A 72,089-nucleotide genomic window follows, 5' to 3' on the forward strand; every position below is an offset into this window, starting at 1 on the left:
TGCAGAAATTTGAAGCTGTAGCTTGTTTGGACAAATGAGCATGTATTTTTTGGCAAGGCATCTATGCCTGCCTATTTCTTCTTTCTCTGGCCTTATCTTTCTGTCCCAGGAAACACTATTAGGTCCTGTCACTTGAGACAAGGGCTCTTGTCTCTATAGGAGTGTCATAGGAATCCAGTGACTTGATGGGCGTAGCATGGGAAGGATACTGTAAAATCTCCATTCCCTCCCCACTCCAGGGGAAAGATACTGCAAAATCCCCATTTCCTCCCAATCAGCTGGGACTAGGGAGGCAGAGAATAAATGGGATGGGGCCAGTCAGAGGTGGCATTTACCAATTATGCGAACTACTCAAAATTTCTGCTACTGGTTCTCCAGAACTGGCCAGAACCTGCTGAATCCCACCTCTGGTCTAACCAGCAGATTTTGTTTTCAGATTTGCATGAAGCAAAGTTGGGGGGGGGGGTTGTTGCTTTGGGTTTTTTAAAATTGGCTTACTGCTAAACTCTAGACCTCCTACAGTTATCCCATTTGAGGAATGATGCCATGAGAAATTCTTAATGAACATTTCTCCCTGTAACTCATGGGATAATACAGTGGTTTCGGGAAACCTCAAATTATAGATAGCAATGAGGTGGCCTTGCTTTATTAAGAATTGGATAAGTAAAGCTGTTTGGAAATGTTTGTTTGTTCTCTGCTCCTTAACAGCAGGAACATGTTCTCAAGACTCCCCCAGCTAAAGCTCCATTCATGTACCACAAAGAGCTAAACAATTAAATACAATTTGGCTTTCAGTACGGATTTTCTCTTCCTCCTTCTTTGTTAAAAAAAAAAAGGGTTGCCTGCCCTTAATATGAAACCAGCAGAACAGAGGTTGCATTTGTTTTCTATTCTGTGTCCATCTTGGTGAACAAACATTTACTTATATAAACTTCAATGAGACTGCCCTTTAAGGGGAAAAAAACCAGTTTGGCCTTGGAACATTTTGAAAGACACCAAATTCTGCGCGCAAGAAAGAGCAAGAAGATACCAATACTCAGGAAGTCCTGTGATACGTATGCAGTTTTAATATATAAATAATAATTAATGAAAAATTTTCAACTTCTAGGATTTATAAAGAAGAATCAACAGTTACATAATATATTTTGGTCCCAATATACCATACCACCAAATAGTGGCTAAAGTTGTAAACAGCTCTGAAAGAGAGATGGAAAGGGAGGGAGGGAGGGAGGGAGGGAGGGAGGGAGGGAGGAAGGAAGGAAGGAAGGAAGGAAGGAAGGAAGGAAGGAAGGAAGGAAGGAAGGAAGGAAGGAAGGAAGGAAAGGTGGTTTGAACTGGACTGGACTGAAATGGAATAAAATGTAATGGTCTAAGCAAGGATTAAACATTACAGTAGTATTAACCATGGGCAGGACCATGTCAAGGCCTCTACTTGATAATGGAGCTGATTGGTTAACTTTCAGACAGTTAGTCACACAAAAACTTTGGATAGCAAGATTGGGAGCATATAAATTTAATAAATAAATATTAAAACCATAACTTGAGCTCTTACTCAATATGCCATTATAGCCTAATTTGCTGGTGTAATTCTGAGTTATAAAGGGTACCTTCACATCTCACACTATTACAAACCAATAAGCAAATCACCATACATTATTGGGTTATGGTTATGTGTTAACCACAAAAATTAATGATGGTTAGGTCTTCAACCCATCTAACTTTGAGATTGCTATTTTGATGGTAGCCTCAAGGGGAGAATTTCCCATCATATCACATATCACTGTAAGATGCCAATTGTGAAATTTTGGATAGAAATGAACCCATAAATGTATGCCAAATGTTGCTTCTTAGTAAGCTATAGCTGAGTTAATGACGCATCTCAGCCCTCAATTGTGCATTTCAAAACACAATGAATTGTTGACAGAATGAGCTGTTTCCTATCAGAACTGGCTGATGAGTCCTCTTTTTGGAAGAGTGAGTGTAATATGTATTCTGTTAATGCATATGGAAAAGGAATCAGGAGGTGTATTTAATGGCCAGTCTAATAACCTTGCCTGTTTTACATCACTAGCTCACAGTTGGAAACTAAAGCTTTCTTCATGTCCTCACAAATGGAATAGTAAATGTTTTTTCTTACACTTGAAAGAAATGACATCAGGCCTTGAAATATATTAATGGCATTCTTATGTTCCTTGTCCTATGAGTAATAGAGCTATGCAAATCTTCAAAGGAGGTGCTTCAGATGTGTGAATTTGAATGATTAAACTCAGCTTGGTATGCAACTACTTTAATGATTCAAAAATGTCCTTCATATACTCTTGAGGGATTTTGGAGCACCTCTGTCAGAGGATTTGCACAGGGTAGTACGAGTTCAAAAGGGAGGCAAATAATCTTTCTCCAAGAAAAAAAACACTTTGATCTGATGATAACCTCAGTTATTATTATTATTATTATTATTATTATTATTATTATTATTATTTATTGGATTTGTATGCCGCCCCTCTCTGCAGACTCGGGGCGACTAACAACAATGATAAAAAACAACATGTAACAATCCAATTTAATAAAACAACTAAAAACCCTTATTATAAAAACCAAACATACACACAAACATACCATACATAACTTGTAATGGCCATGGGGAAGGAATATCCTAACTCCCCCATGTCTGGCAACAAAGGTGGGTCTTGAGTAATTTGCGAAAGACAAGGAGGGTGGGGGCCGTTCTAATCTCTGGGGGGAGTTGATTCCAGAGGGCTGGGGCCACCACAGAGAAGGCTCTTCCCCTGGGGCCTGCCAAACGACATTGTTTGGTCGACGGGACCTGGAGAAGGCCAACTCTGTGGGACCTTATCGGCCTCTGGGATTCGTGCGGTAGAAGGCGGTTCCGGATGTATTCTGGCCCAATGCCATGTAGGGCTTTAAAGGTCATTACCAACACTTTGAATTGTGACCGGAAACTGATCGGCAGCCAGTGCAGGCCGCGGAGTGTTGCAGAAATGTGGTCGAATCTAGGAAGCCCCACGATGGCTCTCGCAGCTGCATTCTGCACGATCTGAAGTTTCCGAACACTTTTCAAAGGTAGCCCCATGTAGAGAGCGTTGCAGTAATCGAACCTCGAGGTGATGAGGGCATGAGTGACTGTGAGCAATGACTCCCTGTCCAAATAGGGCCGCAACTGGTGCACCAGGCGAACCTGGGCAAACGCCCTCCTCGCCACAGCCGAAAGAAGATGTTCCAATGTCAGCTGTGGATCGAGGAGGACGCCCAAGTTGCGGACCCTCTCTGAGGGGGTCAATAGTTCTCCCCCCAGGGTAATGGATGGACAGATGGAATTGTCCTTCTTGGGAGGCAAGACCGACAGCCACTCCGTCTTGTCTGGGTTGAGTTTGAGTTTGTTGACACCCATCCAGGCCCCAACAGCCTCCAGGCACCGGCACATCACTTCCACTGCTTCGTTGACTGGACATTATAAACATACAAGAGGCATTTGATGGCACAGTGGTTACAGTGCAGTACTGCAGGCTACTTCTGCTGACTGCAGGCTACCTGCAATTTAGCAGTTCAAATCTTACTAGGCTCAAGATTGATTCAGCCTTCCAATCTTCCGAGATGGGCAAAATGAGGATCCAGATTGTTGGGGACAATATGCTGACTCTGTAAACCACTTAGAGAGGACTGTAAAGCAATATAAAATGGTACATAAATATAAGTGCTATTGCTATAATGCACAATATAGCAACATATATTTTCTACTGTGTAGCTAACTAAAGAGAGTCTAACATGCCTACTGAGTTACACCTAAAAGCATAGGAGAGACAGCATAATGTAGGGTTTAGGATTCTGTTCTTCGAAGGGCAAAAATAGGACTTAAAATATACAGTATGTTAAGAGTTTTTCCCCTTAATGTCACTGAGGCCAGAGCATGTCAGTGTTGGATCATAGGAGTAGTTAGTATATTGATGTTGGTCTGTGGAGGTAAGAAGTTCAAAAAAAGTCTCTGAGAGAATCGCAGGTCTCCCATCAGGTTGCATATGTTCGGAAACTTCAGATCGTGCAGAATGCAGCTGCGAGAGCAGTCATGGGCTTCCCCAGCTATGCCCATGTTACACCAGCACTCCGCAGTCTGCATTGGTTGCCGATCAATTTCCGATCACAATTCAAAGTGTTGGTTATGACCTTTAAAGCCCTTCATGGCATCGGACCAGAATATCTCCGAGACCACCTTCCCACAGAGTGGGCCTTCTCCGGGTCCCACAGGTCCCACAGAGTGGGCCTTCTCCGGGTCCCGTCAACTAAACAATGTCGGTTGGCGGGCCCCAGGGGAAAAGCCTTCTCTGTGGCGGCCCCGACTCTCTGGAACCAGCTCCCCCCAGAGATTAGAACTGCCCCTACCCTGCTTGCCTTTCGTAAACTCCTTAAAACTCACATTTGTCGTCAGGCATGGGGGAACTGAGATATTTCCCCCGGGGCCTATACAATTTATGTATGGTATGCTTGTATGTATGTCTGCTTAATAATACAGGTTTTTAAATATTTTAAACTGTAAATTATTAGATTTGTTATGAACTGTTTTATTGTGTTGTGAGCCGCCCCGAGTCTACGGAAAGGGGCGGCATACAAATCTAATAAACAAACAAACAAACAAACAAACAAACAAATAAATAAATAAATAAATAAAATATCAACACAGCAGAGGTCGGTGGTAACTACCAAAGCAAACAGCAAGCAAACCTTTTGAGTGGCCTGGTGGGCACCTGGGAAGGATGAATTGCTCAGCAGCTATTAGAGAAACCAAAGCTAATCTAGAAGATGAGCTGATGGTGAGGTGTCAGTGGTGCTGTCAATCAGCACATGGGACTGGCTGGAGATGCTGCCATTCAGCTGCTGAAAATGTTGCAATGCTACAGTGGCAAAACCTAAACTCAAAGTTCCAATCAGCAGCTCTGGCTTTCGGCTGCTGCTTCTGAGTACCAGGCTGGCCTGTAATAGGCCATTCCTTACCCATAGTTATATAAAGGAAGAGAAGGGTGATTTGGCATGTTTCATCTGGTTGAGTGTGGAATTCCCCATTTAGACCTGTACTCACTTGAGTTTTCAGTGTGCTCACAGCTGCCACTTTAGGGGTGGTGGAATGGCTGTAGTCACCCAATATTGGGGGGTATTAGATGCACTATCCCACAAATAATAGAACATGATACCCTATTAATTGGATTCTAGGGATCATATAGAAACATAGAAACATAGAAGATTGATGGCAGAAAAAGACCTCATGGCCCATCTAGTCTGCCCTTATACTACTTTCCTGTATTTTATCTTAGGATGGATATACAGTATGTTTATCCCAGGCATGTTTAAATTCAGTTACTGTGGATTTATCTACCACGTCTGCTGGAAGTTTTTTCCAAGCATCTACTACTCTTTCAGTAAAATAATATTTTCTCACATTACTTCTAATCTTTCCCCCAACTAACTTCAGATTGTGTCCCCTTGTTTGTGTGTTCACTTTCCTATTAAAAACACTTCCCTCCTGGACCTTATTTAACCCTTTAACATATTTAAATGTTTCGATCATGTCCCCCCTTTCCCTTCTCTCCTCCAGACTATACAGATTGAGTTCATTAAGTCTTTCCTGATACGTTTTGTGCTTAAGACCTTCCACCATTCTTGTAGCCCATCTTTGGACCCGTTCAATTTTGTCAATATCTTTTTGTAGGTGAAGTCTCCAGAACTGAACACAGTATTCCAAATGTGGTCTCACCAGTGCTCTATACAGCAGGATCACAATCTCCCTCTTCCTGCTTGTTCTACCTCTAGCTATGCAGCCAAGCATTCTACTTCCAGCAATATGGGATTGCTGCTGTTGTCACATTGGCTTTCCTGACCAAGCTGTGAGTGGGCTGGCAGTGGTTTTCCCCAGACTAATGATTCAGGGGCTTTAATTGGCCTTCCCTGAGTGAAGAAGTAGAAACAGCTTAGGGGTTCATGGCCAGCAGAGCACTCATAGATTTGACCTGAATTCATCAAGAGTCCTACTCACAACAGAGGTCCCATATTAGATTTTTTTTAAAAAAAAATCTCAGGGCACTGGCAACATAACTAGAATTGGGAGATATTATGGTTAATCCTTTGTCATGATCAGAATCAGAGACTTCTGCAGCAAGTCCCTCCCTCAGGGAAGAAGTCCTACTTGTTGATCCACCCCCAGGCACCTGATGGGCCCTGCTGGATTTTGGAGAGAACCTGAGGTAATTTTGCTGCATAGAATAACTGAAATCACTGACTGGTATTCCAGGAGATGAAACAGCAGAAGAGAAGCTTAGAGTGACACTGATAGAGAATGAAGAATAAATCTGATCAATCTAAAAGGCTTTATTAAGGATTACCTCACAACAATAAGTGTGGCAAAACATAATTATTGTTCTACATTCATCACACCTACATGTAGGCAGCTAGTAGCCCTGTTCAAGGCAATCCAGTTCTTCCTGACTGGAGTAGAGTGGGTAGAGGAACATCTACAGGGCTGCTGTGAACACTACTGAAATAATCTGTTGGATAAAGTCACTCATGTCTACTCTGTGTTGAACTCTCACTATGCAGATTCTTTGAGATTGACCAAGCACAACCTGGCTTGGTTATCTGGGAACAGTTTGAGTGTGTTAATCCAATGGAAAGGCACTGGGTCTTCAAAGCTGTAAGCATAACCACGTATGTTTTAGATCCTCATCCCTCATGGCTAGTTAAGGCCTCCTGGGGAACTTTATGTAGTTAGATCCAGAAACTGGTGAAAAGTTCTTTCAGAGAAAGGATGGCTCCAATGGCAGGGTTCCATCCTGTCCCCAAGAAAATGCTGCTAAATCCAGCAACATTGGACCATTTTTGTCCTTTGGACAATTTTTGTCCTCTCTTTCTTGAGAAGGTGGTCAGTTTGCAATTTCAAAGGAAATAAATTACCTGGATTATTTTCAGTTGGTTTCAGACCAGAATACAAAACTGAGATCTCAATGTGCTTGTTCCTCTGAAGGAACCAGGATAGGCATGGTGCCTGCATTTTTGGAGCAATCTTCAAAACCACAGTAATTTCAAAACCACAAATTATGGTAGATTTATGGATCAACACTGGGGTTGGGAGAGGGAATGGTGTTATGATAGTTCCCAGTGCTAAGTCTAGTTCAAGGTGGTGTTGGTAGGAAGGGGTCTCTATGGCTCTCGACTCTCTCCACTCCTATTTAACATCTACACGAAGCTACTGATACTGTAATCATTATGCAAATGATACTCTGTATGTCTCTGGAGAGATAAACATCAATAACCTGCACTAAGTTGATGATACTATCAACTAAAATTAGCTAAAATGCAAATGATCTGAAAGCTCTAATAATGAAAGTCAAGGACCACTGTGGAGAAATGAGACTATAATTAGATATAAAGGAAACCAAGAAAATAATAATAGATACAGCTTCCAGCCATAGAATTCACAATGAAGATATTGAGGTCATAGACAGCAAATGCCTTTTGCCATCACTAGCAACGTAAAAGAACCAGCAGTCAAGAACTGTATCTTAGGCTAGAACTTCATAAATGGCAAATGAAGGCCGTGGAAAATATATTCAAATGTCGAAATATGTTTACACCTACAAAAATCACAGGAAATGGCTTTTCTTGTAACACTATATGGTAGTGAAATTTGGAAAAAGCAGGATGGAAAGAGCATTAATGCTTCTGAGCTTTGGTGTTGGAGAAAACTCCAGAGAGTATCATGGATAGATAAGAAAACAAATACCCGGGCATAGAACAAACCAATCCACAGCTATAAATTACCAAATTCAAATGATCATGTTTTGGATACATTGCGTGAAGATCTTGCTCTCTGTGGAAGTCTATTATTAAAAGATTAAAACAGGAAAACAATAAATACAATAAAATTTAAAAAGAAAGACCAAAACAGCACATCCAACAGCAAGGTAGATGGAGCCGATTATAGCAATGATGAGTGTCCTATTGCAAGACTTGAAGGAACATGACACCACTTATCTCCTTTCAACAGTTCCAAGAAGGTTCCACACCTATTTGTACTATTCAGGTAACCCCGAGGGCACACATGAACTTCCAAGTAGCCTCAATGACTCCCAGAAGGAGGGCTATTGACCAGATGACTGCAAAAAATATAAATCCTTCCATTCTCCACCATTCAGCCAGAACTGAAGAAGTTGCTTGGATGAGAAGTGCAATGTCTTCAAAGAAAAACAAAGTCCATTTGCCTTTTGAAACAACCATGGGCAGTGTTCCCTCTAATTTTTTTGGGGGGTGGGCGGAAAAGTATAGTGTCTGAGCGGTGGGTGGCACAGAAATAATTAATTAATTAATTAATTAATTAATTAATACTGTGTGTCTATAACAGTGAGCTCATAATAGGGCAACTCTATCAATATCAAAATGCCACTTAAATAGTTGAGCTAGTTTCAAACTAGATTTTGATTTTCTTTCTCTCTTCCTTACTCCCATTCTTTTTCTTTCTCTTTTCCTTCCTCTCTTTTTTCTATCTGTTTCTCTCTCTTCCTCTCTTCCTCTCTCTCTCCTTCCCTCTCACTCTTTCCCTCTCGCTTCTGGGCAGGTTTGGAAAACTCTGAGTTGATGATGATTTTTAAGTGAGCGATTGCTCACTGCTCAGCTTAGAGGGAACTATGACCATGGGAGAGCTGTGACCTGAATGACTGAGAATCTCCATAGAGCTGAAGGAACAATTAGAAGGACAGATCATCCTGGAAAGGGGCTATCTAGGACTCAAGGATGTCAAACTGGTGGCCTACAAGCTGCATGTATCACAGACCACAGATCACCCCAGCTTCACAAATGGGAAAAACATCATGATGGCAACATGACTCCATGAATTGGACACCCAGGTGATTGCTAGGGATTAACACTAACTTGATGGCACATCCCCCCCCCCCCCCCAATCACTAAAAATCTCTACAACAAAGGGAAAGGGAGGATCTTTCGTGATCCCTAAAAGCACAAATCCCAACAGGCAGGCAATGCCCGAGCCTGTGCAGACTATGCCCTGCCTAGTTCTGCAAAGGCAAAAAAAACCCCGATATGTCACAATACAGCTCGATACATTACAATACAGTCCGTGATGTGATCAGGTTTGTTACCCCTGCTCTAGAGTACTAATTAGATCATCCTAAATTCAAACAAAATGGGCCTCTGCAAACTCAAGAACATTTGTAAATCAAGTTCTCTTTGCCCATATGACTTTTTCCATTCATTCTCTAGATGAAGTAAGCTGCCAACACCCCTCCTAGTAGATTCCGTATATAGTAATCCCTCATTTTTCGTGGGGGATGCATTCCAAGACCACCCGTGAAAAACAAATTTCTGTGAAATAGAGGAAATATATTTTTTTATGTATTTAACGAGTATTTGGACTTTTAAAACCCACCCTTTGCATTAAACACTCATTCTATAATATTTCTCAGCTGGAACTACATGTGATACCCTACCAGTTTCTTTAATAGTGTACAGTACTTCTGTAGAAGAATTTTATGAATTTATAATGGATTTAAAATTTTTAATGGATTTAATGGATTTAAGCCCCCTTTGAAAACCCATGAAATAGCGAATCCGTGAAAGATAAACCGTGAAGTAGTGAGGGATTACTGTAACAGCAACAATGAGATCCGAATCGAATCTTCTTAGTTCAGAGGTCAGTTTCGTTACTACTTTTATATTTTTATTAATGACCCTTACCATGAAAGCCTTTTTAAATGAAATATTTTGTCAATATACAGCTGGATCAAAAGATGAATCAGCCTTCATCAGACACATCAAAAGATTTGGATGGTGCAGCCTACAGCTTTAAAATATTGACAGAGCTGATTCTCTTGGTTGAGCTCAGGGCTCTGGGAAGAGATGAAGGCTTGTCACTCAGAAGGACGAGTCATCTTATTTTCTATTGCCTCAAAGAATACAAGGATAAAACTGTTGGGTTAAAACTACAAGGAAGTAGATTCAGGCTAAACATCATTTAAAATTAAAATGTATTAAAATTTATGAAAACAATTATTAAATTTTTTTCACGTGGTGGTTTATTAATTTTAAGCATGCATTAAAATTACAACATTATTGTAATGTTGAATTACCTGAATTATTTTTCAAGGCAATCTATACAAAAATTTTATTTCTTGGATTGTGACGCATGCACAGGGTTATGAGGTCAGCTTCCGGAAGACTTTCATTGGACAACTTCTGTGAAGATGGTCACAAAAAACCACCTTGTTTTAGAAATTGGGACAGTCATTTTGCAACTTGCTGTAATCCATGTTGACAGCAAAGAACTTGTAATGGTGAGTGGGACCGAGATTGTTCCATGGGGCAGAACAAAGCCAGACATATCAAAGAGAATCCGTTACTGGCCACTGCAGTCCCCATAATTAAGGAAAGTGGAATAAGCACCATAAAGTCCTCTCCTAATGCGTATTCCCTTTCCTCTACCTCCAGGAGGAACTTCCTGTGTTAGATGTCAGCCAGTGGAACAGACTGCTACATGATATGCTGAAATCTTGATTGATTGATTGTTAGAGTTGAAAGGGACCATGAAGGCCATCGAATTCAACTCCCTGCCCAAGTAGGAACGCTATAGTACACCAGTCAAGTGGCAGTTCAATCTTCTCTTAAAAATGTCCAGAGTGTTGGAGTTCACAACGTCCGCTGGTAGGTTGTTCCATTGGTTGATCACTCTGACCGTCAGGAAGTTCCTCCTTATCTCCATGTTGAATCTCTCCTTGGTCAACTTCCAGCCGTTGTTCCTTGTCTGGCCGTCTGGTGCTCTGAAGAATAAAGTGATCCCCTCCTCTCTGTGACATCCCCTCGTATACTAGACTGCTATCGTGTCCCCTCTGGCCCTCCTTTTCTCTAGGCTATCCATGCCCAGTTCCCTCAGTCTCTCTTCGTAAGTCTTGGTTTCCAATCCCTTAATCATCTTGGTTGCTCTTTTTTGCACCTTCTCCAGAGTTTCAATGTCTCTTTTGAAGTGTGGTGACCAGAACTGAATAGCCTGTTTGCTAGAGGTCTTACAAAAAAGGATGGATCAGAGGTGAGTTTCAGCAGGTTCTGACCAGTTCTTGAGAGTCACTAGGGGAAATTTTGAGTAGTTCGGAGAACCGGTAAATACCACCTCTGATTGGCCCTGGCCCAATTATGTTGATTATGTTGGGCAAAGTATTACTTTAATTATCTGTTCATATCACCCTCCCTTTTTGATAGGACATTGACCAGCAGGGCAAACATTAGATGACCATGTCATTTCAGCAGGAATAGGATGCCATTAACACCAGAACTCGGCTGGGTGTCTCTAGCTTGCATCATATGATCTTTCTCCTCCATCTCGTTGGACGAAGAAAGGGGGAAAAGGGGGATTGAGGGTGAAATGCAATCTCCAGGAGTACTGACCATCTTAGTCAGTTTGCCAATCCTGACTTGTAAATTTCTCTGTGTTGGGCTTAAGAGCAGAGGTGGGCTACTGCCCGGACGTGGGGTAACGCAGTGGGGTAGCGAAAATGGAGCACCACCCCAGAGCACCCAATTTGCACTGAAAGATGTTGAAAGAAAATGCAGGGCGTCCTGCATAAGCCAGGCCCACAGTGTGGTAGTAAGAATTTTGGCAGCCCTTCACTGCTTAAGAGCCTCGGTGGTGCAGTGGTTAGAGTTCAGTACTGCAAGCTATTTCTGCTGATCACCGGCTGCCAGCAGTTTGGCAGATTGAATCTCACCATCAGCTCAATGTTGACTTGACCTTCCATCCTTCCAAGGTCGGTAAAATGAGTATCCAGATTGCTGGGGGCAATATGCTTATTCTCTGTAAAGTTAGACAGGACTGTAAACAGGGGTGGGCTACTGCCCAGATGCGGGGAATACAGTGAGGTAGCAAAAATGGAGCTCCAGCCAAGAACACCCAATTTGCACTGAAAGATGCACTGAAAGAAAATGCAGGGATAGAAAAATGCACCCAATTTGCACTGAAAGAAAATGCAGGGCGTCCTGCATAAGCCACGCCCACAGTGTGGTAGTAAAAAATTTGGTAGCCCTTCACCAGCTCTAAAGCACTGTGGTCTGCGGAGAGGGGCGGCATACAAATCCAATAAATAAGTAAGTAAGTAAGTAAGTAAGTAAGTAAGTAAGTAAGTAAGTAAGTAAGTAAATAAATAAGGAAGGAAGGAAGGAAGGAAGGAAATAAATAAATAAATAAATAAATAAATAAATAAATAAATAAATAAATAAATAAATAAATCTGAATGCTAATGCTATTGCTATTAAAACACTAGGGTTAGACCCATTACTTCCCTGTTAACATATTTCAGCCTTGAGCAAAAGCCGGCACTGCCAGCTTGAGTGACCTTACACAAGTCTGATGAAGCCAGCAGAGCCTGATGTGGTGGAATTTCCCGGCTAAGTGAGAGGGGCCAGTAGAGAGGAGAGCCAGCATAGAATTGCTCCATGGGAGGAAGTGACATAGACCACACTAGTAAAGCTCCTATCTACTGGTTCTTAAGGTAATGCAACCAGTCTGACGAGATTCTTGTAAATAGATGATCAACAGTTGTTTTTTTTTAAAACTGCTTTGGCTTATTGACAGAGTTGTCTGGTTCCTTACACCTGACACCCAGGCTGGAACAGTTTTTTCATCAGACCAGGGGGGGTCAAACTTGATTTCATTAAGGGCCGCATCAGGGTTGTGCTTGACCTCGAAGGGTTGGGGAAAGTTGGGGGTTGGGGCATGGCCGGAGGTGTGGCCATGGTGGGTGTGACATGGGATTCATGTCAGAGGCACCTGTGATGGCCAATTGCTGAGGTAGGACTTCCCTGGGACCTCCACTCACTCTCATTATAACCAATCTTCCTTCCTTCCTTCCATCTTTCCTTCCTTCCTTCCCTTTTCTTTTTCCTACCCTCTTCATTCTTTCTTTTTCCTTCGCCTCTTTCCTTATTTTTCCTTCCTTACTCTCTTCCCAATTTCCATTCATTTTCTTTGTTTTTCCTCTTTCCCTTTCTACTTTCCTGTCCCTTCTTGCATGCTCAAAGGGGAAACATTTCTCCTTTTTTTGTTTTGTTTTCAGTTTGTTTTGATAGCCCTCTGCCAGTGAAAAGGGAACATAGGAGGTTTTTCAGCATGGGCAGCCTCCTGAGAGCATATGCACCAAAGACAAATTCCTTGTGTGTCCAATCCCACTTGGCCAATAAAAAATTCTATCCTATTCTATTACTTGGTTTTAAATTGTTTTAGATTGTTTTAAAAGGGATTTTAATATAACATTGTATGTTTTACTTCTTTTGGTTATGAGCCATCCCTCAGGAGTTGGGCAGCATACACATTCAAATTCAAACAAACAAACAAATAAAACAATGTCGTTTGGCAGGACCCAGGGAAAGAGCCTTCTCTGTGGCGGCCCCGACCCTCTGGAACCAGCTCCCCCCAGAGATTAGAACTGCCCCCACCCTCCTCGCCTTTCGTAAACTCCTTAAAACCCACATTTGCCGTCAGGCATGGGGGAATTGAAACATCTCCCCCGGGCCTATACAGTTTTGTATGGTATGCTTGTATGTATGTTTGCTTTTAATAATGGGGTTTTTAGTGTTTCTTTTAAATTATTAGATTTGTTATATATTGTTTATTATTGCTGTGAGCCGCCCCGAGTCTACGGAGAGGGGCGGCATACAAATCTAATAGATAGATAGATAGATAGATAGATAGATAGATAGATAGATAGATAGATAGATAGATAGATAGATAGATAGATAGATAGATAAATAAATGAAATAAGAACGAACTTGGGATGATTTAATATGGACTTGTGGAATCAGAATGAAGGTGATATCATGGAAACAAAACAAAAAGAAGAGATGTTTGTTCCATGGCTAGGTACAAATGATGTAGCTTCTTATTTGCTGTGTCCTCTAAACTTTTAATTGTCTCCATCTTTCAGCAAGGCTGTAATTCATGAAAGTGCATTAAGGATATAAAAAGGAACTCAAGAAGAGGGACATGGTGTGATTGAAGAGGGCCATCTACGTACACCAAAGAACAAAATCTATGCCAAAAAAAGAGGTGTATAAACATCTAGGAACTGACTCACCATTTGCGTTGGTTTTTATTTGCCTCTAGCAGTGACTTGAATGTTAATATCAGAGGTGGGTTGCTCCCAGTTCAGACCAGTTCTATAGAACCAGTAGCAGGAATTTTGCCCTGTCGCTAAACGGGAGCAATCACAGTTGACAAATGCTTCCGAATTGGCTCTCTCACCATCTTGTTTTTTGCCACCATCTTGTTTTTTGCCACCATCTTGTTTTTTGCCACCATCTTGTTTTTTGCCACCATCTTGTTTTTTGCCACCATCTTGTTTTTTGCCACCATCTTGTTTTTTGCCACCATCTTGTTTTTTGCTTCTGTGCATGTGCAGAAGCTGTTTTTGCTTCTGTGCATGCTCAGAAGCTTGGTTTTCAGCACTGTGCATGCGTGCGCACCCACGCAGTAAGGGAGGAAGCAAACCAGCGATGGAGTAAGTTAGAACCTAGTTAATATGTCTTATTTATAATAGACTCATGAAGTTTGCAGACAGTGTCTGGAAATACAACAACTAACTGAATATGGACTACTGTCAGTCCCAGCACCTACCAATTTTTAACACAATTTCCTCTTCCATTACTAGATCCCCACTTCTGCTGCTGCCTCACTGCCTCCTCTTCAGTTCTGCAATTGCAACAATCCAATTCAAATTCTCCCGGTTTTGGAAAAACTGTTCCTCATTTCCCAGGTTCAATAGGTACTGTAGTTGTTGCCCACATGGATAACCTCGACTCTCTTTCAGATCTCTTTAAACCAGCCAGTCCTTAAAGTAAAAAATGTTGGCAGCAAGCATAAACAAATAGTTTGAAGTCAGAATAAGAATTAAAGTAATAGCTGTGAGTAATAAGAAAGTCATGCTATCTATATTTACTATTGTTTTTAAAAGCCCTCAAGTCATCATCAGCTTCTGACTACACATGTTCTTCTCTTAGCTGTCTCTATAACAGTAGAGACATGTCTTGGTAATGCCGTCTCCCAGGACATACAGGCAGTCCTCAAATGGAGTCTGCCCATTACAGCCGCAACTGGTGATGGCCCTTAAGCAAGACGGCCTTGCTTATTGACTCCCACTCTTTGCTCTCCCTGATGAAGTCATTAGCAAGAGCACTAGCACTTAGGCATATGAACTACTTCACTGTGCTTTTCAGCCCTCTCTAAGCAGTTCGGAAACTTCAGATCGTGCAAAATGCAGCTGCGAGAGCAATCATGGGCTTTCCCAAATATGCCCATGTTACACCAACACTCCGCAGTCTGCATTGGTTGCCGATCAGTTTCCGGTCACAATTCAAAGTGTTGGTCATCACCTATAAAGCCCTTCATGGCACCGGACCAGATTACCTCAGGGACCGCCTTCTGCCGCACGAATCCCAGCGGCCAGTTAGGTCCTACAGAGTAGGTCTTCTCTGGGTCCCGTCAACTAAACAATGCCGCTTGGCGGGACCCAGGGGAAGAGCCTTCTCTGTAGCGGCCCTGGCCCTCTGGAACCAATTCCCCCCAGAGATTAGAATTGCCCCCACCCTCCTTGCCTTCTGTAAGCTACTTAAAACCCACCTCTGCCGCCAGGCATGGGGGAATTAAGATTTCTTCTCCCCCTAGGCCGTTACAATTGTATGCATGGTATGTTTGTATGTATGTTTGGTTTTGTATATTAAGGGGTTTTTAATTCACTTTTAGTATTGGATTATTATTGTATACTATCTATGATTGCTGTTAGCTGCCCCAAGTTTTCGGAGAGGGGCGGCATATAAATCCAATAAAACTTGAAACTTGAAACTTTACATAGTCAGTATATTGCCCCCAACAACCTGGGTCCTCATTTTAGCGATCTCAGAAAGGTGGAAGGCTGACTCGACCTTGGTCAGGATCGAACTGCTGGCAGTAAGCACAGTTAGTCTGCAATACTGCATTCTAACCACTGTGCCACCACCGCTCATTGCAGTTTGCTAGGTGGAGCATGGTGTGGGAGAGTCCCAGAGAGGCCTAGTACAGGCCCAGGCCTGCCTACTCCAGGTCTCCCAAGGATCTCCCCCACACCATTGGTCCACCCACTCAGACAGTGATAGCAGGGTGGATTGGGGGAGAGGGGTGCTGCAACACCACTGCAAACAGTCACAAGGGCAAATGGCCATAGGTGGCTGCAGTTGCTGTAACTTTGAAATGGAATTGTAAGGAGCTGTAGGGGTGGATCTCAGGGGTGGGTTCCACTTACCTTCCCTACCAGTTTGCATCACATCGGAAGTGTGCGTTTTGCACTATGTCACATTGGGGAAATGACCCTCTGTATATGCACAGAAGCCTTTGCCAGCTGGTTTTGACGAGCAATGACCAGAGGACCAGTTCAGAGGCGTAGCAAACTAGCCATTGCTGATGGTTCTGTGAACAAGAGTAAATTTCCACCACCAGTTCAGTCTGAACTGGCAACAACCCCCCACTTGTGGTTCTGTCATAATTTTGAACAGGTGCTAAGTGACCAGCCATTAAGCCATTAAGGGGAAGAGCCATTAAGGGGAAGAACCTTCTCTGTGGCGGCCCCGGCCCTCTGGAACCAACTCCCCCCAGAGATTAGAATTGCCCTCACCCTCCTTGCCTTTCGTAAGCTGCTTAAAATCCACCTCTGCCGCCAGGCATGGGGGAATTGAGATACTCTTTCCCCCTAGGCCTTTACAATGTTATGCATGGTATGTCTGTATGTATGTTTGGTTTTTATAATAATGGGTTTTTTAACTGTTTTTTGTATTGGATTATTATTATATGCTGTTTTATTATTGCTGTTAGCAGCCCCAAGTCTGCGGAGAGGGGCGGCATACAAATCAAATCAATAAATAATAAATAATAAATAAATAAAGACTATCTACACTGTATTTTCAACATTCCGGAGTAAGCTGGTAATTTTCTTGGGTTTTCCCAGGTTGTGTTACCAGCCCTCCACAAGACTGCCTGTGTGAGGCGTGTCAAGCTTGCCTGAATCACATTGATTGAAGAGGAATTGTCTTCAGCTACAAATAAAATACATAATATAATTAAGGTATATCCATCACATTCTAATGTTAAATGTTTACAATCTTGTGGGCCGTATTGCTAGCTGTCTAGAGCAGCGGGTTGAAATCCTGTTTTAAAGGTTGTTACCATCTGAGACTATAACTTATGAAATAAATGGCTAGTATCTGTCTTACCAGAGGAGACAGCAGTGGTGGCAGGAGGGAGAGCTGCAAGGCAATAGCTTTGCAGGTATTTGCATATCAACATCTGGGTTAGGAAAATTTGCATTGCAAAGAAGCACATAAAAGCTGGGTGAGGTTCCAAAGGATTTCCTGGAGTTCTCAGGGTTAAAACATAAGATGAAGTGGAAAGGAAGAGGCCAGGATCTGCTTGGGTAAAAACCTGAAGGCATTCTGAAGAGAAATGAAAATACAAATGAGTTCTCTATTTGGCACCAAGCCTTAGGAAAGTTCTCCCAAGTTGTTACAAAATTGATGACTTAATCAGGAGACTGAAAGCATGCCTTCAACGTATTTTAACCCATGGTTAAAATTTAAAAAAACGTGATTATGAATACATTAATGAAATAGTGATATAGGAATATAGAAGGTATAGCAATACGTAACACTGCAAAATGATATTATTAGTGATATATGTTATTTGTGAGGTTTTGTATGCCATTGTTATGTGGAGTTTAATGTATGTTTGACTTGTATATATGTATATTGTGTGTATATTTATTGCTTTTAAAATTACTCAATAAAGATCATTTTTTTTAAAAAAAGAAAGCACGCCTTCACATGGCAAACATGTTGTTGTTGTTGTTTTTTAAAAAAAGCAAGCATATTTTAAAGCTTTATTATTTGACTGAACATTTCGACAGAGCTGCCTTTCCCAGCAACAAATCTTAATATCTAAAATTACAGTCACCTCCCCCTCCCTGGTGGTATCACCATGCTATTTGAAATTCAAGACTATTCACGAATAATAGAACAGGAAGTAAAACATGTATGAAAAACAACTTCTGTGCCCAGTGGGGATCTATATCACTTTGCTACTCCCGGTAAGGCGCCTAAGGTTTTACCTCTAGTCAAACCTGTGCAAATCTATGACAAGCACATGTAATTCTGTTTGACTCAGTGATAAAGCCCCAAGCGGGCTTTCAAAGGAAGGCATATTTGATCTCATAACCTTACCTACTGAAAATAAATACAGCTAATCCTCAACATTTCTGTTGCTAAGCGAGACAGTCATTAAGTGAGTTTTGCAACATTTACAACTTTTCTTGCCATACTTCTTTCAATGAATCACTGCAGTTGTTAAGTTAGCAACACAATGGTTTTGTTAATGTGGCTTCCCCATTGACTTTGCTTGTCACAAGGTCACAAAGGAGGATAACCTGACCCGAGGCAGTGATGGGCTACCAAAATTTTTACTACCACACTGTGGGCGTGGCTTATGCATTTTCTTTCAACATCTTTCCGAGCAAATTGGGTGCTCTGGGTTGGAGCTCCAAATTTTGCTACCAGAACTGCGTTCCTGACCATTCCCGTAGGAGCCCATCACTGACCCCAGGATACTGCAAGCATCATAAATACAAACCAATTGCCAAGTGTCTGGATTTTGATCACATAAACATGCAGATGTTGCAAGGGCTACATGAAAAACGATCCTAAGTCACTTTTGTTATAACTTTGAACAGTCACTAAATGAATGTTTGGAAGTACAGTGGTACCTCGGTACTCGAATGCTTTGGTTCTCGTACATTTCGGATAACGAAGAAAATTTTCGGCAAAAATTTGCTTCAGTATCTGAACAAAAATTTGGATACCGAACAGCCACAGAAAATTTTGTTCATTATCCGAAATGTTACAACCGGGGGCTGCTGCAATCCCAGCAGCTTCAGGGGGCTGAGGAGCTCTATAAGAGCTCCAAGCTGCAGGAAGGGTGGGGGCGGCTGCAATCCCGGCAGCTTTGGGGGGCTCCTTTCCTCATTGCTTCCTCTTATTACCTGTAAGCAGCTGCAAAAACTTTCTCCTTCCCGGCAGCGGCAATGGCGGCGGCTTCCCTTCAAGTAGCAACAGCGTCGGGAACGTCAAGTGATGAAGGGAAGCCGCCAGAGCCATCTCAGCAGTTGCCGCCGCTCCAGCAGCTTCCCTTCATTACGTGACATTCCCGGCGCTGTTGCTCCTCGAAGGGAAGCCGCCACCGTTGCCGCCGGGAAGGAGAAAGTTTTTGCAGCTGCTTACAGGTAAATAATATGAAGCATTGAGGAAAAGAGCCCCCCAAAGCTGCCGGGATTGCGGCCACCCCCATCCTTCCTGCAGCTTGGAGTACGAAATTTATTTATCCCATAGGAAATAAAGAAAATAGATTTAATTGGTTCCCAGCGAGTTAACAGGGGCTGGGAACCAATTAAATCCATTTCCATTATTTCCTATGGGATAAATAAATTCAGTACTTGACCAAATCGGTTCTCGACCACACTTCTGGAACGAATTGTGGTTGAGAACCGAGGCACCACTGTATAAGTAATTCAAGGCAGTGAAGATGCCTAATATTTTGTCTTCTTCCCATTTTCCTCATAACTACAACCCTGTCAGGTGAGTTGAGCTAAGAGAGCATGATTAGCCCAAAGCCATCCTGCCAGTTTTCATACCTGAACTCACAGTCTCCTGGTTTCTAACATGGTGCCCTAACCTCTAGATCAGAGGTGTCAAACAAGTGGCCCACAGGCTGAATCCAGACCATGATAGGCCCAGAGTTGTCCCAGAGGGCCATCTCAGAGATGACAAGGGACTAGCCCATGCTGCCCTGGCCCTGGCACATCTCACCACCACCACCCACCCAGTCAGCCATGACGACCAGGCCATGCTCACCCTGGCCCCCAAGAGCAAACAAAATCCTGATACGGCCTGCGATGGGATCAAGTTTGAGTCCCCTGCTCTAGACCAAACTGCCTTTTGCTGCATATGCCCCCATTCATTCATTCATTCATTCATTCATTTATTTATTTGATTTTTATGCCGCCCTTCTCCTTAGACTCAGGGCGGCTTATAACATGTTAGCAATAGCACTTGCCCCCACAATCCGGGTCCTCATTTTACCCACCTAGGAAGGATGGAAGGCTGAGTCAACCTTGAGCCGGTGATGAGATTTGAACTGCTGACCTTCAGATCTACAAGTCAGCTTCAGTGGCCTGCAGTACAGCACTCTACCTGCTGCGCCACCGCCACCCCATCCTATGAGTCAAGACAAATGGACCAGAACATTTGTCTTCTCTGGGGCTCTGGGGCCTTAGGCAACATTCTGCCCTCCTCTCAGTATAATGGTAACCTCCAGAAGTGGGCTTCAAAAATTTTAGCAAGGGGTTCTCTGCCCAGTTGCTGGGTGGGCATGGCCATGGTAGGCATGGCCTAGTCGGCCTCCTGCACCACAGCAGGGGAGAGGGGGCATTTTTGTCATCCCTGGGCTCTGGAGGCTTTCTTTGAGTCTCCAGGAGAACAAAAACAGCCTCCCCAATATCTGGAGGCTCTCTGGGGTCTGGAAACAGGCCTGTTTCTAGCCTCCCCGAACTTCTGGTAGGCCTGTTTTTACACTCCACAAATCTCCGCCCGCAGCCTGAATCCAAAACAAGCCACATGGGGACTCCTTGGGCAGGGTGGGCAAGGCCAACCAGAAGTGGGATTTGGGGGATCTCAAAACTGCACAGAATCTTAGCTAGAGGTTCTTCTGATCCCCTGCAAACCCCCAGCAAACCTCCCGTGGTAACCTTCCCTTTTAAAATTCAGAAGGGAACTAAAAGCAACCAGTGGTTTTAGAGTCTAATTTATAGTTCTGCTCTTGCAGCCATGTGTTACTGGCTAGATTATCTTTTTATTGTTTTAATTATGGGTTTGTGTTTTAAGCATTTGTTTGTTTTTGTTCACCGCCAGAATTCTACTGGGGCAATATTGACATACTGTAAAATAAATATATATATATGCATACTCCACATGCACGAATACAATGTTTCTTAAACTTTTCTTCTTCTCAGGAGCACTTCCTACTTTTAAAAATTATGAAATAACCACAAAAGGAGTTTTTCTGTCGGTTATCTATATTGAAATTTATCATGTAAAAAAAAAAGAATTGATGCCTTCATTGCTACTCCTGCTTCTCGCAATTGTTTGATAGAATATATATACAGTATTCTGTTGGATCAAGGCCGAAATAGTGCTATCCGAGTCTCCCTTAATTTTAAAAATTCAGCAAAAACATGTGATATATATTCAATATAGGAAAGGAAAATAGGAAAGTGAACACAAGAACAAGGGGACACAATCCGAAGTTAATTGGGGGAAAGATCAAAGGCAACACGAGAAAATATTATTTTACTGAAAGAGTAGTAGATCCTTGGAACAAACTTCCAGCAGACGTGGTTGGTAAATCCACAGTAACTGAATTTAAACATGCCTGGGATAAACATATATCCATTGTAACATAAAATACAGGGAAAAAATACAGTATATGGGCAGACTAGATGGACCATGAGGTCTTTTTCTGCCGTCAGTCTTCTATGTTTCTATGTTTCTAATATAGGCTAGTAATTAATCTAAGGGTGTCTTAAGAACACCCAGGAGTTGTTGGATCTACACCCTAAGAAATGTTGCACTAAATCAGAGATGGAGACACTATTTTGCTAAGCTAATAAACTGATGAATTTGTGGTTGAGTTTAAAGATTTAATGTTATGTAGAGGGGGGGAGATCAATCAGCAATCACCTTTGCTCCTCAGGACACTTCTAACACAATTTGTAAAGCAAAGTTCTTTTAAAAATGCTCCAACCTTTCTTTTCAGAGATAATTACCTACCAGAACAGTCACGTGGTTGTTACTCATGTCTTGCTTCATACTGTTACCGTTGGTGAACTAGTTCTTAAGCCTGCCAGTGTACATGTTTTCTTTTCACTCTTCTTTTTCAAGAGGACTAAACCAGATCTATCAGCCTACTGCAGGCAGGAGAAGGCAACGATTCCTAACTGACTGTGTTGCTATTGATTGGGAAGGACCTTGCCCTACCACCACCTTGCTCTTTTGTCCGGTGAGATGGTTGACTGCTCCTCTGACGGAAGAAGGAGAATCTGGGCTACTGAGGATCTATGTGAGAACACAGACAAAGGGGAAAAGTGAGTATTCTTGGGAACACGGTTAGCCTTTGTATGCAACATCTGGACCAGCATTCAAATAAGCACTCAAGCTGATTGCTGTTACAAAGTTCTTCTGTTATCTCTTCTCTTCTTGTTCAGTGCCAGACTTGAAAATGTTTTGTTTTCATTTGAGAAATATCTCTGTTTGTGTGATGACACACAGTCCTGCCGTGATGAAATGATTGTGGGAACTGGGAATGCACCGCCGCACTGAAGCTTTTGTGTGAAATGTGTATATATCTACTGCTGTCACACGGCTTCCTATGGGAGCTTGGTTACTCCTAGTACTTAACTCATTTAGAATTAGATTAGATTAGATTTATTGGATTTATATGCCGCCCCTCTCCGCAAACTCGGGGCGGCTCACAACAAGGTAAAAACAATACATAATAACAAATCCAATACCCACCAATCCAATTACAATTTAAGCTAAAAAATTCATTAAAAACAACCCCAGAATATTAAAAAACAAGCACACAATCAATCTAACACCAAAACAACATGGGCAGGGGGAGATGTTTCAGTTCCCCCATGCCTGACGGCAGAGGTAGGTTTTAAGGAGTTTACGAAAGGCAAGGGGGGTGGGGGCAATCCTAATCTCAGGGGGGAGCTGGTTCCAGAGGGTCGGAGCCGCCAAAGAGAAGGCTCTTCCCCTGGGTCCCGCCAGAATTGCTGTGCAGCTTTGGCTTATCATATAGGAATGTCTCTTTTCTTCTTGTCTTTCATCCTTGATCTTCCTTTCACCAGGCTCAAGCAATATATGCAGATGACTTTGTATTAACTACACAAAGTGAAGGCTGAAAAGTTAGCTATTGAAGGAACTGCTACATCCTCACCTCTGACCCTGTTTTTATATAAATCTGCCTCCAAGTATATCCCCTTTTTTAAGGACACATACATACCTAATTCAGAGTGACTCAGATATGTTAGGAAAAAAAATCCTGGCAGGTAAACCTTTGATACTGCTGAATAATTGATTTTTTATTTTTACCTTGTATTTTTTCTATGTCAAGATTTCCCACATGATTAGATACTGTATTTCAGGGGAAATCATGATGGGAACAGCATGCTGCAATTCTTTATGAAGCTGGCTTTTAATCTTCTCCCTCCATCCCTATATAAAGTTGTTTTAAAACACTGGTTATTTTCCTGTCCTTAGGCTCAAAATGTACCGTGGGCAATTAACTACAATTAAAACCTATATAAAAACACAAAGCCACATTTTTAAAAGTACATAAATATAGCTGTTGTGAACCTCCTTGTCCTTGTCCACCTCAGGTCATGTCAGATTCTGAGGATGATGAGCCAGGCCCCTCTGGATAACCTGGGCTAGGGGAGTTGCCAGTGGATGCAGAGAGTAAAAGTGAGGGAGAAGGTGACCTGAATGAAGCACAGGCAGTTGCTTGTGTATGCCTGTACAAGGTCAAGCTTAGCAGAAATCTTTCCATTGACCAGTGAGTGTAATAGGTGTTGTGTGATGGGGCACAGGGTAAGCATTCTAAAATCTATTTGACCTTAACATAAGGTCCAGTTTAAAGGTAAATACTGTATAGGTAGTCCTTGACTTACAACCACAATTGAGCCCAAAATTACTGTTGCTAAGTGAGACAGTTGTGTGTTTTGTTCCATTTTTTAATGTTTCTTGCCACAGTGAATCAATAGACTTGTAAGATAATAACATGGCTGTTAAGTAAATTGGACTTCCCCATTGACTGGTTGTTAGAAGGTTGTAAAAGGTATGACATGATCCCAATGCAATGCAAAGCTTCATAAATACGAAACAGTTGCCAAATGTCTGGATTTTGATCCATGACCATGGGGATGCTGCAACAATCGTAAGTGTAAAAAAGAGTCATACATCGCGTGCTGTTGTAATTTCTAACATTCATAAATGAACTGATGTAAGTGGAGAACTAACTGTACTGCCAGTTACCTATATAAAGATCACTATAAAAATCTCTGCAATGTTGGTTGTGTGCATTCGGGTTTATTCCCTTAATTCCACTTGGCATCAAATTTTAAACTTAGCATGAAAGATACACAGCAAATTTAAAAATACAATAAACCATCAACTGATACATAGCTTTCAGGTAGATATATTCCTAGTGCTGATAATCTATGTGAGAATGGATAATCTTGCAGTTATGATTATCTTAAATGTTGTTAGAATTAGTTTTTACTCCTTATGAAATATTTGAAAATATCTAGAGAAAGAAAAGTTGGGGCACTTGTTCAAAAAAAAAGTGTCATCAATTAACATCACAGCAAAGCAAAAACATTTTGGTCCTTCTGTTAGAACGACACACACACAAAAAGGAAAGGTTGCTACATGTACAAGAGCATTCTAGGCTTACCAGAATCACCCAACAGCAAATTGGTTGATAGAACCAATGGATAGAAAATATATATATAGAAAAGTTACAAAAATTCCTTTTGTTTAAGAAAAAAAACCTTTGGATCCAAGTCAACATTTATTTTAAGCACTATAATTTATTGTACTTCCTATATCATTTCCCAAATTGGTTCACCTTCAACAAAAAAAGTGAGACATGTTCATTCTGTTGAGAAGGTAGGTTGAAAAAATGAAATCATGATTATTTCAACTCACAAGGCCAGACCTCCTGCAAACAGGTATTGCAGGTTTTTAAATTTTATTTTCTAGCTGCTCTTAGATGCTTTTCCTACTTTTCTTTTTAAGAAGGCAATCTTTTAACTCTATGTTTGCAAAATTATGTTCAAAACTATTTTTAATTATATTCATATTTTCAATAGATGAGAAATATGTAGCTCAGGGTTGAATTGTAGAGTCCTTGATGCTGCGTAAGTTGGTTCTTTGCCTTCAGAAGTTTCATTACTAGATAACATCAGCAGCGCTAGTGAGTGTGGGGTTTGCTCCCTGTTTATATATAATAGTTGCTTGCCCTGCCAGCGCTGGTTGGGAGTGTGGTTTCCTCCTTGGTAGTTCCTTAGTAGATATTGTTTTCTGCGTGATTGTATCACTGGTCTACATCCTGCTTATATGGTTGTAGGCTGCTGGAGAGGATGTCTCTTTTGAATGGTGTGTAAATTTGATTCATTTCTCTGTCTCTATAGATGGCTGATTTGTCTAAATGCCCAAAATCCAGGAATACTCTAGGATTTTTTTGCATTTAGCTTGATCTAATATACTGTTTCTCAACTGAAACTATGATTGAGTCTGCCCACATGTTGTCAGAGTAAGATTTCATTGTGTCTTTGATTGCTATTGGGTGTTTATGGATGACTTTGCTAGTCTTCTGCTTATTTGTCCTACACAGTGGCTTTTACAGTCATCATACTTTATATTATAGATGACACCTTTTTTCTTCTTCTTGGGCTACAGCAGGGGTGTCAAACTCAAGCCCAATGGACCAGATTCGACCCACGAGATTGGGCCTACAGTTTTCCCCTAGAAATAGTAAAGGATTGGCCTGGGGTGCCTCTGCCAACAAAAATGGGGCAGAGGCCCTCTTTTTTTTTGCTGTTTTTGCTGGTGGAGGGCTGCAGGAGGCCATCCAGTCTGAAAATGGGATCCGGCGGGCATGTGCATCCTTCCTGAGCTCTGCTTTTTCTGGCAGAGGGCTAGCAAAACAAATTAAAAGCAAAACAAAAGTTTCCCTTTTTGCATGTGAGCCTCCAAGGTACAGGAAAGGAGAAAAGGAAAGGGGGGGGGAAAGAAGGAAAGATGGGAACAGCAAAGAAAGAAAAAGAAGGAAAGAGGGGAAGGAAGAACAATGAAGGAGAAAGAAAAAGGAGAGAGGGAGGGAAGGAGAGAGCAAAGTCCTGTCTTAACACATGGCCACCAGCAGACGGCAAGACTCCTTTGGAAGAAAAGGGTTGTGTGCTTTCCCTGGTCTTGCTTTCCTCTGTTGGGGACAATGGATCCCCCCAACACGAGTGATGTCAATCTGGCCACACACACCCCGTCACTCCTATCCCCTCCGAGTAGGGGGTCTGAGGTCAAACACAATCCTGATGTTGCCTTCAATGAAATCGAGTTTGACACCCCTGCGCTAGTCTTGTAGTTTACTTTAAAAGTTTTATAGGCTTTAGTTGGTTTTTGCACTGTAATGTGGAGTAAAATGTAATATAGTCTGTTGGTTATTTCTGAGATATTTTTGGTATATAGTACTGTTATCCTTTTCATAGCTTGTTTTGATATGTTATAGTAGATTCAGTGATCAGGTACTTTTTGATAAAGTTGAAAGGATATCATTGCATTGGAAGATGTTATATATTAGCATTCTGGTACGTAAAATGTTGGCAGTCTCTTTTTTCTGGTGTTCCTAGTTGCTGCACCATTGATATTCATCTGAATAATGTTGTTACATAGCTCCTCTGGTGAAAGGTGGAGTTGTTACTTTGATAATGGAGCACTCGGCTAATATGGATTTTCAACAGAATCGAGTTTCCAATGTGCCAAAATTTCCTGCTCAGACGAGGCTATGTAGGAAGAGTAGTATGTATGTTTTCTTCTTCCCTCATAAATTGTATTCATTCGAAGATATTGTTGATTATTTCATGTATCTTCTCGTTATTGCTTTTTTATTACAATGGTGTTGTCTACATAACAGATCCATATTTTTCTGTGTATGTGGAGAAGTGCCAGTTTCTAGATGCTGCATAGTCTCTGCAATGAGTCCCGAGAGTGCTGATCCCTTTGGGTGTTCCTGATTTGTTGGTATATTTGCCCCCTAAATTATGAGGCAGAATTTGATTCTAGGTATTTTGATAATAGTGCATTGGGCTAGGTCGGGCATGTTGTGAATATGGCTACCATTATTTTATTTTATTTTTGCTAGTTCTAGATCTATGGATGTAAAGAGTGCTGTGACATTGAATAATTTTGTTTACTTTTAGGTCTTTTCATTTTCTGGAGGCACTGTAGTGAGCGGTTGGTAGAATATTTGCTCCCTATTGTGAGATGTCCACACTTTTTTTCTTATTTTTTGTGGGCTCTCTGGCTATGTGGTATGTTGGGATTCCTGGTAACGAGTAGATGAAGAAATTGTCAGGTTTGTGTACTTTTGGCATTCATAAAAGCATGGGAGGATGGGTCTGCTGTTTTTCATCCACTGCTGTTCTTTTGTGATTTATATTTTAAAAGATTGTTATTCGTATTTTAAAACAAATAGATATGGTAAATAAAATTTACAACAAATTTCAGAAATTAGAGTACCACAGCATATTTCTGCAGCAACTAAAGCAGTAGCTGTTTCTTTTAATAGCAAGAAAGCAGATTCATACAAAATGGTCATATACAAGATGCCAGGAATCTAGGACAAAACCATTATGCCAACCTGCCTTCCATTGAGGATCTGTATACAAAAGAAGTCAAAAAGAGGGCCGTGAAAATATTTACTGACCCCTCACATTCTGGACATAAATTGTTTCAACTCCTACCCTCAAAACGACACTAGAGCCCTGCACACCAATACAACTAGACACAAGAACAGTTTTTCCCAAACACCATCACCCTGCTAAACAAAAAATTCCCTCACCACTGTCAAACTATTCACTAAGTCTGCACTACTATTACATGGTTTCTATCACCCATCTCCTCCCACTTATGCCTGTATGCCTGTAACTTGTTGCTTGTATCCTTATGATTTATATTGTTTCCGGATTATTTGTACTCTATGTTCTACCTCATGATTCTTGATAAACATTTTTTAAAAATGTACAGAGATCATATGCAAGACAATTTCATTGTGTGTCCAATCACACTTGGCCAATAAAAAATTCTATTCTATTCTATATGAGTGAATGATTCTTCTTGTCTCTGATTTGGTCAATTTCAAATAGAAACACTGAGCCAAACTCTTAAGACTCAAAAGTGTTACATTGAACTGGAACTGTGAAAATACTGATGCAGGGCTATCTACTGGGTGATGTAGCACTAGCCATGCCTCTCAGCCCAACTCACCTCACAGGGTTAAGAGTTGAATTTTGCAAGAGGGATTACTAAGCACAACCTTTGGAGGACAGGCAAGTCACCAATGAAAGAAAAAGCAAAATTTCCCTAACCAGATGAGACCAGAGCAACAGATGTGCAGAAGATGCAGCAGGCCATTTCCTTCACGGGTGACTCATTTAACTTTCAGAAAAAATATCCCTTCGTGGTTTTGGGGTTTGTTTGGAGTTTTTTTGGAGAGTGAATGAGAGTGAGTAAGTGAGCGAGTGAGAGAGGCAAGCAGCTTTCTCTCTGGGAATGACCAGCGGAGTGCCTGCACCGGCGAAGGGGACGGGGGATTTTGAAGCCCTAGCGTTCCCTACCCCTGCCTAGCTAGTAAATCGTTTTGCTATGAAAAGAAAGGAGGCCAACAGTAGACGCGCCTCGGGCGAGCACACTTTAAACCGCCCGCCTTTCTTTCGACGACCAGACGGATGGCCCGTTAGCCCCCTGCCTTAGGATTTTTGGACCCGAGCAACGCCACGCAGCCAAGCCCTCCGGCAAGCCATCCGCTAGGCCCACGGCGTCCTCCCCCGTATCTAGAAGCGACTCTTCCCTTTCTAAAGAGGTGGGCACGGAGGGACGGGAAAGATGAGTCGTTCCCGCCGCCCACGCATCGCCTCCCTCCACTCGACGCCGAGGGAAACGTGAGTCCCGCGCGCCATCCGCGGGTCTCCCTAGGCGGGGGGGGGGGGGGGGTCGGGGAGGCCGTGAGCGCGCTTTGCCTGACGGCTGCTTGCCTCTCGAGCCCCCTTCCCGCCCTGCCTCCCCTAGCGCGCTCCAGCCTATTGTTCCGCCGCGACCGCCGCCGTTGCCTCATTTCCACCCCCTTCGGAGGTGGGCGGGGTTTCCCCCGGCCTCCGACTGACACTTCGGGGGCGGGCTGGAGCCACTTGAAAACGGGGAGGCTGGAGCCGGCTGCCCGGTGGGACAGAATCATCGGCGGCAGCGTTGTCGCTGCTCTAGCTGCAGCTTTTGGGCCTGCTGTGCGGCGCTTCGGCTGCCTGGGCGCGGGCTGACAAGCCAATGAGGGCCCGGACTCCGGCCCTCGCTGCCTCAGGAGCTGCCGGGAGCCCCCCGTGCCGACCGCCGGCCCGAATAAGGGCGGGTCGACTGGCCCCCCCATGCGGCGGCTCCAGGAGAAGTTCAGGAGGTGAGGCGCGGGGGAGGCTTATGGAAGGGGGGGCGGGCATTATAAGGCGACGGTTCCCTTCTCTCTCCCGTAAGAGGAAAGCAGATTCACCCTCTTTAAATGGGCGTGTTCGCCCTTCGGATGCTTTTAAACCGGGGAGATTTTGCATCTTTCTCGTGGCCGGATCTTAATTTTTCTACCGTTTTTCCTCCTTGGGAAATGGAGACACCGTAAAATATAAAATAAAATAAAATCGGTCCTTTTTATATTTAAAACAAAAACTCACCACACGTGTCTTTCATCCTCTCTTCGTCAGTTGGCAGCATTCCGTGGAGTTTAAAGGACCGAAATGTGGGATTCGCTATCCCTTCTCTGCCCCCCCCTCCCCGTTTCGTGGCATGGCTTTGGGGGATTTTAATTTGCTATTTTGGGATTAGAAGTTGGTGGGCAGACTAGGATAGGAGAGACAGAGAAAAAAATATCTAGATAAGCTTAATTTGAGTTGGCACAATATAACCTGCTGCGGGGCAGTCGTGTCCAGGGGGTCAAGTGAAAATAAGAGAGTCATTAATCGAGATTAATTAAAGCAGAGCAGAAATGATGTTGATGAGATTCTGTGTGGTGCTATGTATCTCATCTGGGCATAGGTATCGACCCTTGCCTCTTTGTTTCTAAAGACTGGAAACCTATATAAAAAGGGCTGTGGTCTTGACTTGCTGCCAGGAGATCTTTTTTTAAATTATTATTATTTTACACACAAATGCTTATGGAGTTAATCTCCTGCACTCAATTTTGAATGCTACCAAGATTGTTTCTCTAAAAGAAGTTCAATACGCATATACTGTATGTATCAGTACAGGTGGAATTTTGGAGATACTGATGGATTTATAGCAGGAAGATGGGAAGATATATATATTAGATATATATATATATATGAAGATTATTTTTTGAGCAGTGCACACTCAAATAACACATCCTAGATATGAATGAATGAAATATTCTCATTGAATACTTTATTCTGTACAAAGTTGAATGTGCTGACAACAAAATGAAATTGATTGTCAATCAGTGTTGCTTCTGATTGTCAATCAGTGTTGCTTCCTAAGTGGACAGTTTGATTTCACAGAAATTTACTTGGAGTTATATTCTGTTTAAGTGTTCCCTTTATTTTTTTGAGCAGTATATACCGGTATATGTAGAAAAATGCATGCATGTAAAGCCACATTTGGGGATTGTGAACATTTTCAACTGGGGTTTGGGGTTTTTTTGGCTTACAAGCAAGGGTTTTTAATCAGTAAACTAATTTTTGCTTCTAATACTAGTCCTTTATTGTATTTCAGTGGGTGGGATACAAACTTTTTGCTTAGAGTTTACAAAAAGATGCATAATGACAATTTTGTGTATGAAAAAATAATTTTTTGTTTTTGAAGTTCATAAGGAAATTACTGCTGTCAAAAGCAAATGCATGAATGGGAATGGTTGCCTGTGTATCTGATTATGGAAGTGGTTTTGTGAAATACTGTACAGAGAAAAAATGAAAGTATATGCAAATTACTTTTGTTTACACCTATCAAAATTAATCCAAGATGATAGTTTATAGGCACATCTCCCACCACTTTTTTTCTACATCATATTTAATTTTACCTCATTTCTCTTCCCTGCACCATCTTGAATTGCCTATTTATATTCTCTGACCGTCTCCCTGTAAATACAGCTATTTATCTGAGGCGTGTAAACATTTCTGGCCTGAGTTTTCTCAATAGGGCATCTGAAATTCAAAGTCTTGGATTCCTTTCCCTTCCTTGTTCTTTTCTTCTAGTGCATCCATGCATTTTATGATTTCCTCTCTTCCACTTTCAATTGAAGTTACCATGGACAGACATATACATTTCTTTGGTAAATAAAAAAACCTGAATCTGTACATTTTTTGAAACTGACAATTGAGACAGCTGAAGTTATATAGTATATGTTATATTTATTAGATTTGTATTACAGGGAATGTGAGCATTTGGTATAGCATATACATGCTGTTGACAGTTTCTTAAATTTATGCATATATAAAAAAGTGGCTATGATCTCTACTGCTTGAGAAAAATTGGATAGGCATCTACTTATGGATGAAAATACAATAGACATGATTACAGTACTTTTCTTTCAGAAAGGAAGTAGATCATAGTGAGATGAATTTTTTCATCTTCTAGTAGTAGGTGAAAGTTCATATATCCGGTGTTTGTCTTGTTCATCTTACTTGAACTACATAATGTATCTTTCATGTGTAACATATTAGAAAGCTTTTCCATTTCTCCCTTTTTTATTTTTCAGAGGCATCCATGTAGTTGTGGGATAGATTCAACAGTTTGAGGAGCAAAGGAAGGATTAAAATCAGTTTGGGAATAATATACTAAAGCAGGGGTGTCAAACTGGTGGCCCACAGGCCAGATGCGTCACTCGTATCTCACCCCAGCTCCGTGAAAAAAAAACATGTCACATATGGCAACGTGATGTCAATGTGATGCCATGAATTTGAATTTAATGCAAATTTGTGCACTAAAATAATATGGGAAATATTGTGTGTTAATAGAATCTGCCAAAATGAGTCAAGTATGTGTTAGGTCAGAAACAATAGCACTATTTATTATTTATTTATTTGTTTGTTTGTTTATTTATTTATTTATTTATTTATTTATTTATTTATTTATTTATTAGATTTGTATGCCGCCCCTCTCCGTAGACTCGGGGCAGCTAACAACAATAATAAAACAACGTATAATTAATCTAATACAGTATTTAAAATATTTAAAATAGCTAAAAACCCTTATTAAAAGCCAAACATACACACAAACATACCATGCATAAATTGTATAGGCCTGGGGGGAAAAGAATATCTCAATTCCCCCATGCGTGATGACAGAGGTGGGTTTTAAGGAGCTTACGAAAGGCAAGGAGGGTGGGGGCAATTCTGATCTCTGGGGGGAGCTGGTTCCAGAGGGTCAGGGCCGCCAAAGAGAAGGCTCTTTCCCTGGGTCCCGCCAGATGACATTGTTTAGTCGACGGGACCCAGAGAAGGCCAACTCTTTGGGACCTAACTGGTCGCTGGGATTCCTGCGGCAGAAGGCAGTCCCGGAGATATTCTGGTCCAATGCCATGAAGGGCTTTATAGGTCATAACCAACACTTTCAATTGTGACCGGAAACTGATGGGCAACCAATGCAGACTGTGGAGGGTTGGTGTAACATGGGCATACTTAGGGAAGCCCATGATTGCTCTCGCAGCTGCATTCTGCACGATCTGAAGTTTCCGAACACTTTTCAAAGGTAGCCCCATGTAGAGAGCGTTACAGTAGTCGAGCCTCGAGGTGATGAGTGCATGAGTGACTGTGAGCACTAAAATAATAATGTAAATGTTTGGTCCCCTTTTAAACAATATGTGACACAGGGCTCAAAAGTGACATCTGTTGTATTCTTTGCTACAGTTATTATCTTAATGTTTGGAAAATATATCAGATTTCCTTTTTAAAATTCTAAAGGTTAATTGGAGCATTATGTGAGAGACAAAAATGGTTTAATTTGAAACTTGACTAGACCTGCCTTTACATATGGTCCAACTCCACATGGCAACATGCACCTTTAATATTTACATTGCTGAATAATATTGCTTGGGAGCAAGTTTTTACACAAAAATAGGCAGCTAAAGAAGACAGATAATGAGAGTAGAACCGTTGTAAATTTTGGATCCTTTAATGAAGGAAACTCCTTAGGTCAAAGTATAATAGGTAGCAGTACTTGCCAACCTTGGCTCATCTAGAAAGCTAAGGAGATATAATCTAGTTTAGTATTTGGATGAGACCATCTGGGATTTGCAGAAGTGAGTGGTAAATGGGTGGGGGAATCTGCCCAAAAAGCAGTGACAGATTTTGTATTACAGTATTGCCAAGAAAACAAAATAGGAGCATTATGAAATCTGTAAGAGTCAGTCTTGAAGAAGATTTTACCTTTAGCTTTCTTACATCAAAATGATCAAAACATTTCCAGGTAATTCAATTTCATATTTTCAAACCAAAGTCAAAACATTGGAACAATGTTTTTAATTGTGGTATGACGTTTCACCAACCCTATAATTTTGTACGCACCAACCGTGATTGTAACCACTGATTTTTTAAAAAATCTTACTTCATTTTGAAAATAAGTATGAACAAGCCTGATTACCAAAATCCCTTTTTTAGAGATCTGGCTTGATTATCAAAGAGCAATTACCAGTTTTCCAGTCCCTATCTTTTACCACTGAAGAGACTTGCAGCTCAGTTAATTGTCTGGATTGTTTCATACCAGCAAGACAGTGAGGTGAATTATAACTTGTGTTGCAAAAAACTGGTATCTTAATTATCTCAAGGTGTGCATTTGTTTGTGCCTTTGAATCAAACTTGACTCTTGGGGGCCACATTAAAAGCTGTGGGCTAAAAGCCAGCAAGCCTCTACTATTGATTTAGGCACAGAAACCGGCTGAATGACTTCAGCAGTGACCAGTCACTGTAACTCATCTCTAGGAAGAAGACATTGGCAAACCACTTCCAACATTGTTGCCAAGAAAATTGTGTGGATTGTCTCTCAAATTACCAATAAATATTAAGAAAAACAAGACTAGAATACGATGTACATTATTTTTATTCCTCTCAAATTTATCCTTTAAAATCTAGGCAGCATTGATCTGCATATCTATCAGTTTAAGATTCATTTGAATCATTTTTTAAAAAAATCTCATTTCTGATAACATAATTCAATACTGTAGAATGAGTTTTTAATCATTTTAAATAATCATACACAAATTTGGTCCAATTGGGCATCTTTAGCACAACATTGAAGTGCCAGTAAATGCCTTGTTTAAGCTTTCAAAATGTATTAATTAAAATGCAGAAATTTAATAAATTGAAGATAACCACACACTAATAAGATTGACTTTTAGACATAGCATAAGGATAACTTTTTTAAAAAAAAATATTAAATCCACTTTTAGTTCTCCTTCTCTCCCTCCCTTTCTCCTTTCCCCCAACCCCCCCCCCTTAATAATATTTGGGGGAATGCAATTGCTCACAAGTGTAATTGATGCAAAACAATCTTAGATTAACAAGAGGAAAACCAATAAGCTAATTTTGAGGAATAAAAGTGCACTATGGCTACTGATAGCTATGGATCAAGCAGCCTATATTAAAAATATTGTTTCAATCTAATTTTATATAAGATTGTCCTTTACAGCTATTTTATAATAAGTGGTTACTACCATGTTTCCTGAGAATAAGAGCAGATCTTTAATTTTTGCTCCAAAAGAGACATGAGGCTTATTTTCCAGTTAAGTCTTATTTTGGAGAAATTATGATATAAATAACCAAGAGTTACTTGCAAGCAAATACATGAGGTTTCCATGCTTGTAGTTTCATGCATGTAAATTAATGAGGAGAAGTGATGGAACACTTGGTTTCTCTTCTGTAGTAACTCAGCATAGCTAAACTTTTGTGGCTTATTTTTAACTATTCAAGTATGAATACTTAAACATAGTACTCATGTCTTGAATTTCAAGTATTTAAGACATGCTTTGATGAGACAGGAAACGGGTGGGGGGGGGAGTGAATACCTTATCTCAAATAGGAAAAAAATCCACATTCCAATTATACCTGTAAGCTGCCAGCTTGTCACCTGCAAGGATTTCTGTTTTTAAACAACATGAATGTTGTTTAATACTGTAAATTACTGTTTAATACTGTAATTACTGTAATGCAAATTATGCCCTTCAGTTTTCTTGACAATGTTTTTAGAAGTCTTTGCCATTGTCTTCTGCCTAGGGCTGTGAAAAAATAATGGACTCAAGGCTGTTTAGATGGTTTTATGCCCCATTTCTAACCTTATGCTTTAACTACTACTTGAAATCGCTGGGTGTTGTCTTGGCATTTGTCAGGAGCCAAAAGTCTGAAAGTACCTCATTTCAAAAAGAAAAAGAAAGACAAGCTAGAAATTTTCTGCCTTCAGCAACTAGAAGCAGCTCATGAGAGACAACAAGTTTCAATACAATATTTGGAAAACTATATTAATATCTGTTTATTTGAATTCTTGAAATACAAAAAATGAACAGGATCACTATATTACTAAACTTTAAAAGTAATTTGGAAAAGTACAATAAAATGGTTGCATTCTTGATATTCAACCTATTAGAAATATTAGCAATTTGAATTTAAAATTATTTCGTGATTTTACATAAAATTAATAGAGAGATATATTCCCTTACAAGGAATTTTTAATTGCAAGAATACAAGGAAATAATAGTTGCGCTTGTATTGTCTGTATAATGAAGCTGAATCTTACCTCAGGGCATCCTACAGTATACTATATTGATCCAATACAGCTATTTAATAATATATAACACTTAGAGCTATGATGGCACATGGAAGTGGCACGCAGAGCCATCTCTCCGGGCACAAGAGCTGTCATCCATTGCTCTTCTGGGTTCCGGCGCACTAGCCAGTTGGTCTTCATGCGCACGGAGCACCAGAAACTGAAAAAGCAGCTGCCTGATGCGCATGCATGTGCTAGGAAGATGATCTTCCCGTTTCTGGCACACACATGTATGCTGACCACCTAGCCTTCCATTTTTTGATGCACATATGATGTGCAAAGACCAGCTGGCCGGTACACATGTGCGTGCCAGAAATCAGAAGATAATCTTCCCAGTGCACTCATGCACATCAGGAGGTCCTCTTTCGGTTTCTGATGCTTCTGAGTGCATGAAGATGAGCTGGTTGGTGCGCCGGAACCCGGAAGAGCAACAGGTCACAGCTCCCGTGCCCAGAGAGATGGCTCTGTGTACCAGAATCTGGAAGAGTAAGGGAAGCAGAGCTGCCAGCCAGAACATGCGGGTTGGGGCTTTCCTCGCTCCTTGATTGAGCTGGCTTCTTGCATGGCTCCAGCCAACGGCACCAAGACACATCTGCAGTCTGGAGCACCTGGCCAGTTCAAGCGCACAGGGCAGTGTTTGCTGATTGGGCTAGGGCGGTGGCAGTTCTTACATTGCCGCTTCCTGCCAGGATGCTAGAACAGCCAGGAGGAGGAGCTGCCATCAGTGAGGTAAACTGCCCCAGGAGGACCAGAGGAGAGTGCAGCATAGAGATACAACTGAGGGGGTAAAAGGCATGCTGGGCTATCCGGGAAGTGGGAAGGTGCCACCAAGGGATAAAGGGGGGCTGCACCAAGAAATAAGGGGGGCTGGGGAGGGCGCTTCATCCCGGTTGGATTTGGGCCAAAGCTCTTCTGCCTCCTGGCCCCCCAAGCATAGCCCCAAGACCGCCTCTGACCTCCAAGGCTGGGAAGGGGCTCTGGCTTTCTATCAGAGGGTGATGGCATTTCCCTTTCTCTGCAAAGGTTGTAAATGTGAGAAATGGCTGTAAAGACACTTTTTCATTTCCATTATAATTATGAAGAGTTGCTGTCTGAGGTAGTTGCTAAATGATGATTACTTATATTTTTGCCTTTTTGGACAAAAAATAAAACCATTTTATGGGAAAGGTCATCAAGTGAAGAAAAAGCTTTAGCGATATAATAGATGCTGAGTCCTAATAGAGCATGATTTACCACATCAAGCTGGTTATTCTTTTTTTTAGAAAACAGCATAAAGATATCTTATGGAGGAGATTCACAACAGAAAATAGCAATAAAACACCTGGTTTAAGAAAGCTTACATAGCTTAGTGCTGAAATGTATTGCTAAAAAATCTTGGGATAATTATAAAATCACTGGAGTGTGTATAGGAATCTATACAGCCAAAATTTCTATTGGCCCGCTCTGGGTGAACGTTTTTCCTAAGAGTGCTAAATCCCTCCACACAACAGTGCCCAAGATTTATTTACGTACCTCCTTCTGACTTTACTCTGGGAAAGTGCCAAGGAAGAAGAGCAGCATAGTAGTTGTGCACTATTGCTTCAATGTGGCATGCTTCAGGCGCCTTCTGGTAGTAGTATATTCTACCTCACTTCAGCCCTTCTAAAGGAAAGGGAAGATATGCTGAATATACACTCGGAGAATATTCCAAAGAGACACTTAGAAGTCCCAAGCAGATTTACTCCAGCCACCACACACATACACACACACACACATTCCCCATTCTGGTTTCTTCACAGTTTTCTGGGTCATATAAATATTGGACAAATGTTAATCTTTCTCCCAGTTTTTCATTGGGAATGTATGCCTTGCATATTGTGTACAATTGCTGATATTTTCCACATTCATCACTCTGTGAACTTCAGATGTTGGTTACTAATTTGTTATATTTTTAGAAGTCTCCGAAGAGGGGCGGCATACAAATCTAATAAATTAAATTAAATATTTGCTTACTGAAATTACTTTATTTGAAGTTATGATTAGTAAACAAAGCCCTAAGCCTTTCTCCCCATTTGAAACTTGTAGATTGACTGATATAGAGTGAATTATAAACAGGGCTAGCATCTTTTTTACAGTGGAGGAAAGGAGGAGGAGATGCTTATTACGGATTACAGTATTATGCTCTGCAGGAATGATAAGTCTTTCAAAATAATATGTAAGGCATTTTAAAAGATACATAGGAAACAAAGAACTAGGAATCATTAGCCTTTGATTCTCTGCTTTTATCTAATAAGAAGCCATCTTTGGAATTTAATGTATTTTCTACGTGCAGAAGAAGTTCATTCATGCAAGGAACAGTGAATTCCAGCCTGTTATATATCAAAGCTGTAAGCTGTGCAAAGTGAATATGAAAATTGCAAATTGAGATCAAGAATCCACATGTATAAAGAAAATTAATGATATAAAACAGAACAGAAACTATTCAGCAAAGCTAAATCTTGCACTTATTTTTAAAAGCTTAGCATGCAGGAACAATAAGTTGTGTATGCTCTTAAATGGCTTTATCCAATCAATGTAATAGATTTGTGTGAACACCATTTCTGCCATTTATCTATATATTCCTCATTGTTCTTAACCTTTCTTATGATTCATCCACGCGTCTTCCGGACTGCAAAATGAATGTCCCAGTAGAATAACTGATTTTTGTGTGTGCCATGTTCTCCTGATGCTGAGCCCACAGTGAGACACCTTAAATTCATTTTTAGCTGCTTCATTTTAAAACAGTATTTCCCCTCTTCTTCCAGCACAATTTTTGCCATGGTTACAATGTCATTAGCAATGTGGTTGCTGGTACAGGCATGGCTGGGATGTATTTAACTCTAGTTCACCATTTGAGATTAGTGTGGCATAGTGCCTCCCTTCTTGTTGCTGCCTGGAGGAACTAGGTAACTGGGGAGAGATAGGCAGGATGGCACCGTAGCATCCCTGTGGTCGGTCAAGGGACCAGGGAAATGCTGCAGTGGCTGTAACTTCGGGTCCACCATACCATCAAATAGTTGCTAAGCAACCAGTCATTAAGAGACCTGTACTATGGCAGTCTGTACTGTAGATTGACAATTGGTGCAGAAGATTTTTGGCCACCAAACTTCTATGATGGCTTAAAGTGACAGTATTCTAAGGCTGCTGTGTTTGTTATGCGAAGATTGCCTAAGAATGTAGAATTTGTGTGGACAAGTATAATGAAATACAGTGTTACCTCGTCTTACAAACCCCTCGTCATATAAACTTTTCGAGATACAAACCTGGGGTTTAAGATTTTTTTTGCCTCTTTTTCCAAACTATTTTCACCTTACAAACCCAAGCCGCCGCCACTGGGATGCCCCACCTCCGAACTTCTGTTGCCAGCGAAGTGCCCGTTTTTGCGCTGCTGGGATTCCCCTGAGGCTCCCCTCCATGGGAAACACCACCTCCGGACTTTCCATAGTTTTGCGATGCTGCAGGGGAATCCCAGCAGCGCAAAAACGGGCGCTTCGCTGGCAAGTCTGGAGGTGGGGTTTCCCAGCGAGGGGAGCCTCAGCAAAATCACAGCATCACAAAAAGACGGAAGTCTGGAGGTGGGGTTTCAAGGACTTCTGTGTTTTTGTGATGCTGCAATTTCACTGAGGCTCCCCTTGCTGGAAACCCCACCTCCGGACTTCCGTTGCCAGCGAAGCACCCGTTTTTGCGCTGCTAGGATTCCCCTGCTGGGATTCTCCTGCAACATCACAAAAACACGGAAGTCCAGAGGTGGGGTTTCCCATGGAAGGGAGCCTCAGGGGAACCCGAGCAACGCAAAAATAGGCTCTTCGGCTGGCAAAAGGGGTGAGTTTTGGGCTTGCACGCATTAATTGCTTTTCCATTGATTCCTATGGGAAACATTGTTTCATCTTACACTGTATAGGACTAATTAAACAGGCATGATGGTTACATAAATATATTAGAAATAAACTTATACAGTTGATGTTAAAACTTATAGACTCCTGCGGATGCCGCAAAGTCCCTGTGGGGAACAGGGTCTTCAGAGGGACTTAGGGCAACCCAGACGTATGGGGTCACTCACGAAACCGAATCCTAGAAAGAAAACCTGGACACATTTCTCTCCGGGTGAAATGACACAGTATAGAGCTGTGCATGCCCTTTTATTGGGGGAATATGCAAATTGGGTAAGGTTATACGTATATGTCAAGTGGTATACAAACATCCAATAACATGACTCTAAGATATGACACAACTTCCGAGCCTTTCCTATCTACATATGGCACATAACTAGCTTCTACTGAAGAAATGTCTCTTATGGCCAATTTCCTGGGACCTTTGTTATGAATATGGTTATCTTCCAGTTTACCACAAAGCAAGGTCTTTTATTGCTGTTTTCGTCCGGTGTGCCCCAGGAAATGTAAACATGCATCCTTTTATCACAGTTCTCATCCTGCTGGCACATTCTTGTTATTCGAGGAGAGCTGCCTTGAACTGCTTTATGGCCAGTCACTTCCAAGCAGATTTCACCAGAAATGCAGACTCACTTTGTGACCTATGTGCAATCCTGTTCCTGGCTAATGGAACAAAAGTGTAAGACAGTTATGTTAGAATTCCAGATGTTGAATCCTATCCTAACATGATATGGCAGCCACAGACTCCTGTTAAAATGACAGGTTTTTGAGATTAAAAAAAACCAGACCAAGATAAAATCATAATTTTTTTCCACTTTTAATGTAACTTATAAGGTGTACAATTTAATTAAAAAATAAAATGAAATGTTTTGAGAGAAAAGTAACAATAAAACATACAATAATGTACAATAGTGTGGTTGCATAAATGTGTACATTCCTTTACAAGTAGGGATTTAATATAATTCTGAACAAAGCCGCATCCGTACTTAGAAGGGGATGGGCACATTTATGCAACCACATTACAGTGGTCCCTCGATTTTCGCGGGTTCAAACTTCGCGAAACGGCTATACCACGGTTTCTCAAAAATATTAATTAATAAATACTTTGCTGTTTTCCCCCCTATACCATGGTTTTTCCCACCCGGTGACGTCATACGTCATCGCCAAACTTTTGTCCGCCTTTAATAAATATATTTTTTAATAAACTTTAATAAATAAACATGGTGAGTAATAACCTAAATGATTGCTAAGGGAATGGGAAATTGCAGTTTAGGGGTTTAAAGTGTTACGGGAAGGCTTGTGATACTGTTCATAGCCAGAAATAGTGTATTTACTTCCGCATCTCTACTTCGCGGAAATTCGACTTTCGCGGGCGGTCTCGGAACGCATCCCCCGCGAAAATCGAGGGAACACTGTATTATACATTTTATTATTACTTTCCTCTCATCCTACCCCTTGCTCACCATATCTACCTCTCTCAATTACGAATGTAATATTCCAGCTCTCAAATATCCTAGAGATCTCCTCCTCCACATCTACAGCCCTCCTCCTTCCCGGCAGGTCGGACTCCCCACTCACCCCAAGTGGAGGATTATATCTGGGTCCCCATCTGCTTCTGTTTACACACTCAGCAGAGGGGGCTCCATTCTTTGCCTCCGGCTCACTCATTACCCCAAAACTCACTCACTCCCAATCCCTCCTGACACTCTTTCCACACACACATATACAAACAAACCCCTCCCCCAAGGTAGAACCAATCTGTTAATTAAAACAAGATGATAAAGCAGGATAATTAAGACAAGATGATAAAATTTGTGTTATAACTGCAACCCGAGGTGGCACAGTGAGCAGAGTGCAGTACTGCAGGCCACTAAAGCAGACAGCTAGATCTGCAGGTCAGTGTTTCAAATCTCATCACTGGCTCAAGATTGACTCAGCCTTCCATCCTTCCAAGGTGGGTAAAATGAGGACATGGATTGTGGGGGCAATATACTGGCTCTGTTAAAAAGTGCTATTGCTAACATGTTGTAAACCGCCCTCAGTCTAAGGAGAAGGGCAGCATTAAAAAAAATCAAATTAAAAAAAAGCCCTAGGTGGTTTGAGAGGGTAGTCTATAGGGCAGTGAATTATCAGAAAGAAAATGCCACCCAGATATGGACTATTGTTAGGACCCATAATTGTGTACTTTCCAACAGGGCCTGCAGAATACTGAACGAGCTTCCTCCAATGGAGGGAGAACAAGCAGGCTCAGGTGGGGGAAACAAATAGACTTCACAAAAGGCAAACAGTTATTTTTGTTTCTTCTTCGTTAATTTTTCCACAAGCCTCCTTATGAGTTTCCTGGAGTCTGCCAAAATCCCCTAGGCTACTCCAAAGTTACTCACAAAGGGGTGGGGTGTGTCCCAGAGCTGCTGCCAATAACGCAGGGGCCAAAGCTTCTCCGCTCACCCGTTGCTCCCCACTGGCTCCCGGCTTGTGAGGAAGCCAGGTTTAGGTAGTGTCAGTGGAGAGTTTCCTCCCAGTTTTAAAAACCAGTTATAAATCCAAGTTCTTGTGACTCCAGTGTTGTCTTTCCAGCAAGAGAGAGGAGAGGGCTCTTTCTTTCCAGCTTGTAAAAAAGCCAAGATATGATTATGTAATCATATCTTGATAATAATCATATCTTGATTATCTCAACAGATTCATGAATCATCCAGCTCCAGCAAACAGTCGTTATAAACCTACTTGCTATGAACATGCTGCTAACTGTTACACTCATGCGGTAAGTAGATTTCCTGGAAGTCAGTTCTTATGATAGTCAAAATAATTCTGTTTACTGTCTGCTGTATGTATTAGTGCATAATCCCAGCCATGGATTAAGTAGAGCCTCAAATTTTTAACCAAGATATAATGAAAAACGCACCATTTGCAGGTAAGCGAATTGTGAAAATCAATACATCAAAATATTTTGAGTGCCAGCTTGTCCATGGGTGGCAACAGTAGTGGATTCCTACTGGAACGGTAAAGGACGCCGCACCAATAGCAAAAGTTGAGCTGCAGGCATACCTTCAGTGTCTTGCCTGCGCATCCATGTGTCCCAGCATGTTTTTGCTTCTGCGCATCCGCAGGAAGCAAAATCTTGTGAGGGGACACAAGTGTGAGAGATATTTTGGCAATTTTTTGCTTCTGCGTATGCACCGAAGCAAAAAAATTGCCAAAATCTCTCATGCGCACGCATCCCCTCACAAGATTTTGCCCATGGAGACTCATGGAGCTCAAGAGAGGCTCTTTTCGCCTTGCTTCATTGGGACTGCCACCTCTTGCCACCTCTCGCTGTTCCTCCCCCCCCCCCTCTGTTCGCCTCAGCTTCATCCGCCCGCCGCTTTTTTTTAAAAAAAAAAAGGCTTAATGTTTTGGATTTTCCTAATGGGCTTGCACGCATTATTCACTTTTACATTGATTCCTATGGGAAACATTGTTTCATCTTACGAACTTTTCTTCTTACGAACCTCGTCACAGAACGAATTAAGTTTGTAAGACGAGGTACCACTGTACTCATAGATAAGCCTATCCATGGATAAACTGAACCCAATTGTGGGGATTTATTTTGGCATTTTTGGCACCTAAATTCTTGGCTTATGTGCGAGTGTATACAACACATTAGATTTGATAGTACATAGTTCGTTAGATCAGGGAACCTTTAATTTGTTATGCATTGCTTTAAATCATTTTTCTTGTACAGTACAGGCCCCTTGTGTTACTTTGGTTCGTGTACAGTTTTGGCAATTTATGCTAAATGTGAGGATTCAACCCAAACCTTGTAGACTATTTTCCATTGTTTTCCTTTCATGGGACATGATATTCATTAAATATAATTATTAAATATAGTAAACTGTTTCAGTATTATAACAGAGTTTGAGTCCCTCACCCTTTTCTCCCTAAATTATCATGACAGTAAACTGAAATACTAAGATTTTGAGGAACTTAACTGGAAATAATATTTTCCTCCCTTCCTCTTTCCCTTTAGCAAAATGTGTCACAATTATTAAAAAACTGATCAACAAGTAGCCTGCCTCTTATTTGGTCTGTGTCAGCTAAATCATTCTTATTTCTATATATCTTCCTCTTATTTCAAGTTTTCCTTTTATATTAGGTTGATCAGCAGTCTATATCGATTATAACAAGTGCATTTTCAGCAGGCTTGAATATGAAAATATTTTAGACATCTTACTTTATATTGTAAAAGTAATGAAGTAGTTACAACACATAAACATGTTAACGCAAAATTAACCCTGTGTTTTTGTGCAAAGGCTCATAAGCTTGTCTCACAACTAATTCTAAGCCTAAACTATGGATGCTGGTTTGTACTAAACCAGCATCCAACAATTTTAAAGACAGTAATCATGATAATCTCTGTATCTAAAGTATACACATTAGATATTTTCTAAGTATTTGGGGGTGGGGGGTGGGGGTTCGGCTTACTGCCACAGTGAATTTAATTTCAGCTTATTTTGATCTCAAAATCAATGTTGCCTGATAGTTGGGTGCTGCTTTATGTCTTGACATGTCATATGTGTTTGTGACACAGCAATTCTGTACCAGCAATTGCTATTCAAGATAATTGAGAGACCTTGAGTTTAAATGCACAAGGAAATTAGAAGCATTGTTTGTTCCTCCTTTCCAGGATAAAAATGGAAATTAAGAATACATTTATTTGTTATATACTAGGATAATTTAATTTTGTTTTTAAACCTCACTTATTTTCACTTCATTTGAATCAAAGGGCAGAGGGGGAAAAGTGCCATCAGGGGTTTGACAGTTCTCTGAGATAAAATCTCTTGTGTGCCCTGGAAACTAAGATTTCAGACCATTCAATATTTTAAGTAGGGGTGTTTTTGTTCATGAGCCAAATGCCTTATTGAAATATTTGCACAGTAATGTGCAGGGCAAATTTATAAGTGGCATAAAATTCAGAGGAAGGACAGCAAATAATGCATTGCTATTGTTTTGTTTTGTGGCCTAGTTTCTTATTTTCCCAGCCATTATTGGTAGTGCTCTCCTTCATCGACTCTCTGAGGATCAGTGGGAAAAGATAACAGCATGGATATATGGAGTTGGTCTGTGTGCACTTTTCATCGTTTCAACAGTGTTTCATATCATTTCTTGGAAGAAGAGTCATCTAAGGTAGAGATTTCTGGTACTTTCTTATGACGCACTCTGATCTTTTTAAAAGAGTGCTTTTTAAGTAAGTCTTTTATGTTGTTACGTTTCAGTGCAAAATAGATTTGTTACAACAGTCCTTCTTGGCACAATTTATCCTTTGTAATTTTTAATATCCCCTGTTATCTAGACCACAAAATATCCTGAAAATTTAAGTTACCGGGAGCAAATGTTGACTTTCTTAGCACTGATCATAGAACTTAGTGCCACTCTGCAAGGAATGTATACTCTTTAAAATATCCACTTACTACATTTCTGCAATTAAATAACCCAGAGACATTTTTAGTTGGTCCCTCGAAACTCATTAGGAAACGTGGAACTTCAAGATGAAGAAACTAACTTAGGCAACTTCTCTAGAATTATGGTCTCTTGCAACAGTTGCTTATGTAAGAAAACCATATCTTACCCTCAACATTTGTTCTTCTAAGTTTTGGAAGAAAACTTACTCAAGAATCCTATACAAGTCATTTTCCTGTCTTTTTATTGAATGTTTACTGGTTTCTAAAATACTAAAGCGTTATCCTATTTTTATCTACCTCTAGCTTTTTCTACAGAATAGTTCTAGGATTTATTGATTTGGATACATACATGGTATGATCACACTTACAAAAAACAACCCAGAAAAATCTAAAGGCATCTCAAAGCATAAACATGCCAGCATAATATAATTAGGGGAATAAAATAACAAATCATCAGCCTGGTCAAAAAACTCTTTTTGATTAATTTATTTTTGAAGCATCTAAACATTCAGAATAGAATACTTTATTGGCCAAGTGTGATTAGACACACTAGGAATTTGTCCCTGGTGCAGAAGCTCTCAGTGTACATGCGAAGTAACAAAGTAATAATAATCATAATAATGACACCAATAAGAGAGTAGTAGAGTAGATGAGAAAGGTAATACTACAGCCATAACACATGAGTAAATATACTTAGATATAAAAAAGTATTGTGAGAATTAGGTATTTAGTGATGGCACGAGGGGAAAAACTGTCTCTATTTAGTTGTTTTTGCATACAGTGTCCTGTAAGTGGTGTCCCAATGGGAGGAGTTGAAACAGATTATATCCAGGATTTGAGAGATCTGCAGTTATTTTGTTCAGCCCTCCTTCTGATCCATGCAATATGTACAGGTTCTCTAAAGACTGGTTGCAATTGTTATTTCTGCAGGTCTAACTATCATTAAAGTCTGTACTTGCCCTGTTTGGTTGCTGACTTAATAATTCCCCTGGGGCAGTCTGAACTTTCTGAGGAAGAACATTCTGTGTTGTGACTTTATAATAATGGTTCTAATGTTAGGTGTCCATTTCAAATTTAAGGTTACATTTTTAAAAATGCTTTCATGACCACACATCTATTTTTAATTAATTAATCCTCTGGTGTGTACCTGCAATAGAATGATGGGAATGTCATGGAACAAATAAAATGTGAATTTTTAGCCTAAAATATTCTACAATGAGAATTAGCTGCATGGTCATCCCTCAACTGCTGGAAAGCGTTGATGTGCAACGGAAGCTTCCCAAATGGGATATTACACACTCTCTCCAACAGCCTCCTCATCAGCAGGTCAGCAAGCTGTCAGGAAGCCTAGAGAAAATATAAATGGTTTCCTGGTGCCAAACATTCCTGAAAGGTCGCAATGAAGAGAGAGGAAGCCTTGTTGCTTCCTTCCAGCAATTTTAGTAAGTGGGGTGGGAGAGGGGAAGAAAAACTCCTTAAATTAAAGGCATTTTTGCTGCCACTATAAGCCAATTTGCAAGTGACTGAAGATTTCATTACACACAGGAACAATTTTGGCACTTAGTTTTAATTTTCAGACAAGTATGATGAATGAAGTCTTTTAATAGAATCCATTTGAACAAAGTTAATACATGAGCATATGCTGCAGTGATATATATGGTCTGGTCTGCCCCAAGTATATATATGAAAAACACAAAGCATGTTTCCTTCTCCAGGTACCAAATTCCTAGCGTATATTGCAGGAAAATAATTCAGGAATTATTTTCTTCAGAATTTAAGCAACAAAATGACGTGGTACTTTCTGTTGTATAATATTTTTGCTAAAATGTTTATTTAAAAACAAACCAAACAAAAAAAAGTTTTATAGGATAGTTGAATAAAATATTTGAACTGAAGACTAATATTGCTCAATTTTACATTTCAAAAATGCAACTTTGGAAGAAAGGGAAGAAAATCACATTTTGATAGTGGTTGTTTGATGTAGATGCTTCGCTGGATGGGTTTGTTTTTTTTCCTTCCCCTGAGATACTGGAGAAAACAAGTACCGTATATACTCGAGTATAAGCCGACCCGAGTATAAGCCGAGGCACCATTTTTTGGCACAAAAACTGGGAAAACTTATTGACCCGAGTATAAGCCGAGGTTAGAAAATGTAGTGGCTACTGGTAACTTATAAAAATGGAAACCAATAAAATTACATTACTTGAGACATCAGTAGATTAAATGTTTTACAATATTTATTTTAAAGAGGGTAAACAATATTTATTTCAAAGTGGGTAAATAAAAGCAATCTGATATTTACAATAAATTAAATAAAATTAAATAAATTAAAAAGTAAAAAAAGTAGTTCAATCAGCAACCAAGCTAAAACCTATGAGTCAAAATCCCTCAAAACAGGATTCTTCCTCCTCATCTGTTTCTCCAAATAGAGCTTCAGCATTAGCTGCTGTGAGATTATCAGCATAGATATTATCATCATCGCTGAGTTCACAGTCATCACCATCACTGCCATCATTCTCAAACAAAGCACTGTTCAAGCTACCAATCCCACACCAACTTTAGTAAAATAGAATGCATTTTGCAGGCAAAATTATCAATAAACCTAAAACAAATTCACAAAAACGGGAGGGGGGAGGCACATTTATGTGCAAAATAAACCAATAAGGATTAATTTTTTCAGTTCAATTTTCATTCCATTGTGCGCAGAAATGTTCAAACTTGTTTCCAGGTGAAAAGAACGTTCAAAAAGACCAAAATGATCAATTTGCAGTCCGGGTCAAATAGACCCGGGAACATAAGATTAGGGAGTTTTTTCGAAAAGAACAGCAGGGTTAAAAGGGGGGTTACATAACTCCATCAAAGTGGTATCAGACACAAATCATGCCTTAGTTGTCCCTACCAGTTTGATCGTGCGATCTCTGCCCTTTTTTGCTCACTTGCAAAGAATGGACGTGTTGCCTCTAGCTCCTGCAGGCACTCACGGGGAAACCAAAGCAGCACCGTTGAGAGGTTAAAACACACATGCCTGTTGCCAACGCTTCTCTCCCTCTCCCCCTCCCTAAAGTTCCTCAGGAAAAGACATTTTAGACTACGGTACCCTTCTCCTCATTGGCCGCTTTCCTCCCATCACGTGCATCTACCATAAGTCCATACTCCCCCCTGGGTCTCATTCTCTTTCAGAGGCAATGGGCACCAATACCTTTGCACCCCTTCCTATCTCTCTCTGTCTCTCTCTCGTGCGCACTCAGTTTCTTCGGCTTGGGTTACATGTACCGGGTCTGTGTGCGCCTTTTCTCTCCACCTGCCCCACCAGCGTTTCTGTTAACGTGTCCCCCGGCTCCAGTTCTAAGAGGAGAGGCAAAGGGGGCTCCGAGCTGTGGGAAGGGTGGGGCAGCTGCCTTCCCTTCCCCGGGTCCAGCAAAGTTGCCAGCCAACTGCTCCGACGGCGTGCGAGAGGGGAAAAGACGATGGGAAGTCAGGGGGGAGGGGATTCCTGCTTCATGAGTCCCCCCCCCACCTCACCAGCTTCGCATCGTCTGTTCCTCTCTCGCACGCTGTCGGAGCAGTTGGCTGGCAACTTTGCTGGACCCGGAGAAGGGAAGGTAGCTGCAAGGCGCCGACAGGAGCTCCAAGCAGGAAGTAAAAGGGGGCTCCGAGTGACGCGGCTGTGGGAAGGGTGGGGCAGCTGCCTTCCCTTCTCCGGTCCAGCAAAGTTGCCAGCCAACTGCTCCGACGGCGTGCGAGAGGGGAAAAGACGATGGGAAGTCAGGGGGGAGGGGATTCCTGCTTCATGAGTCCCCCCCCTGACCTCACCAGCTTCGCATCGTCTGTTCCTCTCTCGCACGCTGTCGGAGCAGTTGGCTGGCAACTTTGCTGGACCCTCAGTGCGCCCTCTTGTGGTCACCCGGCGCCCTCTTGTGACCCGAGTATAAGCCGAGGTCGGGTTTTTCAGCCCATTTTTGGGGCTGAAAAACTCGGCTTATACTCGAGTATATACGGTATCTTATTTTTGATCTTTCATTTGGTTAGTTGTTTATTACTATTATTATTATTATTATTATTATTATTTATTAGACTTATATGCTGCCCCTCTCCGAGGACCCAGAGCGGCTCACAATATGCAATACAAAACAATGTGTATACAAATCTAATAGTTAAAACAGTAAGCTAAAAATCCCATTATGTTAAAAAACAGTCAGTCTATTCAATCACATCCTCACATAATATTTAACGGTCAGAGAAGAAGCGGGCATGGTGTAGCTGCCCCATGCCTGGCAACATAGATGGCTCTTTAGGGTCTTGCAAAAGGCAAGGAGGGTGGGGGCAGTGCGAATCTCCGGAGGCAGCTGATTCAAGGGCCGGGGCGGCCACAGAGAAGGCTCTACCCCTAGGCCCCACCAGACGACATTGTCTGGTCGACGGGACCCTAGAGAAGGCCAACTTCTAAAATGAGCCGAGATGGCACAGTGGGTAGAGTGCAGTACTGCAGGCCACTAAAGTTGAGTACTAGATCTGCAGGTCAGCGGTTCAAATCTTATCACCAGCTCAAGGTTGACTCAGCCTTCCATCCTTCCGAGATGAGTAATATGAGGACCCGGATTGTGGGGGCAATATGCTGGCTCTGTTAAAAAGTGCTATTGCTAACATGTTGCAAGCCACCCTGAGTCTAATAAATAAATGAATAAATAATGAATAAATAAATAAATAAACTCTATGGGACCTTATCAGATGCTGGGATTTGTGTGGCAGAAGGTAGTCCTGTAAGTAATCTGGTCTGATGCCATGTAGGGCTTTATAGGTCATCACCAACACTTTGAATTGTGTCCGGAAACCAATCATCAGCCAATGCAGGCCGCGGAGTGTTGGAGAGACATGGGTGTATCTGGAAAGACCCATGACGGCTCATGCAGCCGCATTCTGCACGATTTGAAGTTTTCAAACACTCTTCAAGGGTAGCCCCATGTAGAGAGCATTGCAGTAGTCGAACCTCGAGGTGATAAGGGCATGAGTGACTGTGAGCAAGGACTCCTTGTCCAAATAGGGCCGCAACTGGTGCACCAGGCAAACCTGGGTAAAGCCCCCCTTGCCACAGCCGAAATATGGTGTTCTAATGTCAGCTGTGGATCGAGGAGAATGCCCAAGTTGCGAACCCTCTCTGAGGTGGTCAATGATTCCCCCTCCCCCAGGGTAATGGACGGACAGATGGGATTGTCCTTGGGAGGCAAAACCCACAGCCACTCCATCTTGTCACGGTTGAGTTTGCAGTTGAGTCTGCGGAGAGGGGCGGCATACAAATCTAAATAATAAATAAATAAATAAATAAATACCTGTTGGCACCCATCCAGACCCTGACAGCCTCCAGGCGCCGGCACATCACTTCCACTGTTTAATGATCTCTATCTGTTTAGTACTTCTGGGTGGAATTCCAAGGTAATTATTTTAATGGCACTTTTTCCTGAATTGTTCCCTGTTTGCAATTTAGGACAATGGAGCACTGTTTCCATATGTGTGACCGAATGATGATCTATATCTTCATTGCAGCATCATATGCACCTTGGTAAGGAGGAAAATATATGTTCTTAGGTAGAAAACAAATGTAATCCCATATTACCATTATAGCTTCCATCTGAAGAATTAGTTAAATAATTTTCTCCTAATCCGAGAAAAAATAAAAGTAAAATTTGTTGTTCATCTGATAAATTAAATCTGGTGGTTGGGGCGGGAATTGTTGGTTTGTTTTTGTCTTTGTCTTTTCAACTTAGTTCACCTGAATTCACATTATGCCATTCTTTTATTAGTTCAGGAAGTCATTTAAATTTTTTTTCCAGGTTAAATCTTCGTGAACTTGGGCCTCTGGCATCTCATATGCGTTGGTTTATCTGGCTAATGGCTGCTGGAGGAGCTTTTTATGTATTTCTCTACCATGAAAAGTAAGAATTATCATAATTATTCTTGAAATGATCTCTCTCTCTCTCTCTCTCTCTCTCTCTCCCTCCCTCCCTCCCTCTCTCTCTCTCTCTCCCCAATTTAGGGTTATTTCTGATAAATGTTTGCATGTGGTGTTTTTACATTAAAAAAAACATTGGAATAGAGTGCCAGTCAATTACTTTTTCAGGATAAAACAGACCATTTTTATTTAATCACGCTCTCATTTTTCTGAAGAGAAATGTATTTCATATTAATTTTTCTCTCTTGCAGTGCCAGTATGAGGACATTATAAGCCAATAAAAAATCACTTGTCTCGCTTTTAAGATTTCTTTTTGATAAATAATTAAAGCAGCACTTAATATTCTGCTTGATGAGAACAGCTTGGATTCATATAAAAAAAGAGTATGTGGCTGCAGTCCATTTTTTATTGCACTGTATACACCCAGACCGTACTCTTAATATTAAAATTCTAGACTCTAGAGGAACATATTTTCTAATTCAGCAACGGACAGAAGGTAGATCAGGATTTATTGCAACCCGAGTTCATCAGATTCTGAATATTCTCAGAGAAGCACTCTTAATTCTAAATTCATATATTTTGTTTCTGGCTTGAAGAGTAAAAGTAAAATACAAAACTAGGCTCTGAACGTTTTAGTATGCTTATTGTTATGCTAGCTAATAATTGTGACTGATACAAAACATTGAGTCCACCCAAGGACTTAGCTCAGCTTTCCACCCTTCCATAGAGCTTAGACCAATGTGTTGCCTCCAAATGTGTCATTTGAAGTAGTTTTTTACATATTTTGTGAAGATATGAAAATTGTTACCCAATACAAGTAGCCTATCAGAAACAGGGTTCTCCAAATTTGGCAACTTTAAAACCTGTGGACCTGGCTGGATGAGGAATTCTGGGGGTTGAAGTCCATAAGCCTTAAAGTTGCTAAGTTTGGAGACCTCTGCTTTAAAAGATTGCTGTAGAGCATAGTTTCCAGACTTACAGTCTCTGGGCCACAGCGTTTCTTTTGAGCATGTCAGACGAAAAATAAGTGGGATTTGGTTTTTGTTTTCTTCCATTTGGGGATGGATTGGGACAATTTTTAAAGAGAATATCAGTGTCTTTATTCTTACAAAGTTTGAAGGCACGTTTCATTTTTTTTTTTAGATACTCTAAAACCATCACAAATTAAAACTATTTTAGCTCTGACCCAGCACTGCTTGACCTTTAGCACTACATGAAGTCTCGTGCAGATCTTGAGCCACTAGCTAGTGTATACTCTTGCTAAAGTTTGTTATGCTGGGCTGCACAAGATACTATTTCCACAAGTGCTTGGAGTACATCTTTTTCTGTCCCTTACTTAGGAATGCATTCCCCAGTGTAAGGGAAAGTCTTCCTTCTGAATATTGGTGAGAAATGGCAAGAGAGTGATATACACTCACGCGCTTACAGATGTTGTTTATTTCTCTACTGACCGTGGAAACTGAACCAACAAGAAACACTTCCCATTTTCTGGTTGCTTCACGTTATATAACAAATCTATCATTAAAGATTTGCTGATATTTATTTCTATCTTCTGTCCACAGACAAAAGGAATCTGGTTAATACTGAAGCAAAAATATGTTACATTTGTAAAGCAAGAAAGAGTAGTTTTCATAATTGCAAGCTAATGTACTTTTTGTTTTTGTACTTAGGTATAAAATTGTGGAGCTCTTCTTCTATTTAGCAATGGGATTTTCTCCTGCTCTAGTTGTAACTTCCATGGTAAGGCATGTATATTTAAATAGTTGCATTTAAAAGAAAAACCTTGTGCAATCACTGATACACTTCAAATATATTTATTTTATTTGTTTATACACTATAAACAAATATTTTTCTCCACATTTAACATACAACTTCATATACCATCAATACAACTTATCCATCTTCTCTCCACTTCCCTCTTTCTATCTCAGGAGGCTATTCTGCCTCTAGTATCTACTTTCTTACTCCTCCCTTCTTCTACTACCATTCCCTTCTCCTTTCTCGTACTCTCTACCCTTTATCTCCTTCTTTCCTACTTCCCACCCACCATAAAAATCCTTCCCTAAGTGGATAATTCTATTACAATCACATGACAGACTGGAATGTTTCTCTAGATCTTACCCTTCATAATCACCTCTCTTATTTCTAAATCTCTTTATCTATTATATTTAAATCTTAACTTTCGGTATATGTATTTTAACTTGTGTTACCTCCTTTTACCTAGTTTTGTCTCCTGGGTCTACCCCCTATCAATTCCATTTTTGTTCCAGATTAGTTGCTATTGCTAAATTTTACAAGCTAATTGTTATTTCTTGTGCTTCTTAGTTTTAGGCCTTATTACTTCTTCTCCTTCTTTAATATCTTGGCTCATTTATTTGCTTTCCCCCCCCAACCATTTCTAAACACCCAATAAAAAATCAAAATGTAAATATCAATTTATCTTGTGGTCTCATATTAACAATAGTATTGTTCTTTTGTATCTCATTTTGCATCAAGATTATCAATATTATTGTAGTGCTTACATTGTGGTTTATTCACATTTATAGATTATTCAGATCCTGTATCACTATTTGTGCTTACTTCCAACAAATATATTATAAATTCTCTTAATAGAAATATATATATTTGCTATAAGATATCTGCTTGCTTCTTTTCCTCCAAACTGTTCCCTCCTCTTGCTTGCCCAATTCTACCAAAAAAAATTCCTCTCTCTTCTATGTTACCCCCTTCTTTTTTTAATTGTTTCATTCGATGCCAATATTTTCTTCCAATTTTCTTTTGAGTACTGCAAAACCCAGTAAAATCATAATGAATTACAATATAATATTCACAGTATCTTTTTTCTTTTTATCACTGTAGCTTTCATTCTTTTCTAACTTCATCTTTTCTTTTCTTGTCTTTATTTTCATCATTACAAATGTTGTTAACCTCTAGTTTATCTTTAAAGTCATTATTATCCTTTAATTCTTTTTCTCTTTCCTTTCCAATTCTCAGTCCAAAGAAAATCTCTTTTTAAATCCCATAAGGCATCTTTTATGTCTTTTATTTCCTCACAAAAGTCTTTTAAAAATACCAGTAATTCTTCATAATTGTTTATCTCCATGTCATCAATATTAAGAATCATTAATGTTACAAAATCCAGCTGTTAAAAGTATCTGCTTCCACAGCCTTTTTGGTATCTCAGTGTTTGTGCCTGAAGCCAGATGAAAGGGATTGATTGATTGATTGGTTGGTAGTTGATTGATTGGATTTATATGCCACCCCTCTCTGAAGACTCGGGCGGCTTTACAACATATAGAAAAAAAATAGAAATATCCTAACTCCAATTTTAAGGTTAAAACTAACTTATCCAACTAATATAAAATTCGGATGTAGATAATTAGTTGTAAAAAGTGTTTGGGGTTGCAATGCTACTGCCTTTGTCATTAATTTGGCTATCCAGAGGAACAGTAGAAATAGTTGGCTTCAAAGATATTTCCTTAAGCAAGAGTCTTGTCATTGCTTTCCTTAAGGGATGGGAGCACTTGGCCTTAATTCTTCTACATCCAACCAAGCCATTGAAAGGCACTTGGTCAGAGAAGATGTTCCCTAGAATCATCTAGAATTCAGTTAGATCCATTGACCTCTTAGGGGAATCTATACCAATGCACAAAACGCATGAAATCATGAACTTCCTTGACTACCTGTATCTGCTCAGTCCATTAGATGGTGAAGCCACGAGCATATATCCTTAAAGATAGACAAATCCCTGAGAGAAGAGTGATGGAAGTGGAAGATGAAATCCTTGTTGAATATAGCAACACCTCATCCCTAGCCCAAAGACTGGGTCTCTTCTGTATGAAGTACTCAGTCAGCAGAAGGTGAACCCATACAAGATACTGTTTCCCATTTAGTAAACTCCTTGATATTTTTCTACTGCCATGGGCATTAACATTTTTATTAGAGACCAACCTGGTGTTCATTGGAAGTACAGTGGTATCTCGTCTTACGAACGCCTGTCCTCCAGCTTTCACGGAGGGTTTATAAGCTGTCCTCTTCACCGTTTGCTCTCTCTGTGCCCTCCAGCTTTCACGGAGAATGGGGAAGAGGAAAGCTTAGAAACCCTCCATGAAAGCTGGATGACACATAAGAGAGCAAGTGGGGAAGAGGAAAGCTTCCTTCGCTGCTCTGGCTCGATGGTGGGCTGGTGTTAAAGGAGCCTTAGACCCCGTTAAGGCAGGATTAGGGCTAAAGACAGCCCAGCAGCCCCTCTTAAGCCCCAGCGGAGGCCGTCAAGGAGGGCGGACGTGTCAATCCCCGCATGTGTCAATCCACCCGTTAGGCTCCCTCCAGGCAGCCTCCACTGTCTTCCTCCCCCACCCGCCCCTGAACAAGAATCAGAATGCCAGCGTTGTTCAAATACAATTCACAGATGGGTTTGCATGCATTATTCGCTTTTACATTGATTCCTATGGGAAAAATTGCTTCTTCTTACGAATTTTTCTACTTACGAATCTGGTCACGGCACGAATTAAGTTCGTAAGACAAGGTACCACTGTAGTATCAATGTCCATGGCTGCTCCACCTGATTATCCAGGTTACTTCCACAAGAAGAGGCACAGGAAAGAATCATTATGTCTAAATAGATGGACACGTGGTCATGGATTTTATTTTATTTATTTATTATTTGGATTTGTATGCCGCCCCTCTCCGAAGACTCGGGGCGGATCTGTCCCTCCCCCCCTCCCCCCTGTTTTAAGCCAAGAGTTTTTTATGTTAATACAGTGGTACCTCGAGATACGAGTTTAATTCGTTCCGGACCTGGGCTCTTAAGTCGAGCAGCTCTTATCTCGAACGACTTTTCCCCATAGGAATTAATGTAAATAATTTTAATTGGTTCCAGCCCTCAAAAAACTCACAAAGTTAGTCTAAATTATGCAGAAAGACATGTTTTTAATGAAGAAATGTACATGTACATATAAATGAATAATGAAGTTTCTTTCACTTAACTTGTAAACTTTCTTAAACTTTTAAATTTACATATGTTCAACTTCTCTGCCACCCAATCCTGTAGGACAGAGGTCCCCAACCCTTTTTGCACCAGGGACCGGCTTTAAGCGATCAAGAGAGGAATGGGTGAATGAATGGACGGAGGGTGGGAAGGAAGGAAGGAAAGAGGGAAGGGACAGGAACAGAGGAAGGAAGCAAGGAAACTTATGAAAGGGGAGAGTAAGAGAGGAATGAGTGAAGGGAGGGAGGGAGGGAAGAAGGTGGGAAGGAGAAAGAAAAGAAGAAATAGAGGAAGGGAAGGTAAAAGAGAGAAAGAAAAAGAGCAAGAAAGAAAGAAAGAAAGAAAGGGGGAAGGGACAGGAACAGAGGAAGGAAGCAAGGAAACTTATGAAAGGGGAGAGTAAGAGAGGAATGAGTGAAGGGAGGGAGGGAGGGAAGAAGGTGGGAAGGAGAAAGAAAAGAAGAAATAGAGGAAGGGAAGGTAAAAGAGAGAAAGAAAAAGAGCAAGAAAGAAAGCTGCAAGCACCCCCCCGAGCCCCCCAGGCCGGCTGCAACCTTTTAAAACACGCGCGCCGCTTCGCAGCTGTCTCCTGAAGCCGAACGCGGAAGTTAGCGTTTGGCTTCAGGAGACAGCTCCTTGGCGCTTGTATCTCGAATTTGGGCTTGTAAGTAGAACAAAAATATCTCTCCCCTCCCAGCTCTTATCTCGAGTTGCTCTTAAGTAGAGCAGCTCTTATGTCGGGGTTCCACTGTACTTGTTAATAGGGTTTTTTTACCTTTACCTTTTCTGTGTATAGCCTGAACAGAAATAGTACTGTATTCCTTAAGTGTTAATGACTGTTCAAATGACTCAGATTAAAAAGAAACTTTTCCCTTTTCTGTACATCTACAGAACAACACGGAGGGACTTCTAGAACTTGCCTGGGGAGGCCTAATTTATTGTATGGGAGTGATCTTCTTCAAGAGTGATGGAATCATTCCATTTGCCCATGCCATCTGGCATCTATTTGTTGCCACAGCAGCTGCTGTTCATTATTACGCTATTTGGAAGTATCTTTACAGAAGTCCTGCAGATATCATCCTTCAGCTATGATATATATGAAAGACAAAGACAGAGACATTTGCAACAACAATATGCCTTTGACTCAGTATTACTTGGGGGAAAGAAATTGTCGGGATACATGGGGAGGGGGATTGTAGAGGGAAAAATGCACTGACTTCGATTGTTTTCACCTTTACTGTGAACTTAAGTAACAAAGGTCTTTTGTAGAATTACAGTTTGCATAGAAAGTGCTGGAGCACCTCATTCTCTAAGCACTGTCCTAGGAGAGCCCCTGTAGAAATAAATAGGACTTGGGCAAGAACATGGCACTCCTGTTCATTTCAGGGCGCCTTGTACAGAAGCATATTCTTTTCATGTTACATCCACCGTGAAGATGTGGAGGCTACATCTAGCCAGTGAACTTTAGGTGGGGCATTTAAGCCCAGGTTGGGATTGTGGTTCAAAACAACATGCTGCATTATGAAATATCCATTCCACATTAACAAGCTATACAATGATGTGAAAAAATGGGTGGTGGTATGTTTACAAATTCTTTCTTAACGTCTGTCATAAGTTTAACTTCTGCATCTTTAAACGATGTAAGCTTATGAATTGTAGAAGTTTATGTGATAGCAAAACCATGTTTTTAAAATTGTTTCTATCACTTTTCACAAATAATTTCGTAAAATATAAATCATGGGCCGATAGGGTTTAGCTCTTCCCTCCCAAACCTGATAAACCAATGTGACTTTTATAAAATGTTTTTTTAATAAATTAAATAAATTGCCTTTTTTTTTTTTTGCAAAAACCAAAAAAAGAAAGAAAGAAAGAAATACCTGGCTACATTCCATGTATTGATACATAATATCTCTACCAGGTTTTTCATTTAAAAGAAAATGTGATTGATAATAATTTCTAAAACTGGCTTTGCCAAACTAAAAGCCTGAAAGGCTTCCACCCTCTGGGGTAAACTGAATTGCCTGTGTGGAATGTGTATCAGAACACAACTAATGCTACCTAATACAGTGCCATTTCTAGAATAATTTGTAGGTATCTGTGTGAAAGCATTCTGAACATTTTAGTTAGAAATTGTGACCAGCAGTTAACAGCTGTAACATTTGAATGACTAAAGCATCAGTAATTTTGTAGATTCGTAAGAAATTTGGTGCTCAAGCAGAGGTTCTAGTGCAACTTTATGCCTGTTTACTCAGAAGTAAATCTTATGGTATTAATGAGGTTTACTCCCTGGTGATATTAGGACTGCGTCCTTAGAGTATTCAAGATTACTAGTTGGGCCAATTATTCCCATTGGGTGTAACCTCATTAGGGTATTTTTGCCATTTCTGAAAACTAAAGAGTTGCTGATAAATTTTTGAATATTAATAGTGAGTGGTTCACTATGACACCCAAATGGCCTTTATGGAAGGGAAACTGTGTGATGTCTCCTCCATCTGGGACGTAAAGTCACAAAACTGCAAGCATATGTGGTTCTTACCATAGTAGTTGGGATAATAACGGTAGCAGTTTGGTTGTATGATGTGCTTATTTAATGACAAGATGTTTCAATCTTCGTTGTGATTGTCATTGTCAAGTTACTGTATATGTCCCACTGTACTATGAATGTCTTATATTAAGATTGAATTTATGCTTTTTGTAACTTGCTCTTTTTCATATGTTAAAAAAAAAACTAAAACGAAACATGTTGCCTTTTTCAGATTTCACTCTGGAGATTTTATCTGTGAAACAACAGAATGAAACTATAAAAATGTTGGGGGAGGTCCCCCCCCCCACTGTCCAGGTGTATGTAAACCTCTTGGATATTTGCCAGGTGGTTATAATCTGGCTTCTAGAGTTTGATGCCTTCGTTTTAGGCAGAGAGGCTGCTCAGAAAGAAACCTGGTTTCAGTGCAGTATTAGCTAATGACTATAAAATTGTATCTTATCAGACCCTCTTCCAAAGCTGCTCAGAGTGTGAAGGTGTCTAAATTGCTGAGTAAGCAGTAGTTATTTCACTCTTTTTCTTTTATAGACAGTGTTGCAAAAGAATGGAAGAGCCTTACAAGAAATTTTCATCTAGCTATTGGAATCCAATAGTTGGAGAATTAGTTTAAATTTCCGAGTAGAATGTCGAATTCGGCCTTATTTTGACCTCATATATATATATGAGTATAAAACGTTTACTGTGTCCATTCTGGAATATCTGAATGACACAGCTCTGTTTTTTATTTTCTCAACTGATGTATCTGATTCTAAATATTTTCACTTTACATGAGTTCTCTTAATCAAACGTAGTGCTGTTGAAACCACTAAAATGTATTTAAAGCTATGTTTTTGTCAAAAGTAGTTCTAAATAATACTGCTACCTTTATGGTAACTTCTTGTGGTCTTTATAATGTTACATATTTTAAGGATGAAAAGTGTTAAGATTGAAAACAACTGAACATGTCCTACCCCTAATTTAATTTAGTTCCTGAAGGTTAAATGTACTGGATGAATGCAAATAAACATTTTGTGCAATTTGGAATTCTGTTAGCAGGTGTTGCATTTATCATGGTCTGGGTCGTACAAAACTATAGAAATTGTTATGGTTCATTTTCTATAATCAAGATTATGGCCATAAGCATGCAAAGGTACCAGAGTGGACAGTGACTACCATGCATCTTTTATAGTCTGCAGCACAAAAGAATACTGATATCTGATCCTCTACATATATATCTGAAAGGAGATTCAGCTTCTTTCCATATGTTTCTTTTACTTGAGAGAATATAAAGAGAAAGAAGAGAAAGAGACTGACTCTATAGAGGACATTTTGCTGTGCTCTTTTAATATCTCCCTATTTTTATTGTACTAGTAAAGAAAGGGCTACTTTGTGAAATCATTGAAAACAAGCAGCAATTCTAACCCAGGTTGGGTTTTTTTATTAAACGGTAATTATACATATTAAGGGGAAAAAATTCGCTTATAGCTTTTTCTGGAGTGTTTAATCTGTGGACATTCTCACCTGATGCTCCAACAATAGTCAGCCATCATATGTACATCCTATCTACCTTGATACCGTGCCTCCATGACCTTCAAATCTTGGTGAAATCACTCACCCTGCTCATCACGGACTGCATCAAGATTTTCCAGGAAATTAGCAAGATGGCTATGTAAAAAATGCAATTTGATGCTCACGTTGTCTAATTATATTTTATATATATAAGGTGTAGAGCAACGGTCCCCAAACTACGGCCCGCGGGATGGATGCGGCCCGCTGAGGCCATTTATCCGACCCGCGGCAGCACACGAGATTTTATCAATAGATATAATAAACTCCCGAATCTCCTGTCCACCCATCCCTGAGCAAGGAGGAGGTGGAGAGGCAAGGAGCGGGGAGGAAAGCGGGCCTGCAATTGGCCCCTATGGCAGAGCAGCAACAGTTCCTCTCCCTAAAGGTGAGAAAGAAAGGGGCCAATTGCAGGCCCGCTTTCCTTTCTGCCTCTTGGCTCTCCACCGCCTCCTCCCCACCTCCGTGGTGAGTGGACGGGAGATTCAGGAACCCCCCCAAATTTGCCCGAATGGAGGCGGTGGCGGCAGCAGCCGGTCCTTCTCAGTGCTGAGTTGCTGCAGCCTCTGAGGTCGTCGCCGCTGCCACCTCCGTTCAGGCGAAGGGATCTCCTCGGTGGGCGGCCTCAGAGGCTGCAGCAACGCAGCGCCGAGAAGGACTGGCTGTTGGTCCCTTGAAGCCACCGCCACCCACCGTGGAGATCCCTTTGCCCGAAAGGCAGCATGGGCCGGGCGCTGGATGCCGTGGACGCCGGGGAGGGCGAAGGGGTGGACGTGGCTGCTGCCTCTTAGCTGGAGAGCAGGACGGGGGCGGAGGCGACGGCAGAGTCCAATGCTGGGGCCATGGGGGGCCACTCCTCCAGAGGGCCGTGGACCGGCAAGCCTCTGCTCTCTCTCTTTCTCTCTCTGTTGCCAGTGTGGTGTACGAGAGAGAAACAGAGAGAGAGAGAAAGGAGGGCAGAGAAAGTGTGAGAAAGAAAGAAAGAGAGAAAGAGGGAGAGAGATAGAAAGGGAGAGAGAGAAAGAGGGAGAGAGAAAGAAAGGGAGAGAGAGAAAAGGAGAGAAAGAAAGAAAGAAAGAAAGAAAGGGAGATATAGAGGGAGAGAAAGAGGGAGAGTTAGAAAGAGAGAGAAAGAGAAAGAAAGAGAGAAAGGGACAGTGAAAGAAAGAAAGAGGGAGAGAGAAAGGGATAGATGGAAAGTGAGAAAGAGGAAAATGAGAAAATGATGTAGGGAAAGAACGAGGGAGAGGAAAATGAAACTAATGAGTGAGAAGGAAAAAAAGGAAAGGGAAGAGAGAAGTGGAGAGGGAGGGAAGGAAGGAAGGAGAAATGGAGGGAGTTTGTTGATTTAAGTTTAAAGTTACTTGTTAATAAAGAAGTATAAATTACTTTATTACTTTATTACAGTACTTCTTTATTTTAAATATTGTATTTGTTCCCATTTTGTTTTTTACTTTAAATAAGGTATGTGCAGAGTGCATAGGGATTTGTTCATATATTTTTTTTATAGTCCGGCCCTCCAACAGTCTGAGGGACAGTGAACTGGCCCCCTGTGTAAAAAGTTTTGGGACCCCTGGTGTAGAGAAACAAACTTGATGTGGTAGAAGAAAAATAACCATGGTTTTAAAACCAGCATGCCTAATTAACTATAAAAAAGCTCAAAAATCAAACTCAACAGAAATTGTGTTACAAATTGTTCCCCAGTGTTATTCCATTATTCCCGTGCCATTTGGGAAAATATGGTTTTAAAAGCTTGCTAAAAAAAAATGAATGGGTCGACTCAACACAACATTGGGATTGATGTAGTGCTGGAAGACAAGGTTTGGAAATCCATATTTCTGAGTAATAGTCTCATTACATTAATGGATTGATTGGGAGCTTCAGGATTTCATAATCTCAGCCTGACCTACTTTACCAAATTGTTTTGGGAATACAGTGATCTCTCGGTTAGCGCGGGGGTTACGTTCCAAGACCTCCCGCGCTAACCGATTTCCGCGTTATACTGGATGCGGAAGTAAAAACCACCATCTGCGCATGTGCGCCATTTTTTTCATGGCCGCACATGCGCAGATGGTGGAGTTTGCGTGTGGGCGGCGGGGAAGACCAAGGGAAGATTCCTTCAGCCGCCCAACAGCTGATCTGCTCCGCAGCGCGGAAGCAGCGAGGAGCCGAAGATGGGGTAAAGGCAAAGGGGAAACCCCATCTTCGGCTCCTCGCTGCTGCCGCGCTGCGGAGCGGATCAGGTGTTGGGCGGCTGAAGGAACCTTCCCTTGGTCTTCCCGCCAGATCACTTGCCGCTTGCCGCTTGCCAGTCCACGCCCCCCTGGATGAGCGGCCCCGCATGGCCCCAGCGCCGGACTCCGTTGCCGAACGCCGCTGTCAACTTTTCTTTTTAGCACTGGGGAGGCAAGTCAGCTCCTGCCCAGTTTTAAAAAGAAAAGTTGACAGCCAGCGATTGTTCCGCTGCCGCCAGCATGGCCTGGCTGGCAGCGGAAGATGTAACGGAGCCCACGGGGGATTCGCCTTCCTCCCACCCGCAGCCGAGACTGATCGTGGGCTCCTTCGCAACCTCGGAGAGCTTCCAGGGCATGAAAGCTCACGAAAACCAGGAAGCTCTCCGAGGTTGCGAAGGAGCCCACGATCAGTCGGCTGCGGGCGGGAGGAAAGCGAATGCCACGGGGCTGGGCTCGGCTCCCCCCTCGGCTCCCCCCCTTACCAGCCCCGCCGCGGAAGGCTCCATTCTGTTCCCTGCCGGCCCGATTGAGCGGCCGGCGGTCTCCATTCAGGGAACAGACGTCCACCCCCTCCTCGGAGTCCCCGGCACCCAGCGTCCCCACGCCGCCTCCACCTCCCGGTAATGCGCCCGACCTCTGCCTCTCTCTTTCTCTCTCATATACCACGCCGGCAACAGGGAGAGAAAGAGAGAGAGAACTAGCGTGGACTTATTTTTTATTTTTTAATATTTTATTTTTTTAATTAATATTTTTTGAAAAACCGCGTTGCAGCGTTTCGCGCTAATCGAGAACGCGCAAATCGAGGGATCACTGTAAACATAAGGAGACATCTCATGTTTGCCGCCCTGGAATTCTCAGACAAAAATTGGAATATCATATGAAAAAAATTATTAGCGTAGATTGGCAGCACACCTACTCTTGTGACTTTGGATGGAAAACAAGAAAGCAAAGAATTTGTTCCAAGTTCCCAATGTTTTCTGTAGTTGTAATACTGAAACGTTCTGAATGTTGCTCCATCACTACACAACCAACCTGAAATACTTTGAATTGAGCTCTTATCCTGAGCTTGAAACAAGCCGTATTCTTAATATAGTGCTTACTCCAGTGATGGGCTCCTATGGGTACAGTCAGGTACACAGAACCAGTAGAAATATTTTGGTCAAGTATGCAGAACCAGTAGAAAAATTTTGTGTTTTTTTTCCTTTTTTTCCCTTCTGGGCTCTGGGTATGTTTTCCTACCATAGTAAATGAGGTTGAATGTACAGTGTTCCCTCGATTTCCGCGGGGGATGCGTTCCGAGACCGCCCGCGAAAGTCGAATTTCCGCGAAGTACAGATGCGGAAGTAAATACACCATTTTGGGCTATGGACAGTTTCACAAGCCATCCCTTAACACTTTAAACCCCTAAATTACCATTTTCCATTCCCTTAACAACCATTTATTCACCATTATTACTGGTACTCACCATTGAATAAGACACTTAGTGACCCTGATATTTATAAACATAATTATTTATTAACAATAATTATTTTTTTTGTTATTTATTTGCAAAAATTATTAGTTTGGCGATGACATAGGATGTCATTGGGTGGGGAAAACCGTGGTATAGGAAAAAACCGCAAAGTATTTTTTAATTAATATTTTTTGAAAAACTGTGGTATAGGCTATTTGCGAAGTTCGAACCCGCAAAAATCGAGAGAACACTGTATATAATTTTAGGAGAGATGTGTATATACAATTTATATAACAGATAATATTTTTATGTGCCTGTGTGTAATATGTATGTACACATATGGCATATATACATAGAATTAAATAGTATATTTTGGTATACTAAATAGTATATTTGGTATATTTAGTACAATATACCAAATATAGTACTGTATACAGTATATTAAATAGTATAAGGGAAATTGTACTCTTTGAGGCGAGGATCAGCCAGGCACCCCAACCCTAACCCAAACCCTTGATGTGAGTGACGTCAAGTTGGCCACCTTTAAGCCAGTCACATGACCTTTAAGTAGGGGTGGGCTACTGCCCGGACAGGGGGGAATGCAGTGGGGTAGCAAAAATGGAGTTCCATCCCAGAGCACCCAATTTGCACTGAAATATGTTGAAACAAAATGCAGGGCGTCTTGCATAAGTCATGCCCACACTGTGGTAGTTATTATTATTATTATTTATTAGATTTGTATGCCGGCCCTCTCCAGAGACTCGGGGCGGCTCACAACAATAATAAAACAGTATACAATAAACAAATGTAATATTTAAAAAGTATCTAAAACCCCATTAATTTAAAACCAACGCAAGCATGCCATACATAAAACTATATAAGCTAGGGGGAAATGTCTCAATTCCCCCATGCCTGACGGCAGAGGTGAGTTTTAAGAAGTTTGCGAAAGGCAAGGAGGGTGGAGGCAATCCTAATCTCCAGGGGGAGCTGGTTCCAGAGGGTTGGGGCCGCCACAGAGAAGGCTCTTCCCCTGGGTCCCGGCCAAACAACATTGTTTAATCGACGGGACCCAGAGAAGGCCATCTCTGTGGGACCTAACGGGTCGCTGGGATTCATGTGGCAGAAGGTGGTCTCAGAGATATTCTGGTCAAATGCCATGAAGGGCTTTATAGGTCATGACCAACACTTTGAATTGTGACCGGAAACTGATCGGCAACCAATGCAGACTGCAGAGTGTTGGTGTAACATGGGCATACCTGGGGAAGCCCATGATTGCTCTCACAGCTGCATTTTGCACGATCTGAAGTTTCTGAACACTTTTCAAAGGTAGCCCCATGTAGAGAGCATTACAGTAGTCTAACCACGAGGTAAGGAGGGCATGAGTGACTGTGAGCAGTGACTCCCGGTCCAGATAGGGCCGCAACTAGTGCACCAGGCGAACCTGGGCAAACGCCCCCCTCATCACAGCTGAAAGATGGTGCTCTAATGTAAGCTGTGGATCGAGGAGGACACCCAAGTTGTGGACCCTCTCTGAGGGGGTCAATAATTCCCCCCCAGGGTGATGGATGGACAGATGGAATTGTCCTTGGGAGGCAAAACCCATAGCCACTCCATCTTATCAGGGTTGAGTTTCAGTCTGTTGACACCCATCCAGACCCTAACAGCCTCCAGGTACTGGCACATCACTTCCACTGCTTCGTTAACTGGACATGGGGTGGAGATGTACAACTGGGTATCATCAGCGTACTGATGATACCTCACCCCATGCCCCTGGATGATCTCGCTCAGAGGTTTCATGTAGATATTAAATAGTAGGGGGGAGAGGACCGACCCCTGAGGCACCCCACAAGGGAGAAGCCTCGAGGTCAACCTCTGACCCCCTACTAACACCAACTGCGACCGGCCAGAGAGGTAGGAGCAGAACCACTGAAGAACAGTGCCTCCCACTCCCAACCCCTCCCGCCAACGCAGAAGGATACCATGGTCGATGGTATCTAAAGCCGCTGAGAGGTCAAGAAGCACCAGGACAGAGGATAAACCCCTGTCCCGGGCCCGCCAGAGATCATCCACCAACCAGACCAAAGCAGTTTCCGTGCTGTAACCGGGCCTGAATCCGACTGCTGAGAGCCTACATAATCAGCTTCTTCCAAGGACCGCTGGAGCTGGAGCGCCACCACCTTCTCAACAACCTTCCCCATAAAGGGAAGGTTGGAGACTGGATGATAATTGTTGAGAATGGCTGGGTCCAGGGAAGGCTTCTTGAGGAGGGGGCGCACAAGTGCCTACTTATAAGGAGCCGGAAAGAACCCCCTCCCCAAGGAAGCGTTGACAATCTTCTGGACCCAGCTCCATGTCACCTCCCTGCTGGCCGAAACCAGCCAGGAGGGACATGGATCCAGTAAACTGGTGGCAGAACTCACAGCTCCAATGGCCTTGTCCACTTCATCAGTTAAAATTTTGGTAGCCCTTTACTGCTTTTTAGCCATCTCCCGGTAACATGATCATCAAGCCACTCCTACCTGGTCACATGGCTTGCAAGCCACACCCACAAAATAAGCAACACTCACAGTGTGATAGTAAACATTTTTGCAGCCCTTCACCGGCCTACTCTTGTAAGTAATGGTTGATTTAAGGTTTCCATTCTGCTTTAACAGGTCTTACAAATCTTATATACAGTATTTTTGGGATTACAAGATGCACCTTAGTTTTGGGGGAGGAAAATAGAGGGGGGGGAATCTACCTTCCAGGTATTCATCTGGCTAGCATCCTTAGTCTGTTCAGCTTCAGCACATTATTTTATCCCCTGGTTAGGGCTGAAAAAACCTTTTTCAGATGGAGTAGGAATGAAAGCAAGCCTGCCTAGACTTAGGGCTGGATAAAAAAACCTTTGGAGAGAGTAGGAAGCTGGGAAGATTATTAGCACCTAGTTAGAGCTGGAAGAAAATCTTTGAAAAAGCTACAATTGGAGTATAAGACACACCCACATTTTCAGCCTCTTTTAGCAAGGAAATAAGACCTTTTAATATCCTAACCAGATGACTGCTTTTCAAAGGAAGACTAACCGGATGGGTGACTACAGGCTAAATGTTCTATTTGCTCCGTTAAATTATATTATTAGCAGGCTTTACATTAGAGGAAGCTTGTGGTCAAGTTGGTTCCATTTTGAAAGCTCTGTTGTGTTTGTGCTCTGAATATAATAATAATAATAATTTATTAGATTTGTATGCTGCCCCTCTCCGAGGACTCATTGTAATTTCTGAAGCTGCCCTTGAAAGAGGTGGATGTGTACAGTAGCATTCTGTCCCCTAGGAATTTTAGTCATCAAATCTTTTAAACCTGAACTAAATATACAGTAAGACATAAATAAGGTTTCCTGCAGTCTGAAAGACGAAGTACCGACTACAGAGGAAGTGCAAAGTAATAACAAAACTGAAGTGACAATCACATATTCTTAAAATAGCTTTCCAAGTTTCAGGTGCTCTTGAGTTGGTTCAGGGTAAGAGTGCATCACCATAACACACTACAGTATTTGAACAGGTTCTGGTTCGTCTCCCACTAATGGGAGTGTTCTGTCTGGGTGCCCCCAGACTTCAACACCAACTGGAAAAAGCAGCCAGACACGCTGGTAAAAGCAAAAGCACTTTAAAGTTTGAAAAATAAACACAGAGAAAAACCTGTTCTTCCCAACAGGCAGGCTATGAGACTTCACAGCAGAGTCCTGATGGCCAGACAATACAGCAGACTTCTTGCTGGCACACCCACCACTGTAGAGAATAAGACCCACACCTTTTTCCCCCAAGGTTTCAGTATTCAAAGTCACAAACCAGAATTCCAAGACGCCAAAGATCACAGCCAGGTCCCAGGACTCCCAAAGATAATACTCCACAAGCCAGGAAGGGTGGGTCTGCTTTTTCAGCCTTTCCAGAGAGCACCACACCCAAACCCAGCTGTTGCCTCTTTAGTGCTGAAAGTACCTGGCTAATTGTCCCCTTCGTTGTGTTGCTCTTCTCTGCCAGAGATCGATTATTGCTTGTGCATTTTCATCTAAGGAATCCAGGCTGCTTGCTGGGGAGAGCTCTCTCTCGGGGGACTCTGGCTGTCCTCCCTCTCCCTCAGCCTGAGATTCCTCCTCCCCGTCTGCCTGAACCTCCTGTTCCTCATCCTTCCCCTCTGAGCAGGAAGCCGGCAGAGGATCAGCCGTTCCCTGAGGGGCCTCAGACGGAATCACAACAGGGAGTGGGAGATCAGTGATCATATTAATAATGGAGAACTCCTGTAAATCAATCGTTCAATGTCATTGTCTTTCAGTTAAGTACGCAAAAGGAAGGAGATAACTTTTGAGAATCTTTCTTGTGACAAATCCAATCAATACCTCAATCACAGTTGTGGGTTCTAAATCCTGTTGCTACTGGTTTGTGTGTGTGCTTGCGTGTGTGTGCAATGCTTCTGTGCATGCGCAGAAGCATCCCAGGTGGTTGGGCAGAGCCTCCCACCACTGCCGCTGCTACCAGTTCGCAGAATTTGGCCAAACTGGGAGCAACCCACTGCTGCCCAAACATCAGTTTTAGCATGGCCACTGATTCAGGCCTATAGTCCAAACTTAATTGTTTAGTTTAGTTTAGTTTAGTTTAGTTTAGTTTAGTTTAGTTTAGTTTAGTTTAGTTTAGTTTAGTTTAGTTTAGTTTATTACAGTGATCCCTCGATTTTCGCGATCTCGTTCTTCGCGAAACGCTATATCGCGATTTTTCCACCCGATGATGTCACTCTCTTCCTTCCTTCCTCATCTTTCTTTCTCTCTCTCTTTCTCTATCTTGCTTCTTCCTCTCTCACACTCTCTTCCTCCCTCTCTCATCTCTTTCTTTCCTTCTCTCTCTTTCTCTATCTCTCCCCCTCTTGCTGGCGGGCGGCGGGCGGGCGGCAGGCGGGCGAGCGGGGGCATCAGCAAGGAAGACCCAGGGAAGGTTCCTTCGGCCGCCCAGCAGCTGATCTGCTGGGTGGCCGCAGCAGCAGCGAGCAGACGAAGATCGGGGTTTCCCCGCCGCCCACGCAAAGGGGAAACCCCGATCTTCGTCTGCTCGCTGCTGCTGCGCTGCCGAGCAGATCAGCTGCTTGGCGGCCAAAGGAACCTTCCCTGGGTCTTCCCCGCCGCCCACGCAAACTCCACCATCTGCGCATGCGCGGCCATGAAAAAAAGGGCGCGCATGCGCAGATGGTGTTTTTACTTCCGCAACCCTACATCGCGAAAAATCGATTATCGCGAGGGGTCTTGGAACGGAACCCTCGCGATAATCGAGAGATCACTGTAAATGTATAAGCTGCCCAACTCCTTAGGATTCTGGGAAGTGTACCAACAATATAAACAGTATAAAACTATATAAAACCCCTCAAACTTTCATTCAACGAAACATTCATTACTTCTGATTGGAGCTGAATTCCTGGTCATAGAATTCCCACTCCAGTTATTTCGGCAAGATTTTCTCCAGGCATGATAATGGTACAACAAAAAACAAGAATAGGTTGTATAAAACCTCCTTTAAGTGACGCAATTGCACAAGTAATAAAAGTTCTCTTTTGTGCTAAGTTAGTTTTTAATAGAAAGCTTAACAGTCATTTAATGCTCACATATTTATGCAAAAAAACTTTCAAGTAAGTGTTTTTCTAAGTTAATTAAAAAAAAGCTAAGAGAAACTTGAGCGATCTGCCCTGGTGGATTCAATCTACTTTTTTCTCTGTAGATCAAGCAGCATCCATTTTATTTTCCTTTTTATCAACTGATGTTTTGGGGGCAGATGGTGAATTTATTTTGCCAGAGCAAGATCGTCAAACTAGCTCTTGGACCATGGTTGTGGTTTTTTCAAAAGGCAACTTGGCTTTCTTAGCTCTTGGATGCCCTCTTGCGTGAAGAGATGGTGTTTTTTTATATTGGTTAATTGATTTTTGTTTTCATTGTATCATTTTCTTTCAGTTGATTCTTCTAACCACAGGTCTGATCAAGTATCTGAGGGCAGACGACTATCCTATCCAATCTTGAAATATGTGGTTCTCGGGAAAAAGTTCTAATTTCTAACCACAAAATAGTAATCACCTACCTATCATACAAACAATATAAAATATAAAATCTGGCTATTTATTTTTTTAAAGGTACATTTTCCCATGTTTCTTATGAGGAAACTAAGTTAAAACGGGCTATAAAGGCCAGCACTTTCCTAAGTATAATCAAGCACCCCGCATCCATAGGAAATCTCCATTTTGCTCATGGAATTCAGGGACACCTAATGCCTTAGACCAGCGGTCCCCAAACTATGGCCCGCGGGCTGGATGTGGCCTGCTGAGGCAATTTATCAGGCCCGCGGGGAGCGCACAAGATTTTATCAATAGATATAAGCTCCCGAATATCTCCTGTCCATTCACCGCGGTCTGCTGCTGAGCAAGGAGGCGGTACAGAGGCAAGGTACAGGCCCGCTTTCCTCCCCGCCCCTTGCCTCTGCACCATCTCCTCCTCACCTAATCCTTCGCGGTGAATGGACGGGAGATTCAGGAACCCCCCTGAATTTGCCCAAACCAAGGCGGCGGCGGCTTCAAGGGACCAACAGCTGGTCCTTCTCAGCGCTGCATTGCTGCAGCCTCCGAGCTCTGCTGTTGTCCCTGGGCACTGTTACCTCTAAGCTGCACTGAGAGAGAAAGAGCAGAGGGTGGCTTGCCGGTCCACGCCCCCTGGATGAGCGGCCCTGCATGGCCCCAGCAGCGGACTTCGCCATCACCTCTGCCCACGTCCGGCTCTCCAGCAAAGAGGCAGCAGCCACGTCCACCCTTTTGCCCTCCACAGTGCCCAGCGCCCGGCCCCAGGCCACCGCCCCCTCCTCCTCCCGGTAGTGCGCCCGACCTCTTCCTGCAGGAACGGGTGGTGGGGTGGAAGTGGTTGGACTTATCTACACGCGCGCCTGCTGACTTGGAAGAGGGAAAAGAAAAAAAATCTGCATCTCCAAAGGGGGGGGGGAAAGAAAGAAAAAAAAGAGCTCCAACTTGGCAGAAGGCAGGAGGGGAGAACCGAGCGTGCTGCAGCAAGTTTGCTTGGCGAAAAGGCACCTACTCTTTCCTGGGGCTTTTTTTTCTACCCCGAGCGTGCTGCAGCAAGTTTGCTTAGTTTTCTGGGGCTTTTTTTTCTCCCTCTCCACCCCCCCTTTCCGAATGTTGTTTGCCGCTTAGGAGTGACCTTCTCTCGGGCTTGTTGTGGATGCGGCGCGGATGAGGTGGAAAGCCGTAAGCGCGAATTAGCAAAACCAGTTCAACCTCTTCTTCGCCTCCTTACCGACTACTGGAAAAAAAAGAAGCTTCATTGGGATTTTGGCTCTCCGCAGAGACTTTCCAAATCTGCTTTCCTGGGCAGCTGGGCTTTTCCCCTCATCCGCACCGCATCCACAATAAGCCCGAGAGAGGGTCACTCCTAAGCGGCAAATGACATTCAGACAGGGGTGGTGGAGGGGGAGAAAAAAAAGCCCCAGAAAGCCAAGCAAACTTGCTGCAGCACGCTCAGTTCTCCCCTCCTGCCTTCCGCCAAGTTGGAGCTCTTTTTTCTTTCTTTTTCCCCCCTCCCCTCTTTGGAGGTGCAGATTTTTTTCCTTCCCCTCTTCCCAGTCAGCAGGCGCGTATGTAGATAAGTCCAACCACTTCCACCCTACCACCCGTTCATGCAGGAAGAGGTCAGGTGCGCTACCAGGAGGGCGAAGGGGTGGACGTGACTGTGCCTCTTAGCTGGAGAGCCAGACGGGGGCGGAGGCGACGGCGAAGTCCGGTACTCTCCGCTCTCTCGCTCTCTCTCTCAGCGCAGCTTAGAAGTAACAGTGCCCGAGGACAGCAGCGTAGCTTGGGGGCTGCAGCAATGCAGCACCAAGAAGGACCGTGTGTTGGTCCTTTGAAACCGCCGCCGCCTCGGTTCGGGCGAATTCAGGGGGTTAGCTGGAGAGCCGGGCGGAGGCAACGGCAAAAAAAGCCCCAGAAAGCCAAGCAAACTTGCTGCAGCACGCTCAGTTCTCCCCTCCTGCCTTCCGCCAAGTTGGAGCTCTTTTTTCTTTCTTTTTCCCCCCTCCCCTCTTTGGAGGTGCAGATTTTTTTCCTTCCCCTCTTCCCAGTCAGCAGGCGCGCATAATTCTGCGCTTACATGGGTCCAAAATGTCATCATCTGAAGCTATAGAAGATAAGGAAGATTGACTACCTTGGCTGTGTGCCAAGCCCTCCTCTGCCGAGTCACTCCCACCTTCTT

General features: G+C 42.0%; 1 protein-coding gene across 3 annotated transcripts; it reads left to right on the forward strand.

Annotated features, from left to right (window-relative positions):
- Window positions 1–28,613: 28,613 nt before the first annotated feature.
- On the forward strand, window positions 28,614–59,620 carry MMD (monocyte to macrophage differentiation associated). Of its 3 annotated transcripts, none has more exons than XM_070740478.1 (7): window positions 28,614–28,907; window positions 42,360–42,441; window positions 44,683–44,843; window positions 50,601–50,675; window positions 50,947–51,048; window positions 52,736–52,805; window positions 56,947–59,620. In XM_070740478.1, the coding sequence occupies exons 1-7, from the start codon at window positions 28,852–28,854 to the stop codon at window positions 57,145–57,147; spliced, it is 747 nt and encodes a 248-aa protein (XP_070596579.1). In that variant the 5' UTR covers window positions 28,614–28,851; the 3' UTR covers window positions 57,148–59,620. The 3 variants fall into 3 exon arrangements, with proteins under 3 accessions (XP_070596579.1, XP_070596581.1, XP_070596580.1); XM_070740480.1 differs by having other exon boundaries at window positions 28,689–28,828; XM_070740479.1 differs by lacking the exon at window positions 28,614–28,907 and adding an exon at window positions 29,137–29,413.
- The last annotated feature ends 12,469 nt before the right edge of the window (window positions 59,621–72,089 follow it).

The sequence above is a fragment of the Erythrolamprus reginae genome, chromosome 2, assembly GCF_031021105.1.
Source record: "Erythrolamprus reginae isolate rEryReg1 chromosome 2, rEryReg1.hap1, whole genome shotgun sequence".
NCBI classification, from domain to species: Eukaryota; Metazoa; Chordata; class Lepidosauria; order Squamata; family Dipsadidae; genus Erythrolamprus; species Erythrolamprus reginae.

Excerpts from the sequence above, each read along its gene's own strand:
- MMD (XM_070740478.1), top strand. The coding sequence starts at position 28,852 with ATGAGTCGTTCCCGCCGCCCACGCATCGCCTCCCTCCACTCGACGCCG. Across the intron at positions 42,442-44,682 it reads CTAACTGTTACACTCATGCG|TTTCTTATTTTCCCAGCCAT; the intron begins GTAAGTAGATTT and ends TTTGTGGCCTAG. Across the intron at positions 50,676-50,946 it reads GCAGCATCATATGCACCTTG|GTTAAATCTTCGTGAACTTG; the intron begins GTAAGGAGGAAA and ends TTTTTTTTCCAG.